Here is a 72,089-nt window from a genome sequence, read left to right on the forward strand (position 1 = left end):
TACAACTCCTAACAAGGTTGGAATCTCCTAATAGGGATTATCTATACTAAATTTTCTAATTGACTCCTAATAGGGTTTATTCTCTAACAAGGAACATATATATTAGTATATTATCTAGTGGGTGTCATCTCCACCAGGGTTTTCCCTTGGCCAGGGTTTCCCTAGTTAACAAAATATGGTATTATGAGTTATCTTTGTGGATGGCTATTGTTACTATTCAACATTACTTGCTTACTTTCTTATGTATGGTTCAAATTAATAAATAATATCTAATTGGCAACTAAAGTTTGTAAATTACTGATTCACACCCCCCCCATGCCCCCCTATCTAATAATTCTTATTTCTAACATTATCTTGTCAAGGTCAAATTGATCAAGTACCCATTATAGTTTCCATATAAATCAACCTTTCCACTATGTCTTCTTGTTATCACTACTTCTCAAATTATCTTCATCAATTATCTCTAACACCCCCCCCACCCCCCCCCCGCCCGCCCCAACAAAAAAAACAAAAAAAAAACTCAAAATTACCCATTCTTTCATCCTTTCATGCATTAATAAAATATTACATTCATTAATTATCACATGAAGTAAAGAAAATTATGAGCATCCATAAACTTATCTCATAATTCCAAAGCTAACATGTAACATGTTGGCTCTTGATTTAACAATATTTGAGTAACCAAGTAACTGAAATAAACTACATCTAAGTGTAGCTAATTCATATGATGGATGCATTTGAATAGAACCTGGGCTGACTATAAGACTACACTCCTTTTACACTTTAGGATTTGCAAAACCTAGATGGGTATACCTTAGATTCATTCAATATCACTAGTGCTAAAACATGAATATGAATCTAAACAAAGAAGATAAAAACCCCAAATTCCTCTATACTTATGTAATTAGAAGGTATGAAATAGCTAGTAACATAAGCTATGAATCCACAAGTTAGGCAATGGTTTACTTTTAGCTCATAAAAGATGAAAGGGAATATGACTTTTTGATATTTGAAAGATTTCAGAAAACACCATGAACCAAATAGAAATAAAATATAGATCATGTAGCTATGATTAGTGCCTTTTCCATTTAGTGTTACACAAACTAAAACATACATCAAGATCCTTATGATCTATCCATTTACTTTGTAAATGAGACATCAACATTCAATACAAATCTTCCACTCATCAGAATCCTTCCATGAGATCTACAACTCTATCAAAATGCACTAGGAATTTACTTGATTCATTGAATCAATAACAAAACATATAATTACATACTACACAAAACAAATTGCAACTAAGATCTAGGTTCTTTGTCCACACATCTTAGAAAATTACACAACTAACAAATAGAGGACAAGATTCAAGATGAAAGTCTTTGATAGATACTTTATTTTAATTTCTTTGAAACCAAATACATAAAGATGCCTTCCATAACTCAAGACAACACATAATAGACTAGGACTGTATCTATTTCTTCACTATATTCTAAGAGAAATACACTTGCTATTCAAAACTAGTAAAATGATGAAGAATGGTGGAAAGCCAAGTTGAGAACTTGCTAAAATAATTGGGAGCCAACCTTGTACAAAGAGAAAGAAGGAGAAGATATAGAAGATGAAGAAAATCTAAGTTTTGATTTGATAGTGCCATTTTCCCACTTGAATCTCTTCCATCTCTAGCAAGAAACTATCTCCCTTCCTTCTCCCTCACCCGAAGAATTAAAATCAAATTATTATTGACAACAAAAATGAAAATATCTCCAAATGATGAGAAACCCCTTTGGAAGAATACCATATATTGTGACAAAATCACTACCATAAGTCCCACCAAATGTTGGAGAAGTGAAATAACATTGCTAGAAAATTTGTCACCAATTTTGGCCAATACCTACATTGCATTTGTAAGAAAAAGGTATCTAATTGCCATGATTAAGAAACAAACAACCAAGAAGGAAAACCAATATGAAAACCATTGTTTAAAAAAACTTGAGCATAAATTCTTACCATCAACACTTGCACATTTTTGGACTACAAAAATAGAAATGATATATAACACTTATAAGTTTGATGAAGATTAAGGCAAGAAAATTTCCTTTGAAAACCATGCATGCATAAAAGGTTGTAGACACCTACATTAATTTATTTTCATATAGTATAAACTATACAAAATAAAAATATATTCCCTTCTAAAATTTGTAGTTGTGAGGTTCGCTTGAATTTTAAACTTCTTTAATATTTTCTTGGTTGTGCATTCAACCCAAGTAATTATCCCTTTAATATTAAATTTGAAACTTCAATCTTAATTTTCCCTCTTTACTATGTGGTTAAAAATAGTTAACAATGTTGTGACACATGGCAACCTCCTATTGGATCACCCTATCCTATCATCATCCATTCACTCCCTTATAAGCACAACATGTCACAGTCCCAATGCTCCTTAGTCATTATTGCTTGTCACATCACTACTTTTTCAGCATCTACCCAAGCACTCACCATGTCACAACCATGTGGTGCCTTCTAATTGGTTATTTTGCATAGCTTCTACTTGGGCCTACATGTGCCACATAGCGCATTATTACATTTTCACAATGCCATCTCAAGATTTTCCACATCATTTGTGACATTGTGACATGATGCCAAGTGTTACCTTCTTAGTTTGCATGCCACATGTCACCTTCAAATTTGTCAACCTAGATCTAGTCAACATCTAGTTACTTCAATTTGATGACCCACAATATCATTGCCATGTGATATGTTTTGATTCATCCATTGGTACACCTTAGCACTGCTCTATTACCTGGGCCTAGAGACACATATCATGATGTTGCTTTATTGTGATGAGTAACTGGTGAGAAAATCCTCATTATGATAGTGTGATAGCCATCGATCTGGTGCCATGTAGGAAAATCTAGTCACTCCATCTCTAGACCCACCTTGACTTGTGGTGGTTGTCACAATGAAACCTTAGCTTTGCCACATCGACCACGAAAATGTGACCTTCTGCCACGTGTTAATTTTTCCACCTCATCCTACATTGAAGTGACTACCACATGTTTTATTGTGATTGGTCCATTGTATTTCCACATCATATCCATGTCATCAAGTTTGGTGAAAGTTATGATGTCATCACCATCTATCTATGTATGGGCCCACTTAGCATAGCTTCATGCATCTCTAAAGGTGCATGCCTTTCAAACATTTACTACATATGTGTTTCTCAATAAAAACAAGTGAAAGATATTTTTCCCACTAAATGTGGGATATCTCATTCATTGTCCCACTACAATATGACTCCACCCACAAGAACCTTGCATATATACTTTTCCACATTCAAAAAGTATCACTTCCTATTTCGAAATGAGTCTAGTCTCCATTCCACTATTTTTAAGTGTAAAATTTCACAAAAGAAAAGGGACCTACTTCCCATTAAGCACAAAAGGAAAAATGCATGTTATCTTTTTGTGTAAGGTATCTCATTATGGATGTACCTAATTTCCCATTAAGTTGAGCTTTGCTAGTTCTATCGCTCATTAAAGATCGCCCTTAAAAAACATAGATAAACAGATTTACATTGCCTTCTATAATAAATCTAAAAAATGACCATGCCCTCTTTCATTTATAGAATTAATGGGGATGGACATAACTACTATGCATTCTTTATTACTTCTTTTTTTATCAATGATACCTATTTGATATTGGAATTTTGATTGGCACTATGGTTTCTCCATATTTCATTTCTCTACATAGTCCCCATATAGCATTTTTTAAAGCCAACATGAGCTTGTGGAATATCACATGGAAGTGCCTACATTCACTACACTTTGATTTTGTGAGTAGTTTTGGTATAATAATTCAATAAATAATTGCACCCAACACCTCTAAAATAGCAGCCTTGGTCCATCATTAGGAATAATTAGACCAATCCATGCATTCACTACCACATTTAGGGTCAAATTGTGACAAAAATTTGCGATGGTGATATAATTTGTGTTGATTTTCATTTTTAAAAAAAATTCTCCTTGATACCATCATAATGGCAAGGGTGGAGGCACACTTGTGATGACCTGATGAGCATAAATAAAAAAAGAAAACATGACATGAATAATTTTCCATTTGTTTTGATTGTAGAGAGCTGCATGCGAAAGAGGTGGAGAGCTTAGAACGAGGGTGGAGAGATATAAATGTTGTTGTGCCCTTGTGATTGGTGCATTTGGTTTTTGTGCCCTTGTGATTGATACATTTGGTTTCTGTGCCCTTGCTTTGCAATTTCATTTTCATGTCATGCGCTTTCTCTATGATTTCTTTTCTATGTCGTGCCCTTGTGATCTATGTGGCCTTTCTTTGTGATTTTCTTCAAGGGGCGAGAAGAGGTACGCATGTAAATGTTTTTTTCTTTTCCTTGTAAACATGTATGTCTTTATATTTCCTTCTAAACATATATCTATTTATATAATCATATAGATGTCTTTTAAGGTGATTATTACATGTTATCTCACAAAAGAAAAAATGATCCAGTTACATACATATTCCAAAATTAAAATAATAAAATAATAAAATTCACTCAACTTGTGCTAAGTGACTTACCTCAAGATCCTACACAAAAATAATGTTGACCACAAAAAATGGGTAGAGTTTGCAAGAAATTTTACTAAAACATATCATAGTAGATATTTATAGAAAGAAATAAACCATAACACAGTTAAATTGGTCTAGTTGCTGATTAACTAGGTTGATTAAAAATTCCTATAGAATTGTCATTAGATTAGGTACATATTCCACAATCCAAATAATTAAACAATAAAACTCACTCAACCCATGCTAAGTGACTTACCTCAAGATCCTACACAAAAATAACTCAAACCACAAAAAATTGGGAAAGTTCAAAGGAAATTTTACAAAAACATATTATAGAAGATATTTTTAGAAAGAAACAAGCCATAACATAGTTGAATTGGTCTAATTGTTGATTAGTTAGGTTGATTAAAAATTATTATAGAATTATAATTTTTAGGTACATATTCCATAATCCAAATAATAAAGCAATAAAACTCACTCAACCTGTGCTAAGTTACTTACCTCAAGATCTTACAAAAAAAATAATGCAGACCACAATAAAAGGGTAGAGTTCGCAAGAAAGTTTACAAAAACACATCAGAGTAGATATTTTTAAGAGAGAAAAAAGCCATAGCATAGTTGAATTGGTCTAGTTGCTAATTAGCTAGGTTGATTACAAATTCTTGTAGAACTGCCATCAGATTAGGCACATATTCTAGAATCCAAATAATAAAACAATAAAAATCACTCAACTTGTGCTAAGTGAATTACCTCAAGATCCTACACAAAAATAATGTAGACCATGAAAAATGGGTAGAGTTTGCAAGAAATTTTACAAAAACATATCATAGCAGATATTTTTAGAAAGCAACAAGCTATAACCTAGTTAAACTGGTCTAGTTGTTGATTAGCTGGGTTGATTACAAATTCTTGTTGAACTATCATTAGATTAGGTACAATAAAATGAACAATCAAATTTACCAAAAATGATCCAAATGCATACATATTCCATAATATTTTCCTCCACATCATTTTACTCAGGGCCCATTTGGCAATGGGAATACGACTGGAATAGGCATCTATCTATTCTTGAAATCTTTGAATTCTCCATTTGGGTACAATAGTTAGGAATTGGGAATAAGCATACAATAGGAATACATATTCCATTTATGCCCAAAATAATTAGTATCTCAATTCCACCTAAATAGGTGGAATTAGAATACTTATTTCTATTCCACTTTTTTACTTTGTTAAAAAAAAAAAAAAAATTGGATCCGTGAAAATTGTGCCACTCATTTTCCTAATACTTGTAGAACATCACGTAGGTCATCACCTAAATTATTGTTGAAGCTTTACTTTGGGGTTGAAATTGCCATTACAGGTCCTGAGGTTTTTTCTTCTTGTTTGATACTAGAGATTATTGTATTTAAGCCCTAACAATCTATTTGAAGTGAATGTTGTGAGGGTTTATTGGTTTTCAAATTTTCCTGGATTGGTGGAAGTTGTAGGAAGTACCAATAAATCCTCTTTGGGCATGGATTGGATGCTAATTCCAAATTAATGTATGTAATTATTTCTATTGATTTTAGAGTGCATCTGTAATTAAAAGGTCAGTAAACTATACATATTGCTCATGTAAATTTTATTTGTTGATACAAACTAGGAAAGTTATTTGTTTCCATCTATGTGTCTAAAGAGATTAATTTTGTTTCCATCTATGTAAATTATTGTAATGTCATAATAATTTTTAAATTAATGTTGTTTTTATCTTTGGAGCTACTCAACATACATTTAAATCAAATATATTAAATCCAATTGTAGGTGAGGTAATAGGCTTTAATTTTAATTGTGGCAACTAATTATGTATAAAATGATGTATAAATAATACTAGTTTGATAACTATCTTCTTGTGTGACTAATTATGTATAAAATGAGGAATAAATAATACTATTTTGATAACTATCTTCTTGTGCCACTAATTATGTGATAATTAGAGTGCTATTCAAATTTTGTGAAATCCTATGGAGCATTAGAGGATTAAGTGTACTGAAATCAACATGTTCACTATATTTAACAATTGATTCAAGATGAGAGGATTTCATTGTGCAAGGGTACTTAAGAAGGTATTTTATTGTGCAACCATTTTCCTTAGTGTTATCCTAAGATGATATGGGCTTTTCTATGCATCATATAAACATGGGGAAAGAAATTGAAAATCTATTCTACAATATATAAAAATAGAGAAACAATATAGCTGGGAGAAGGATTTAGGTTAGTTGAAGGATTTAGGAGATGAACCACTTGCATGATAGGCATGAAGTGCATTCTCCAACGATGTTGAAGAATAACTTTAGTGAAGAGTTGAGTGACATTACCTCTAAACCTTTGAATGTATTGACAGACATTTTGTGGTCAACATTGAGGCCCTTTCAAATGATGATGAAATAGGGGCCTAAGGCACAAATATCTTGGACATTAATTTGAGCACCTAAGATCATGATTAAGAACTTCAAAGTCATGAGGATGAACTAGGTGAGATCACCTCCCTAACATGGCTATCAAAGTGAATGTGATGGGGACAAATAATAGTAGCCCAATTCATTAGGAGTTAGCAAGATAGATCTAATATCAACACCATGTTCTTGCTTCTGAGCTAACAATTCTTCAGGTGCATTTTCTTGTAAAACATTAATTTTGTTGAACATTTGTAAACTCTTAGAAAATGCATTCTTGTTTTCTATTACCATTTATGGACTTCCCTTGAACAAAATCAAAATGAAGAGGCATAAATACACCAAATTTTTCTTTAAAAAACCATATGTATAGATATAAATATTAAGTACAAGATGTCCAATATTTTTTAGATATAGACATTAATTACACCAATTTTTTCTTTTAGAACCATATGTGCAAATATAAAAATTAAGTACAACATGTCCAATATTTTTGTAGATAGACACACTAATTACACCAAATTTTTCTTTCAAAACCATATGTGTAGATATAAACATTAAGTAGATGATGCTCCTGATGTAAATGATGCTTTTATTGATCATGATGATGAGAAGGAGGATGATGATGATTGAGGATAATGATGATGATTATAACCTTTTACTATTTATAATTCATATGTGATGCTAATATTTTATGTAATTTTGAGTATATGTATCATGAATGTTTTAGCTAACATAAGACATTTGATTTACTATTGCAGAAACATAAAGCCCTTTCATGAGCATCCCACACAAGCTCATGGATCATCAAGTATAAGTTAGTACACCCCATAGAGATTAATTTCTTTTACCATTTTTAAAGTATCTCTCTCATTGCCACCTATCTCTCTTATTTTGTGGAGTCTAGGTACCAGCGAATAGGTATTTGTCAGATTTGTCTTCCTCAAGCGGGGAAGATGTAGGAATGGAAGAAGAAAGTGAGACATTTAGTATGTCTAAATCAAGGAGATTGACTCGAGGTCAAAATATCAAAAAAAAATTCAATAAGAGCATCAAATTTTTCCTTGCTCAAGGGGGGTCATGTTGTTATGATGATGAGAGTAAAGGAAACTTTGATGTGCCCTTTAGGTACACACATCTATAGAAATAATAGCTCCCCATTAAACTTCCTCCAATAAACACTGATTTTTGTGTTGGAGAGAGGATACTACATAACACCATCCTCATTACATGGTTTGGGCCTATTTTCTATGGATGGCATAAAGGTCTCTTACAACAAGGTTGTTGAATTGATGGAGTATGTCAGACCTTGATATGATTACAGTAGTTGGATGTAGATTGTTAGATATTAAAAAAGTATGTGTAGGAATGCACTCATGGAAAATTATATACAAATAAAAGTTAGTGAACAAAGTAAAACAATAGCTATATACATTGAAGGAAGGCAAAAAGCATCAGGGAATATTGCAGGTTTTATAAATAGTACATGAACTGTGTCAACTAAGAAGCCACCCATTTGCATATTTGAGGCATAGAGGGAAATCACATATTTTTATGTGCAATAAAATATGTACGTGTAGGTAAATTGATTCTTATTGATTACAATTTGAATCACATAGATACAAAAAAATCCACTATCATGGGTGAGTTTGTACATACTATGCACATTTAAAATCAACTCCAAGCAATGAAGATAAACACACCATTAAATTTGTATATTTTTTTGCTAACTTAGAATAATAACACATGTGGTTTAACATGTCTCAATATTTTTTTTCAAATACAGGGGTACAGTATGGATTGACACCCATAGGATCTGCATGACGACGATGGTTCTTCTTCCCGATAGGTAAAACTCATTGGTGTTGTACAAATTAGATACCAAAAATATTTTAATGCATATTTTTTATTATGTTTAATTCTTCACTACTTTTTTGGATTGATTTTCAATATAAAGCTAATAATATTGCTCTCACAAATGAGTGTTGATCATGATAGGGAAAAGGAAAAACTAGTCCACGAGGATGAGGAGACGTGCCATGATGAGCTAGCAAAATTTACTATTGATTTTAATTTAGTTGTTGATCCTATGGTTACATTAAAAAGGTGTATTAATAATACAGGGAAACAATTATTGGAAGTGGCATTAAATTAGCCTTAGACTCTTGCAATAGATGATACAATCAATAGGTTATTGACCCTAGTTCACACACATTCAGTAAGTATTAATGTAGTTTTTAATTATAAAAAAAGTTCAATAACGATTTTTATAGTATACTCTTTTATTAATGTCATTAAATAAATTCCATTTGTTATTTTTTTAGAGGATGGTACGGATGTTAAGGGGTGATCCCCTAGAGGATAATACTTTAGGTGGTTCAAGTACATCGCATGTTCTATCCTACACTTTTGTTTTGCTCAAACAAAATCTTTTTTAATAGCTCTAACAATCTTGTTTTATTGTGCTCTACCAATATCATTTTTTAGCTCCTACCATTTATCCTCTATTCACTACACCTCCTAGTACAAGGAACAGAACCCAAGAGGCATTGCAGACTGCAAATTTACCAACATGTAGCTTGATGATAGACGTAGTAGTATTGCCTATTGGTAAGTTGATTCCTCTTTTTCTCTCTCATTTTTCATGTGTTTATTTCTATTGAAAAATTATTTCTTGGGGGGGATTTTGTAACATTTGATTCATTTTATGTAGGAGGCGATGAGGACATTCCTGGGTGTTCCCATGTTAGATGTATGGGAACATTAAAGAATTGTGATCAATTTCGTGTTAGCAATGAAGATGGTCTTCCCTTAAAAGTACCCCAACTTCCAGGTACTTCAAAGATTGATCATTTATTTTACTATACAATATTATACTCATAATAAAATGCACTAATCTCTCGTACAATCCCCTACAATAACTACTCATCACATTATTATTTTTTAGGGAATAATATATTTTATGGAAAACTTAATGATGAATGTTTGCATATATTTGGGCCGACCATATGCACAAGGTATCATATTTTGATTTCATTGCAAGATCATGTTTCCTTAATTTGATCAATTTCTTGAAGTAAATTAAAAGGTGGGTTCAGTTCATTTATGAATCTAATAATTTTTTTCTTTTCTTAAAAGGTGAAATTTGCAAGCAAAAGAGTTAAAGGATCAACTCATTGATGTCATGACATCACTTTTTGGACCCAACATCTTTCAAAGATTTGGGATACTTGAGAAAGTAGGCCAAGATTTGAAGTATATTAGGTTTGGCTACAAAACCCAAGTGAAAAAACTCTTGTTATAAGAGGCCCCCCTATATTCCCATTATTGAGTGGGAGATTCTTATAAAGGATGCCACTGTTCAAAAAGCATTAGGTGATGTAGAATTGGTACCACCTAATGAAAGAAGGTATGCCATAATATTAAGAATGAAATTATATAGTATCTACTCTTAATACTTATGTGATCTAACATATTTCAACCTTCACATAGGTTTCCTAACACATGAAAGGCAACTAAAGCAAGAAAATAGAAGCACGGGCAGCACAAGCTCAACTTGTGTGGATATTCAAAACTTATTGCATGAGTTATAAGTCTAAGTAAATGTAAAATTATATGAAAATATGTATAAATTGTCAACAATTTGGTCTTGATGAAATTTATTACAAAAAAATTCATGGTACAAAGAAAAAATGTAGGCCATGGAGTTTTAAAAAAAAAATCTCTAAAGAGGAGAACAAATTAGCCTACAGACAAGGCTATATAGTCATGGCCAAATGGCCCCAACCAATGAGTGTACAGGGTTCTTCTGCTGGATCTATCGATGAGTTAAATAAGTCAATTGATTTTTATTTCAAATTGAATACTTTAGCAATTACCGTATTTGATATTAAGTTCCAAAAATATAATTCATTATATTTGATTTAAGTAAGGAAACAATGATTTAAATATTTGTTTAAAACTTTATAGTGAATATATTTGTATTTATTAAAATGAATGATTAACATTTCTTAGTGTTTGTCTTGTATTTATATGCATATATTTTTGATAAATGCACTAATTATTTACATTGGATTGCAACCTACCAATCTTGATATATCATCCAAACATTGTGGATGTGGCAATTCAAATGTGGATCCTAGTACTTAAGGTATATATTTTCTATTCAATTTTTTATTTCTAAATTATTAACACAAGTAAATATTTTAAATTGAATTTGGTATAGTAATACAAATTCAACTATAATATGTGTTGGGATTAAAAAAACATCTTGTATTGCAATTGCAAGGGATGCAGAGGTTGTTCTTGATGAGCATGACGAGATCCAAGCTGATGGGCAAGATGATGTGGTTGGACAAGGTAAAGAGCACTACAATGTTCTTTGAAATTTTTTAAGTCTCAATTTTTTTAATTTAACCCTTTTATTTGTTATTGTAGAGGACTTTATAAAGGAAAAATAGTACATGTTCATGAGTGAGAAGAAATATCAATGATGACATGGATATGCCTCTACAACAATATTGGGAAGGACAACAAAATAAAAAAATAAAAAAGAAATGATTCATGTAACTTATGTAACTTATTGGATAATGATTGATGTTTATGTATAGATGTTTTATTTATGTTCTATTGAATGTTCATGTTCATGTTCTAATGAATCTTATGTTTCAATTTTAATGTGAATTTTCTAATGAAACTAATGCGTTATTGAATGTTGTCATGTGATAATACATGAATGTTATATTTTATTAATAGAATAAATGAATTTTAGATGTTTGGGGGGGGGGGGTGGGCAAATGAGCTTCCACCTTCACATGGTTTCCCTTGATTAGTAGAGAATATTAAACTATTCTTGAAACCAAGTGAGGCTCAACATTAACTTATAATTGCATGAGACCTAATGTGTGAATCTCTTGGTTTTAGGCAATGCAGAAGGATGCCATAGTCAAACTCATTTATTTATGAAATTTAGTTGCAGTGTATGAAGTATTCAAAAGAATGGCTTACTATGGGATTGCCTCAAATTATTCATCTCTAAGGTATTCTAATATTTCTATTTATCTGTAATCATGTTTAATTGCATTTGATAACTTTTTTTGTAAATTGGGAGACATGAAGAAGAATTTGAATAATGGAAACAAATGATTTAGACCATTCTAAAGTATACATTGATTCATGAACTATTCTCATTATTTCTTTTGAGTGTGGTGATATGTTGAACAATATTACAGGGAGGAAGTAGAGGATCCTAAAGTCTAGTCAAAGATTTGTCTTGAAAACATGGCCGAATTAGCAAAGGAGGCCACCACAATACCCCATGTACTTGAACCTAAATTTCATTTTTTTGATAGTGAGAAACACTAGTCTCTTCATAATTGACTCATACTATGTGTTCTATATTACATGCAATGCTTAATGAAAAAAGTAGGTAACATTTATAATTTCACAATTTATAATTGTTGTTGCAAATTACAATATGCAAAAGTCAAATTTCATTAGCTACATCTCTAGATAGGTTTATATATAATATCTATTGATTTCAGTGACATGCCCTTGCTTTACAATTTTGGTGCGATGCCCTTGCTCTACAATTTTGGTGCCATGCCCTTGCTCTATGATTTTGTTTTCATGTTGTGCCATTTCTCTATGATTTCATTTTCATGCCCTATCTCTCTAATTTTCTTCAAGGGAGCTATGTAAATGTTTGTTTCTTTTTCCATCTAAACATGTGTCTCTTTATATTTCCTTTTGAACATGTGTATTTATAAATCTTTTAAAAGGTGCTTATTATATCTTAGCACAACATAAAAATTGATCTAGTTGCATACATATTCAAAAATCTAAATAATAGAACAATAAACCTCACTCAACCTATGCTAAGTGACTTACATCAAGATTCTCCACAAAAATAGTGGAGATTAGGAAAAATGGGCAGAGTTTGCAAGAAATTTGACAAAAACATATCATAGAAAATATTTTTAGAAAGAAAATAGCCATAACTAGTTAAATGGATCTAGTTTCTAATTCACTTGGTTGATTACAAATTCCTATAAAGCTATCATAAGATTAGGTTTAATAAAATGAACAATCAATCGTTCCCAACTAGCAGGATAAAATAAAATTTTCCAAGGTGATAAAATTGCATATGCAAGGAATTGAAGAACAAATCCAGTGAAGAGTTGAGTGTAAGGAGTTGAAGAAGCAATTTTTTCTTATGTATAAATGTAATAATCACAAGGCTCATTCCCTTGTAGAAGCCTCTGCCACAATGACATTACCTCTAAACCATGCAAAGGATGTTGAAGTGGTTCCCAACCTGAAACACTTATAAGCATTTGATATTTGGACTGTAAATTCTCAAAGACACTTGCAAGTGATTCCAATGTCATAGTATCTACTGCAACACTTTCCTGGATTCTATATAGTGGCTCCGAAAATATCCTCTATGTTGTCTAGCTATTATTTTTGTGATGTAGTCTCTTTCTAAAAATACTCCTTCTCCTTCTCTTTCTAAAGCTTCTCCTTCTCCTTCACTCTCCTGCCTTAAATTTTGATTATAAAAATTCTAAACATCTACCTCTACCTTATCTAAAATCAACTTTATATTGTGTTGTAACTCTAGCATAGGTGTTTGATCATTGATAGCTTTCACTTTAGCATTCAAGTTTTTAAGATTGGTCAACACCCTCACTTATAGACCTCTCACATCAAGCACTTTCTATACTATTTCAATGCCATGCTCTTACTTTTGAGATAACAGTTCTTCATGTGCATTTTCTTATAAAACATTAATTTTGTTGAACAATTGTAAACTCTTAGAAAGTGCATTATTTTTTCATGTATGTGCAAAAAATTAGTCAAAATGATTTCATGTATGTCAAAATAAAAAATAACATTACCATTGGATCACATAATAATGAAGTAATCAACCCAATTAATCAACAACTACACCAATTTAACTATTGTTTAAAATGGTTATATGTCTTGCACCTAGGTTACTCTATGATCTTGCCTACTTGGAGTATAGTCATTATCTCAATAAAGAGCAAAAAACTCATGAGATAGACAAGCTTGTATCGATAAACATCAATATATATTATATCAAACTCCATAAAATCTGCCATCATAGAAGAGGTATCTCTCTGAATAAATTTGATCTTTCTCTTAACTAGGCTCTAATACCATGTTAAAGATCCCATTTAAGACCTAAATTCTGATTAGTCATCAAGTCTAAAATCACCAAACATGTCATGAAAGGATATCTCTTAGCTTTGAGAAATTGGAATAAGTATGCTATGATGGAGACATGTCATGAAAGGACATGTATCCACAATGTGGAGCCATATCTGTTCATGGCATGGCTTCACTATTAACTAATCAAATTGTAACAATGGCCTAGATTAGATTAGTTAACTTTAACCAATATTATTACAATATCAAGTTTTTGATATGCATAGAAGAAGAATGGATAATATACCCAATCCCTTTCATGTATCAACATTATTGTATTCGATCCTTTCTTGACCGATTCTATGCATGAATATGAAATCATTACTCGATACGTTACAAATAAAGGATACCAATCATGACTAAAATAAGAATACCACATTTTGATGTTTAGTCATTGTGCTAGCCTTTGATATTTCTAGAAATAATTATTCTTTGGTGACTAGCATTATACCAAACCAATCACAACAATAATGGATTTGATACCAATATGATGCAAAGGAGATTGTGGTTTAACTAACCAGGCACATTTTTTCTTAACAAGGTCTTAATGACCATCCACTAATCTACTCAGTAGTGGCCTTCCTAAGGTATCTAACAAGACAATCCAACAATTCTCGATAGAGTTACAAACTCTTCAACCAAACAAACTAGGATATAATAAAATTAGAATTCCTCATAGAGAATGAATGTGTTTATATGTTACTTAGAACCAACATGTAACCATAGATACTTTGGTTCTTGTCCATAAAAAAACCCACAATCCAATTTCCTATAGTAAGGGCTAAAAGAGTCATGATAAAATTAGCCCTCAAAATCCTAAATGACCCCCAAATTAAATTGCATATTTACAAACTCTTTTCAAGCTATGAAATAGTATCAAAGAATGGGAATTTGGTTTTTCTCCTAGCTCCCTTCACCTAGATTGAGCAAGATTAGGCCTGATTTGTAGATTTAGGACCAACTCGAATACATCCTTTTGGCAAGGGGTGAAATCATTTTTTAGAAAAAGAGTGAGCTGATTGAATGCTTTGGTAGGCATACATGCAATATGGATACATGTGAACTATTTTATTGAATTCCTAGAAGTAACAAATACCCATAGGATGAAACGATTGCAACCTTTGCATAAAATGTTTTTTGAGAATTCCTTAGGATCTTTGATTTTCCTAAAATATTCTTGATATACGTCCATACAAAATGTTGAACCATAGGTAATGTGTAGGCTATTTAGTAGAAAGTCAAAAGATATGGAGATCTAAAACTTGCACATCAACTATATGTAACCTATATGATAAAATGCCTAGCAAAAATATGGTAGCATAGATAGAAACACATTTGTTCCATTTGACATTTTACAAAGAGTAGTCATCTTGAGAAATGACAAGAACTAACTTCAACATTTGCGCAAAATGGATTTGTTGGATTGATTTTAGAAACTTTTGAGTTGTTTCACATAAACATCCGTATGAAGTGAAAGTGACTTACATATGGCATTTTTTGTGAGGTTCAAAAAATGTGATTAAATATATCAAATATGTTACTTGTAAAATTTTATTACTACTTATATGTTTCTACTGTGATCTTTGAGTTGGCTGTTAAACTTTTGTAAATTTTTTCATTCCCAAAAATTTTGATTGGAGTTTCTTGATTAGATATTTTTACATTCTCCGTTAGTTGGGAACAATTTCAAAAAAAAGAATTTATTTTCCACACTTCAACTAATTGTCTACATGAATGTACATTTGTTACCTTCTCTTTAATTTAAACCCTTCAATTTGATTACAAGATGAACCAAGTTGATGAAACAAGCCAAGTGCAAATTTTAGATCTATTTTGAAGTCTCTACACTTGGTATTATATTTTAAAAATACCATCAGCTAGAAATTGACATTAATTCTCATGAGTAGAACTATAAGTCCATAAGTCCAATTCATAACATTGACCTTCAAATAGTTATCAATTTTAGTCTTGAAGATATACTTAACATTTCTTGGATCCATAGTGAAAAGGAGTTTGAAACCTATGGGGCTCACCTTGAATGTGGGCATTTCCTTTATAGGTCTATGGTCCACAAAAATAGTTTTTAAAAAAAAATTTATCAGCAAGCTATTGCAATTTCGATGACACATACGAAGGTATGGCATTAGGCAAATAACATTTCCATCACATAGCCATCACATTTGTGACGATAGAATCTGATGGATTTTTGTCACACCCTTGGCATTACTGTCACACACCATCACAATTATGATGATTTGGAGAAACTGTTAGATGTTGTACTTGGGATGGTAGACTTTCGCAAGTATGCCAATATGATGGTGACCTTTTCACTTGGTCTTCTACCAATTTGGAACCACTTTGGGCATCAAAATTGCAATTGTAGAGCTTGCTATCACAAGTTACGATGCCAAAGTCTTGTGCTCGTCTGATGAGGTCTAATTTTGTGTTTTGTCACATGGGAAATAATTGGCCATTGCAATTGTGATAGCTTGCCATCATAATTTAGGTCCATAGGTAGTAGTGATTCCTCTTGTGCAGGTGAGGAGATTGGGGAGAATTTAGTAAAGGACATTCAATGTTTGGTTGCACCTTCCCACACTAATATGAATTGAATAGATCATTTTTCCTAATACTCATATCAAATTTTGCATTTTCTAAGAGGGTGACATTTTAAACAATTCATCTCTTTCCTAAGTTCATGCGAGTAGATGAACAAGGAATTCAATAGTGAAGGCTCTTGACATTGACATCATCATGAAATAGTGAGGCTTTCCTTGATCATGGCACTTTCCTATAAGGTTTATTAGTATATTGATGTCTCAAATCAACAAATATTGTGTATATTGATCATTTTATCAATTTAATAACAAATATTAAAACCACTTGCAAACTAATTAAACCAAAATAATTTTAACACATTGGTAGATAACAAAAAATGGTGAAACCCAAGAGTTAGGCCCCAATACAAAACACCTTCGTAAAATTATCATTTCTGTGTAAAGTCAAGCTACAGTATTTTTCCATTGAAGTAAAAAATGTCTCGATGATCAATGATTTATAAGATCTATGTAGCCTTCTTTGTTAACTCTTAGTTTGAATGCCAATATTTTGGTCCAAACATGAGGGTTGATCAATACAAGTCTAACTTAAAGAACATCATCTATCTGAAACAAGTCACGTAACAAGGTGGCCTGACTAAATTTTTTTTCAAACTCAAACTCCAAAAATTTGGAGGAAATCTCTAAAAAGCTTCATTGCATTGATTGAATTCAAATTGGATCATTCTAAACTCATTTTTAGCTTTCCTACAAACTATCACTTTTGTGCTAAGAAGCCATGAAGCTAGCTTTAAAAAACTGACAAAAATGCCTGATTGGGTCTTAATACCTAACATTCATCTTCTCTAGTCCACATAATCTCACCCTATGAGATATAATCTCATGATGAAATCAGGGTTGGAATTTATTAAGTGTCAAAATTTCCAACTTCAAACTATCCTGCAAGTGCACTTGTTAGAAACAAATCATTACATTTGGATTTGGCTTAGAAAACTAGTCAAACAAGCACTTGGGAATTTGTAACTTTGAGCACTGGTAGAATTTGATATGCAGAGTATAAATCTATATTTTGGGCTCATGAGAAATAACTGGGTGCATTTAGCAAGCCAACAAAGTTTTCTTTCAGGAATTACAGAATTGGATTACTGCTAAAACAATATTTTTTGCATAGGGAATGACTTTGAGAAAGTGCACAAATAGAATCATCAAGGCTTGAAAATTGGTACAATTGGAGTTTTTTTAGAGTGAAACATAGTAGTCCATTTGGTTTAGACATATTTATCTCAAATTCAAAGTTATAACATCTCGAACAGGGCTACCAATCAATCTGCAAATTTGATTAGCAATCAAAAGTTAGAAATCACATTTGGAATGACATTTGCAAACTGATCAAATAGATGCTTCATAGGATAAAAAATAGAAAATAGCATGTATTTGACCCCTAGAATAAAATTGAGAGAATCTATTCAATAGGGTTAACTAGGTCAAATTTATTCAAGGTCAAACAAGGATTCTTGGGTTTTTGTGCAAAATGCAACAACATGACAAAAATAAACAACTGACTTTGGGGAAATCAAAACCCTATGAAAACATGTCAAAATGATTTGAAATATGAAACATAGATTCTTTGTTATGCATAATAAGAATTCCCAAAGTATAGGGTCATGACACTTAATTAGGTAAAATATATTCAAATGAAAACTATCACTATGAACATTGTTTGACACTTCGACAAAAATGCACACTTGACAAGTGCTCAAAATGATACCTCGCCAAATGATTTTGACTTTCAACTTAGTGACATTAGGTGTATGAATATATCAAATTAAAGACAATGAACACCTATAATATGTGATTGGAATCAAAAAAACATCCAGGCACATATGCATGAAAAACTCTTATAGGGGTTATTTTTGCAATGTTTTCCAAATATGGTACTAAAAAATATCTTGCATTTTTGAGTCCCAACACTAGCTCTATCTAGGGATGTGTGCCCCTTGTGAGTATGGAAATAGTTCAAATCTCTAGAAAAAGTAGACCACTCCAACAACTTTCTCTTAAACAATATATTATTTAAAGAAAGAAAAAACTACTCCTAACTGTACAAATGATGGCCTAGAGCCACCAAAACTTCAACAAAACTTCTTACCTCTATCATAAACTTGATTTTCATTTCTATCATCTTGAGGTAAGGTGAAAGCATAATTCATATTAGTTTCACCAATCACATGTACATCTTCAGTTAGCTCATTAGGCAAAAAAAATTAACCTCTTCACTTTCATAGTGCATAAACAAACTAGGATCATTGCTTAAAACTTGCTCACTATGAAAATGTGGATCAACATGCTCATGAATATCATAGTCATACTGAAATTATCCTTAACATGTGATTCATTCATGCTATTCAGTGGAAACACAAAGGACTGATAGTCCATTTGATTAAAAGAATCACACATACCATAAACTTGAAATCTCTTCTATGCAACTAGATGTGAAGAGTATATGGAATATCATTTCACTTCATTTGTAATATTATCACTCATCAAATCATATTTTCCACATTCTAAAACCTCCACACACTCAAATAATGGATTGGTCACCAAATGGAAAGAGTCATTTTGAACATGCTCACACATGAGGGGTTGATTTACATCACTGTCCTTATCAAATATCTCTTTGAAAAAGCATGTAAACATATCAAATTCATTTTCATGAGATTCATCAACATGAAAAGAAAACTCATAATCTAAAGCATAATTACTCTCAACACGCTCATCTTTATCAAATGAATCATTTGATCTAGGAACATATGAACACGGATTAGTGTCACATGCCTTAATCAAATATGATGGGAAACACTTTGATCTTTCATTACTATCAACATCAAACTTTGGGGAAGTAACTTTAGCATGAATGATATCAAATCAAACACATGTAGAAACACTTTTAATTTCATTGGAACCATTTGGATCTGATTTTTCTATTAATATAACAATAGTGATAACTCTATAAAATGCATCATTATCATAGAAGACTTCTTTCTCATATAGAGCTTCAACTTAACAACCAACATGTTGGGAAAAAAAAAGAAAAGAATTTGGGTATACATCATACCTTATAACTAAAATAGGACTTTCAATTTTAGGATTTGCATTTGATGATAAGGAAAATTTTGAATCACTCTTTGAGGCATACCCTTCAAACTCATAATCCAATAATGATGAAATCTCATCACAACTTAATAAAGACTTGTTATTAACAACTTCCACTTGGCTGGAAGCATAATTTGAAAGAAAAAATACATGTATATCACCATTGGCATTAGTACTACAATTTGAGGAATCAAAAACATTATTACAATACACCTCCTCCTCTCTCCTTGAAATTACACTTGTAATATGATTAGCTTCATACTCATCACAGGAAGTAAAAATTCTACTACTATTATATTGACCTTCCTTTACATACACATTGTCATAAGGAGAAACATCAGCCACATGTTTATCTTCTAGATGTTGATTTCATTAATCTATTTCATCAAACTGTGATATCTCTTCTTCATAATCATAAAACATACCATCCTCAAGAAATTCTTCAAATTCACAAAGACTTTCATCATTTTCACTATCAATATTAAGAGAGGCTATATAGTATCTATTTTAAAGAAAATATTTGTCCATATTTTTCATTACCTTACCAATATGCTCCACCTTTTCTAATCTCAAATGTGTTGGCCACTTAACTAAATCAGACATGAAGGTATTTAGAAACACTATGAACCATGAAGATTCTTTTGGTCTCAAAGAAAATGGAAATTCTATGACTGCCAACTTGAACCTCATATAAATTTGAATCTCACTTTGACCTTCAATATTTCCTACACTTATTCTTACCAAAGTGAGGATCTGGTCATGAAATTCTAATTTCAACATGGCAATTTCTTTATAATCACTTTCACAACTTGGTAGATCATTTCTAGATCTGAGATCTAAACCCATTTTAAAACTCATACCTCTTACTCCTAGTGTTCAAATCACTAAATAGAGACATTTCTCTTTCACCACTTAATTTCAATGAAATGAAACATACATGAAATTAGAATACCTTAAGTGTTGATGATGAAAATTAATCTACTCATTAGAGATAGTTGTGGATATGAAGTTGCTTCATTCACACATAAAAAATATATACAATTTCCACCTCTTGAAGAGGACAATGGAAATAATAGTTGTGATTTTCTTTTTAACATTTTAACTTCAATAAAACAATAGATGCATGCAACACTTTACAAACATCAATCAAGAATTCATGAATTGTCTTTTCTTGCCAAGAACTACTCACAGAGGCTTTAGATGTACCCAAAAAAATTATGAAAGTCCTTGAATCTTTTTACATAAAATGATTGCAACTGGTGTAGAGATCTTAGAGCCACCTCACACTTAGATGAAATTTTGAACATAATTTGTTACTTGACAATTTTGAACTTATGGAAAATTTACAAATCCTCAAACCACCTTTGAAGGTTTACACACTTAGAAAAGAGAAGAACACTTGACCATTTCTCGACTCTGAATTTTACATTAACACTTTGCAAGTAGTTGAACTAATTGATGATGAAATCACTTTCAGTTTTAACAACAAAATTTACATCCAACTCTCAAAGTTGTTGGTGTCATGAATAAAGAAATATAGGGAGACATGATTTTTTAGCAAGGAAATGAAAAACACATCAAAAACTTACTTTTATAGAAATTTTTTTCATGCCTTTCTTCTTGTTATATTGAATCTCTTTTAGATTCTCAAGGTTTGTCTACTAGTAGGATCCAATACAATCCCCAATAAAGTCTCTATTTTGTTAGCTAACTTGGATGAGCAAAATAGTGCTGAAATACATGACTAAAAATGGACAACTTGGTACCAGTGATTCCAACACTTTTATAAGGATTTTTTAAACCTTATCGTCAGTAGAGTCACCATTTTGTTGGCTCCTAATCTAACAACATTTGAGTAACCAAGTAGTTGAAACAAAATACATCTAAGGGTAGTTGATTCCTATGATGGATGCATTTGAATAGAACCTAGACCAAATATAAGGCTATACTCCTACACTTCAAGCTCTACAAAACCTAGGTGGGTAGACCTTAGATCCATTCAATATTACCAATGCTTAAACATGAATTTGAATCTAAAAAAAGAAGATAAAAAACAAAATTCCTCTATACTTATGCAATTAGATAGGTATGCAATAGATAGTAACATAACCTAAGAATCCACATGTTAGGCTAGGGTTACTTTCAACTCATAAAACATGAAAGAGGAAATGAATTTTTGATATTTTAAAGATTTCAAAAAATGCAATGAACCAATTAGCAAGAAAATATAGATCATGTAGCTATGATAAATGCATTTTCCATTGGGTGTTACACAAACTAAAACATACATTAAGATCCTTATGATATATCCATTTGCTTTGTAAATGAGACATCAACTTTCAATATGAATCTTCTACTCATTAGAATTCTTCCATAAGATCTACAACTTTGTCAAAATACACTAAGCATTTAATTGATGCATTAAACCAACAACAAAATATATCATGGCATACAACTCAAAAAAAATTACAACTAAGATCTGGGTTATTTGTCCACACATCTCCAAAAATTGTAAAACTCACAAACAGGGGACAAGTTTCAAGATGAAAATACTATGTTAGATACTTTGTATTCATTTATTTGAAACCAAATACATCAAAATGCATGCAATAACTCAATACAATGCATAATAGACTAGGATTGTACCTATTCCTTCTTTATTTTCTCAAAGAAATACACCCATTGTTCAAAATCAGTAAAATGGTTGAAGAATGGTAGAAAACAAGGTTGAGAACTTGCTTAAATGGTTGGGAGCTAGACCTATACAAAGAGAAAGAAAGAGAAGATATAGAAGAGGAAGAAAATCCCAGATCTAATATGATGGTGTCATTATCCACTTGAACCTCTTCTATCTATAGCAAGAAAATATCTCCCTTCCTTCTCCATCAACTAAAGAATCAAAATCTCATCATTACTAATTAAAAAACTTGCAAATATCTCAAAATGATGAGAAATCTCTTTGGAAGAATACCAGATCTCGTGAAAAAATCATTGCCAAAAATGCCACCTAATGCTGGAGAAGAAAATAACACTACTAGAAAACTCTTTACCAAGTTTGGCCCATACCTAGATGGCGACTTTGTAGGAAAAGGTATCTAACTACCATGATTGATCAACAAACAACAAGGAAGGAAAAATATTTTGAAAACCCCTATTTGAACAAATGTGAGCATAATTTCTTACCATCAAAAACTACACATGTTTGAACTACAAAAATAGATAGTTCACCTTCTTCCCTTTCCAATGGTATATAACACTTATACGTTTGAAGATTAAGGCAATAAACTCTCCTCTGAAAATCATGGATGTAGAAAAGGTTGCAAACCTCTGCATTTAAAGTTTGTATTGTATAGTCTAAACTATACAAATTGGAAAATATATTCCCTTTAAAAATTTGGGGCTCACTTGAATTTTAAACTTCGTTAATATTTTCTTGGTTGTATGTTCAACCCAAGGAATTATCCCTTTAATATCGAATTTGAAACTCCAATCTTAATTTTCCCTCTACTTTACTATGCGGTCAAACTTGGTTGACCACATTGTGAGACATGGAAACCTCTTATTGGTTCACCATGTCTTGTCATCATCTAGTCACTACCCTATAGGTGCCACATGTCACAATCTCATTGGGCCTTAGACTCTATCACTTTAACATCACTACTCTATTGACATCCATCTAGGCACTCTACACATCACTGCCACATGACACTTTCTGATTGGTCACTTAGCACACCTGTTACCTAGGCCCAATTATCACATAATCATGATACCATCTCATGATTCACCATGTCATTTGCAAAATCAGGGCATGATGCCAAGTGTCACCTTCTACCAAGTCACCTTCTTGCTTTACGTGCCTTGTGTCACCTTCATATTCATCCACTTGGTTCTGATCATCATCTGACTGCCATGTGATGACCCATCACATCAATGCCATGTGGTGTGCTCTAATTCATTTTTTAGCACACCTCATCATTTCTCTATTGCCCAGGCACTCAAACACATGTCACCCTATAACATTGTTGTGATGACTAACTAGTGAGAAATTCCTCATCGCAAGATCACAACAACTATTGATCTAGTGCAACATGGAAAAATCTAGTCGCTCTATCTATATAGACCTTCCTTGCCACTTGGTAGAATGTTGCATTTTAGTAATGAAACTTCACCTTTGCCACGTCAATCATGACAATGTGACCTTTTGGCATGTGTCAATTCTGCCACATCATCCTATCTTGAAGTGTGTACCACATGTCCTATCCTGATTGGTCCATTTTTTGATCACATTGAGAGGTTTGGTAATTGTTTTCCACTTCAAGAGTTTTGGTGAAAATTACACAACTATAACCATCCTTCTATTCACCCCAAGCATAGCTATTTGCATGTCTAAATATGCACACCTTTGACACATTTAGGTGATGTGTGTTTCTCAATAAAAAAAAATGAATAATATTTCACCCATTGAATGTGGGATATATCCCATTCATTGTCCCACTACCATATGGATCCACCCACGAGACCCTTGTGTACAGAGTTTTCCTCATTCAAAAGGCATCACTTCATATTTCAAAATAAGTTGGGCCTTTATTCCACTATTTGTTGAGTGTAAAATTTCACACAAGAAAAGGGACTCGCTGCCCATCAGGCATGTTGGCGCTCAAAATTGGGTTCTCATTTTGAGCATCTATTTGGAATTTTGAGTCAAATCAAGCCCCATAGATGCCCATAAATGCATGAGTACCCGACTGTACCTTTGAGGCCCCTGAGGTGTTTAATGTTTCTAACACCTTCCATTTAGCCCATCCACATGTTCCATGAAGTTAAATTGAGATTCTGAGACATTTTATGAAGTTTTGTTTTGAGCATTTGCTAGATCTGTATTTTCACCTATGTCAAACAACGACAAGAGGCCATGTTTGCAATTGAATATCTCACACCCAGTTATGTTTCATGATTCACCACTTTGAGAGTGTTTAGTGTCCATACTCAAGAACCTATGTTTCAGATTTTGAGTTGTTTCAAGTCCATTTGACTAAGTTTTGAATCCCTCAAAGTTGGTCTTTTAGTGTTGTCATGCTAATGAAATTAGTTCTAAATTCTAGGAAGCCCTGTTTGACATGCTATAACTTTGACCCAGTTGACCAAAATGTTGAAATTCCTTTTTTGTTGCATTGTAGAGGTTAGATACTTATTATGTTCCAAGTTTCAGCTCATGATGAATATGTTTGATCAGTTTTCAAACATGATTCCAAATGGAATTTCTATCTTTTTACAAGTGTCATAAAGTGCAGATTTGTCAGAACCCCTGTTTAGGATATTATATATTGAAATCCATGATAGGTGAGGTTGAATGGATTGTACCACTATGTTTTACTCTAAAAATACTCCTAGTGTGTTAGTTTTTAGGTCATGATGAATCTATTTGCACACTTTTCTAGGTTAATTCAATTTGCAAAAAATGCTTTTCTGACATTGTTTCCAGTTGTTAAATTCTGAGTAGCTCACTTTAACCGACTACCAAACCCATCTTGTTATTTGTCATGAGCCCAAATTGCAATTTCATATTCTCCTCATGATAGTGAACTAAATCCCCATTTTTCATCTTCCCAAGTGTCAGTTTGCCTAGTTTTCAAAGCCAAATTTGGACCCAATTTAGCATTTTTTGACATGTTTTCTTGCAGGCAATTCTGAGAGGTCAACTTTGATAGTGAATATCTTTTGACCCCAAATTTTTCATGAGACAAGATTCGATAGGGTGGAAGAATGTGGAACAAAGAATTAGTGTGTTAGATCCCAGAGCCTGGTCAGATGTTTGGATAAGTTTTTAAGGCTAGTCAAAAGAGCCTCTGGCATTAAATTGACAATGTGCAGATTAATGGTAAAATGAGCTTTAACTGATGGTTCGATGATGGAAATTTTTTCAAATTAGTATCAAGAAATCAGTGGATCAGTTTGAGACTTCAGTTGTTTGAATTTTTTTTTTTTTTTAGTCGAACCCACTTGGGGCCCGACTGAGTACTTATGACACATGCACCAATTTCATTAAGAATAGTATTATTAAATTGATTCATTGATAGGTATACTACATTAGAAGCATGAATCAATTAGGAAGGCACACCTCAAATTTGATGATGTCCTCAATTCACCATCTTTGGACATTGCATGTAACAAAATAAATAATTTGTCCAAGAACAACCAACTGGGTGAGTTGAGAGATAAGGTTCTTGATGAGTTTTGGGAAAACACCTAGAACCTACATTTGAAGTTCCATGTGTGGAAGATGTGAGTCCAATCTGACCTTTGTCAAAAGAGTTGTAGTTGTCATTGATAAATGACATTATAGCAGCCAAAAGTTACCCTATTTTGAAAAAAGACCTACCAATTGCACCAAATAGAATGGCGAACCTGATGCTATGGTGAGAGCTATAGTGGGTGTGGTGTCAAAAATTGTAGAATTGGTTAACAATAAAAGTGAAGAGAAACATGGTAGGAAGGATAAGGAGTGCTAGAAGTTAGAAGTCTTTATTGTTTGTAGTCATATTAAAATATTAAATGTTACATTCTCCTAGATATCCTTTGTGAAGTTTTGAACTTGATTTGGGCAGCTATAATTGATGAAGATTTGATTGTCTTGAGAATCCACATAACTATTCTCATCTGTCCTTACAAGAAATGATGGAGAGGATGAATTGGGATTACACTGCAATAATCTACCAAAACTAGATGGGCTTGTAACTATTTGTTTGAATTTTGATATACTGACAAAGGCTACTAACAAGACATAGACTAGCGCCATGCAAAGAAAGAGGCCAATGGGAGATGAGGATCCATAGTTATAAAAGGAGCTCCAACGCCAACAACATGAACAATATAATAAAAATGCAGCATGTTTAAATAGGGAGGAACCTGTGCATCAAGAAGAAGCATAGACCCACATTTTGAAGGTGGTTTTAGCGCCAAAGATAGTCATATTTTTATCCATCTACAATAGGGAAGCCTAGGTTGAGGGGCAGAGAAATTTGAAAAAAGAAAACGCATACAAGGCAAATTGCTAGTCAAAGATCTTACCCACGCATTCAAATTAAGAGGGAGTCCACATGAACTATGGATAATATGGCATATGAAAGGAACATGATGCCTTGTGTAGAGGAAAATTTCTCATTACTATGCTATGAATAAGGCAAAGTAAGATATCAGTTCCAAAGTAGCTCCATGGGAGAAAACATGGCGCTCTCCCTTCAACAAGAGCAGTCACAAACACTTCAAGAGGAAAGGTAGAGGCATCTTCAAAATAAGAACGAGTAAATTCATGAGTAGCCAGCTAGAATAGGAACTCCACATTAGAGCCCAATCCATGCCCAACCACAACAAATGAGTAAAGCCGCAGGAAGAGGAAGAATGTGATGTTGAAAGGAATAGGGGCATTTTTGAATCAGTCAAATCATAAATAGGGGAGTAATATATGAAACCACCAGCTGATAAAGAAGGAACCCACAAGAAAAAGAAGTTGTAGACACCAAATAGGAAAGCAAATACGTTTGAATGATTTATCCCACATTGGTTGCAGGGAGGATTTTCTAAGTCTTTAAATACAATTACACACTATAAACATAATGTGTTAATAGAAAAGGCTTTTGGAAGCCGTGTGGTGTGAGGTGGGGCCTGATGATGTCAACTGGGACAACCAAGACAAAATTTTAAATGAATAAACAACTATGTTGATGTGGCAAGATTTTCTATGATCGTGCCAAGTGTCCAAATTCGACGGTGGGTGCATGCCCATAAAACCATGTGCCCAGGAGATAAGTAATGCAAGATTGTGGGTGATCAATACATGGGAGGAGGGCCCACAGTGCATGATGATGTGGCACAAGATGAACAAACCAAATAGTGACAAGTGGTATGGATTCCATAGATGCCATGTGGCACGAGGACACGTATCATGATGGTGCTTCCCCGCTTGCATAGTCAACAACTACTGACTGTGCATGCATGAAAGCAAGTATCACGTGGCAGTGGGTCTCGCTCAGGCAATGACATGGTAGTGAAAGTTCTAGGACAAATCACAAAGCACCATGTGGCATTGGTCAAAAAAGGTTGACCCCAGAATTGGAGGATAAAGGGAAAAAATAAAATATTTAAAATGTCAATCTTTTATCATTTTTCAAAATAAGGATGCACGTCACTGAATTTTAAATTTAGAAAGGGGTTTTAATCTAAAGTTTTAATTTTAGAGTAATTTTTTTTTTTCAAAATTTAAATTTCAAAGAGTGCGGACTTGAACCTTGTAGCAGGGGGGACTGTTTTTCAAATTGATATTCTGGGGGTTTCTGAGAGGTGAACATAGCAGTATTATATATCACTAGAATTGTGAGAAGACAAATTTTCTAAATATTGTGCTAGTTTTTACACAGAACACCACTAGTTCAAGCTATAGGAGGTTTTCTTCCAGATTCCTATTGTGCAACTGTATTCAGGTGACAAGTTTAGAACTAATTTTTTGACATAGTAATGACTTGAATATGGTTAAAAGGTAGTGAAAATGCAGTTTGGGTCAAATTTTGATCAGATTCATGATAGGCCAACACAGGGGCAAATAATAATAAATAATTAATGATTTATAATAAAGTTCGGCTAGTCTATACGTGTCAATTCGAGAGTGTAAGCTTGTGAAAGGTGTCCGAGCAGTATGCTATCAAGGGGTGCAGCTTGTGATATGAGCAATTATGAATGCATCTACAACACACAAAATTGAATCTATGAAAACTAAAATAAAACTGCGACAGGAGCTTGGCTGAAATCTACTAAAGTAATTCTGGCAACAAAACATCAACAACAAAAAATGTCTTTCTACCAACAATAATAATATGATTACCTCTATTCAAAACTATGAAAATACATTAGTAATTCAAATTATGGAGAAATAATAATCATATTATACCAATGCAAATCAAATTATAAATTGCTTATAGGAACAACATGCATATCATATTAATAAAAATTAGATTACCAGCAAAAATAATCAAATCAATCATGAATTCAAAAATAACCTGATATTAATGGAATGCAAACATAACATACTGAAATAAAATTGGAAAACACACCAGACATTTCAAGAAGTGGGCCCCCTCCTTAGTCCGTCAGGTGGTGAGATTAAAAACGTTTGCGCACAAGTCTGATCAGCATAATACATAATATTTATTTCTCAGAGAAATGGTATAGAATTGTTCTCTACATCTCCATATTACATTTCTTATATAGACCAGACATAACAAGTACGTACAACAATGTATAATCTATATTCAGCTAGAGACCAACAAACTATGCAATGGAAACCATGAATATACAACTAAAATATGTGGTCTATTTTGCTGACTGTTTGAAGGAACAAATTAACCTCTTTTCACATCCTCCATCCTATTTCAATCACCAAATAATAATAGATTAGCAGCAATGCAACAAAGTTTAGTTTCATGCCAAGAATAGGCTATTGTTTTGAGCGTTCCAACGAAATTGTATTAGCTGTGGTTGCTGATTCATGGTAGAGCAGATTCTAGTTGAAATCCAAACCCGTAATAAGAAAATCACGTTTTAAAAATAGTCTCTAACTTTTCCATCTTGCACATCCTGAAGATTTTGCCACTTGGGATTGTAATTGGGCATGTTCTGGACAATACCCATGTCTCAGATTTTTGAGATTCATCCGCATCTGTTCACAAAATGAAATGTAAAACAGACTGTCCTCATTTTAGTTGGTAATTATTCCTGTTATGTTCTTTCTCAACATACTCCTTGGTCAATATTCTTGGAAGGAATAATGCTTTAATTTTTTGAAGAAATAATGAATGCTAATAAGATATAGCAATACATTTCAAAGTGGATGGAACTTTATATTTCTGAAATAGCTACAGGAAGATTTGTGCTACAAATCAGCATGCTGCAATATTAAAGATTAGTAAAACATAATCAACAATGAATTTTCCATGTTTTAATCCCAAAACAATATTAAATACTACTTAATTATATTAAACTATATGCAACATAAAATGGTAAAATGGGTGGTAATGGAATGGAAATGGAATATGGAATGAGTAGGTAAGTGCATAAAATGGATTAAAATATGGTATTAAATGGGTCGTAAATGGCTCTCATCATTCTCCCCAACTTAGCTTACTGCATGTCCTCGTGCAATGATTATGATTGTGAGGTCTTTAATTTTAACTGAAAGCACTTTAGGTTTATGGATTTTGGCTTTGTCTTCACCTCGAACCATGATAACTCATATTTAAACACAAATCCCTTTATTTTCTTCACATGACAAGCTTTGTTATTTTTTTTTTCAATAGGGATATCTCTTTCAAATTTTCATAAATTGTTTCTCTTTTCTCTTTTCGCTTTTTCATTCCCATTCTTTTCAATTTTTTTCTTTTATAGTAGCATGGTTCAAAAGGGTGCATATAGGAGAAATTTATCATAATTTGCACAAGAGAGGTTTAAATGGGTGAAGTGGGAGAGATAAGAGACAAAACAAAGGCTAATGGATAGTATGATGGGTTTAGTAAGGGTGACAAATGGAAGATAATAAGGTGACATTCTTCCCCCCAACTTAAAAGTTGACCGTCCATGAGAAACAAGGAGAGGATAAAGATGAGTGTTGCATAATGATCAATATAATAAGTAATACAAATAAAGTTAAGAGATAAAATAAGGAAAAACAAAATTGATTAATTTACCAAGATGCATGTGGAGAGAGACCAAAGTGGGAACATATAACAACTCAGCAACTAGGACCACCAAAATGGATGAATCATCAAGAAGGAATGAAGAGACATATCCAAAACTGCACTGCAACACCACAAAAGACCACCATCTGACTAAAATCACCGAAGAGCATACCACTGGAAGGAACCAAAAAACTAGGAGAATGACTGCAATTGGAGGGGCCACCATCAGCAACTAAACTACTATAAATTCATATAGGAAGGAGAACATTCCACTAAAAACACCTCAACTGATCATGCAACATGTACTAGGGGTGAGGAAAGATTTGAGGATCACACTAAAGAGGAGTAGAGTTGCAAGAGTGAGCAACAGAAGGTGCCAAAAATGAAAGAACTACTGAAGCCAATGAGTGTTCCAAGAACACTAATTATTGCATTTTTTAATTTTTTGTTTTGTTTTTTTTTTTTTTTTTGAATAAATTTTGATAACGACAAGTGACTACTGGCAAGCTAGTTTTCAATCACTCACCGCTTAATGGCGCTATAACAACAGTTTTCACCACTAAGAATTTATTTGGCAGTTAACATCTACTAGAAACTAGTTTTCAAATATTAACTGGCCAACAACGCCCGAAGGTTTTCATTGTTGGGTCTTCTATTTTTGTTCTTTTTTTTTTTTTTTTTCTTTGCGATTTTTTTGTTTCATTTTTTTCAAATTTTCAATAATTGCATAAAATGACCAAAGAAATGAAATCCTAACATGGATGATGAAAAATGATACCATCCAAAGCTTAATTTTTGTCCATGACCTCACAAAAGGCACTATTGAAGCTTGATTGCATAATGAACTTGAAATGATTACCAAGAATAACCTCATCAGAACTGGAACCACAAACCACTGCACTTGAAATTTTTTTAATCTATGTATCTCTTCACCACTAAATCTGAAATTTACATGGAGAACTTGGGAACATACTAGCACACTTGGATGTAAGAACTACTCACAAGGATGATGATTCTCGTATTTCTCTATGCTGACTGAATAAGAAGACATCTCTTGAAGATATGAAACCCTATTCTTGTGAAGCTTGTGAAATATCCATTGTAGGAAAATGTAAAGTTGCGAGTAGCACACCTTCATTACCAAATACATGAGTATGGAGTGAAAACCAATAGTAGTCACTAATGTGTCCATAGAACTCCAGACAGAAAAAACTCAAGGAAGGAGTGTAGTAGCTGGCACTGTATTCAAAGTATTTTCAGAAGTGTTCTTGAATGTTCATGAATCTCATAGACCATGCTGCATATTTTACTCTAAGTGATAAATCACCAAAGACAAAAAATCTCATCTCAAGGTGTTGAACACCCTCTGCCAAAATCTACATGGGATCTTGAATAGTGAAGCACCAGTGAAATGGATATGCACCATATAGGTAGAAAACCCACATAATGTGAACAAATCAACATAGTGTTTTATTTAATGCTTGTGTAGAGAAGCATCATCAAATGGTATTGATTCTAAGATTTTCACACCACAACAAGGGACCTGTAACCATACTCTCGAAACCAAGCATATCAAGTATAGTAAATAAATATCATCCATTCAATAACTCTATCATTAAGTAGGTTATTTAGTATTTAAAATGATAGATAGACTTATTACTATGAATAGATACTTGATAGAATGGATAAATACAAATAAACTCTTGTGTTCATTTAATAACAATGCTAATTAACACAAGAACACATACCTTGAATTGTGGAGATGTCACATGTCGAGGTTTGCTAAAAGGACCAATGAGATAATCAATGAAGCTAGATTTGAAATCATCCAAGAACTACAAGATTGGAGAGATTTCCCCCAACTTAACTTCATGCTAAAAGGTCATGAAATCATTAGGATAACCAAAGGAATTAGGTAACCCAAAGAGAGTAACACATCTTTATAATTGTGTGTGCCTTTTTGAATGATATATAAATCAAATATTTCAATAATTCAATGGATGCATTCTCAAATTAATTGTTTTTTTATAAAAGCATAGGGAATTTGAATCATCCAAGGAATCAAGAAATGGATTTAGTATGTGTTATTAATGAATGATCATTGTAAGATACAAGAACCAAGAATGAAGGATATGTGGATATTAATACCTTGATCCTTGTTTAAACAAATCATCCATATTTTATTTTCCCATCTTAAGACAATTGAATGAATCAAAAATGAGGAATAAAAATCATCCACTTTTACCATTTTGGTCATTAATGCATAGAATCCCATATGATTGTGCTTAATCAATTATTGGTCCCAAATCAACAAGTATGTGAGGGATGCACATTTTAACCATAGACCTCCAAATATCAATATGTATAAGTACAAGAGTGATAAAATATAAATATTGGAGGATTTGGCAGCATATTTGTGAAATATGGAACATATATGGCTTAATACTACTTAGTGAATGATTAACATAAACATGCATACTCATGAGTCCATTAATTAAAATTGATGCAATTTGATGCATGGGCTCATTCATCGGTATGTTGAATTCACTAAGTAGAAAAGAAGAACAAAGATGATTATATTTCAATAAATAATATTGTTCTTCTAGTTTAAGTAAACCAAAATCACATGCCTTATATACATCAATATATTCCAATGTTGATTTATCAATTTCAAGCACATCATTAGATGGTGGAGGGATCCTTGAAAGATCAATATTATATGTATCATTAGCCACCTTATTATGAAGTGGTATATGAGACAATATAGTTGTCTTTGGTGGATATGGTGGAGTGGGTAGAATATGATGCGAATGACATAACAAATGTGGTAAAAAATGTGAAGGAGATAAAGTAGGTGGTAATAAGTATGACTGGTGGAATAAAGATGGTAAGGATGAATATGGCGGTTGTTGTGAGTATGCATGATTACATTCATTGTGCATGCAAGGTAGAGAAGTATGTTTTGAAGAAATATGTTGGCTTTGTAATGAATTAGATTGATAATATATGTCACCAACATAGTGCATACCTTGATCTTCTTGGGTTGGTGCTTGAGATTGTTCATCCATTATAAGGAATACTTGGTCACTTTCACCCTTATCATGGTAAGGATAAGAAATAGCTTGTACCTCATTCACCATGTTCTCATGATTGTTTGAGCATATACATTGGGCATCTTTCTTGTAGCAAAGAGAATAATAGGTGGTTAAATTTTCATCATCAAAATCACATTCCTCTAAGAATTCATCAATGATTTTTTCATGTTCAAACATAGGGATAGAATTCTCACATACCTCTGATAAGGGAAGATCAAGATAAGAAAAGATGCATTCATTAGGTAGAGAGGGTGTTAACATATCACCTTTGATTGGCATGTTTTCCCCACCAAGTTCTTCTTTTGTTTTTAAATTTGAAGGCGGGGGTCTGGGGATGGCAACCACCAATGGGGTCAAGGGGCAATGCCCTGGGGTAGTGCCCAGGCACTTTTTTCCTCTCATGGTCCTTTCAAATTTTGCATTTAAAAAAAATTTTGCACCTAAAATTGATGTACTTGAACAACCTTGAATATTCATCATTTTTAACATTTTTTTCTTCAAAATAGCTTCTTCTCTTTACCAACAATAACTCACAACAACTAGTGATAATGTAAATTTTAATAACTTCTAAAGAAACTAATGAATCTAATTTCTAAGGCCTACTTGCAAACTCTAAAACAAAACTCTGAAGCAATGCATCTATATGATTTACGCAATGCAAATTAAGATTAATTACTTAAGCAAGGCTAGCAGTTGCAAAAGCTTTCATCCTAACGCATTGTTCCTAACTCAAATCAGCAAACTAACATGCCTTTGACACCTTTCCCCGGCAACGGCGCCAAAATGATAGGCCAACACTGGGGCAAATAATAATAAAGAATTAATGATTTATAATAAAGTTTGGCTAGTCTATACATGTCAATCCGAGAGTGTAAGCTTGTGAAAGGTGTCCGAGCAGTATGCTATCAAGGGGTGCATCTTGTGATATGAGCAATTATGAATTCATCTACAACACACAAAATTGAATCTATGAAAACTAAAATAAAACTGTGATAGGAAATGTCACTTCCTGCGACAGGAGCTTGGTTGAAATCTACTAAAGTAATTCTGGCAACAAAACATCAACAACAAAAAATGTCTTTCTACCAGCAATAATAATATGATTACCTCTATTCAAAACTACAAAAATACATTAGTAATTCAAATTATGAAGAAATAATAATCATATTATACCAATGCAAATCAGATTATAAATTTCTTATAGGAACAACATGCATATCATATTAATACAAATTAGATTACCAGCAAAAATAATCAAATCAATCACGAATTCAAAAAAAACCTGATATTAATGGAATACAAACATAACATATTGAAATAAAATTGGAAAACACACCAAACATTCAAAGAAGTGGGCCCCCTCCTTAGTCCGTTAGGTGGTGAGATTAAAAACGTTTGCGCACAAGTCTGATCAGCATAATACATAATATTTATTTCTCAGAGAAATGGTATAGAATTGTTCTCTACATCTCCATATTACATTTCTTATATAGACCAGACATAACAAGTATGTACAACAATGTATAATCTATATTCAGCTAGAGACCAACAAACTATGCAGTGGAAACCATGAATATACAACTGAAATACGTGGTCTATTTTGCTGACTGTTTGAAGGAACAAATTAACCTCTTTTCACATCCTCCATCCTATTTCAATCACCAAATAATAATAGATTAGCAGCAATGCAACAAAGTTTAGTTTCATGCCAAGAATAGGCTATTGTTTTGAGCGTTCCAACAAAACTATATTAGCTATGGTTGCTGATTCATGGTAGAGCAGATTCTGGTCAAAATCCAAACCCGTAATAAGAAAATAATGTTTTAAAAATAGTCTCTAACGTTTCCATCTTGCACTTTCTGAAGATTTTTTCGCGTGGGATTGTAATTGGGCATGTTCTGGACAATACCCGTCTCAAATTTTTGAGATTCATCCGCATCTGTTCACAAAATGAAATGTAAAATGGACTGTCCTCATTTTAGTTGGTAATTATTCTTGTTATGTTCTTTCTCAACATACTCCTTGGTCAATATTCTTGGAAGGAATAATGCTTTAATTTGTTGAAGTAATAATGAATGCTAATAAGATATAGCAATACATTTCAAAGTGGATGGAACTTTATATTTCTGAAATAGCTATAGGAAGATCTGTGCTACAAATCAGCATGCTGCAATATTAAAGATTAGTAAAACATAATCAACAATGAATTTTCCATGTTTTAATCCCAAAACAATATTAAATACTACTTAATTATATTAAACTATATGCAACGTAAAATGGTAAAATGGGTGGTAATGGAATGGAAATGGAATATGGAAATGAGTAGGTAAGTGCATAAAATGGATTAAAATATGGTATTAAATGGGTCGTAAATGGGTCTCATCAATTCACTCAGTAAAAACTCAAAATTTCACCAGCATTTCATGAGGCATATTAGATATTTTGGTGACTCAAAAGTTTTCATCATTTAGAAAAAGGATATTTTCAAATTTATTACAAGGTAATGATGAAATCAAATCAGATCAAAATGGTAGAGAGAAGAAAGAGGTTTTTTAGTTGCAAGGGATTGAATTCCAAGTGGATAGATGTTAGTTGCATATCAGATTCAGGAATTCATCTTCTCCTATATCTTTCTATCTTTCATTCTTTGTAAGGGTTGGTAGTTTTCTCTAGGTAATACCAATAGGGTTACAATGTTCTACTGTGAAACCATGGATGTGATTGGTTTTGCTTCCTGTATATTGAGATGAGCTCTAGCAGTGAAGACCACATATTTGCACCTGTGTAGATTTGCATTTCATTTTCATGTATTGTTTCTGAGATATGATAATGGATGCTAGATTATGTGACATATCTTGAGCTTCATTTTGTGTTGCCAGTTTATGTATTTGGTCTTTCCAAGGATAAATACAAAAGGGGATTTACATGAATTATTTGAGTTCTCTAATTCTGTCTCCTAATTCTTCATGTGCTATTAACTTTGAGATTAAATGGATAAGGTTCATTTGGTTTAAGGCAACTTGGATGAGTTGTATGTTAGATATATTGTTGCTTTTGACTGAAGGAGTTAAGTAAATGCTTTAGTGTTTTGATAGGGTTTCTGGGTGTATGAAGGGGATATTGCATAAGAATGAGATTTGGGGATTTTAGTTGATAAAGTTGATTGTAATGAAAACAAGTTAGGTCATCTTGTTGGTAATGACTCTATGTTTTAATGGATAAGGCACTAATCACTAAATCAGATGCAAGCTGATATGAATGTCATTTGCACAAAATCTTTTATTCAAAAATAAATTCAGTATTTCATGTTTTGTAGTGGGCTGAAAAGAATTAACCCTCACTCAACTTATGAGAATTCATAGATTTGCATTTAGGTGCTGTAGATTTGTGTTGTTTCATGAGTTATTAGGAGATATAAGGGTTTTCATTTGTAGTAAATAGGTTCAAATTTATGTTTTAAATGCATTGGTACCATATCTCAGAACCTTGAGGTTAACCCGCCTAGGTCTTGTAGAGCCTGAAGTGAAGAAGGGTCAAGCCTTATAGTTGGCCCAAGACTGCAGTCAGGTGCATTCATCATAGGAATTTTCTAGCCTTAGATGCATTTGTTTGGTTTCTTGGTTGTTTGTAAAACTGTTAAATCAGGAGCCAACAAGGCGCAAAAGGAAAACTCCTTTTTATCTTTCTGCGCAAGGCATCTCTCAATGGATACCCAATTTACCATTAACATGAGCTTTGCTAGTTTTATTACTCATTAAACATTGCCTTTGAAACTAAAGACCAACGCTCAACACAGAGAAACAAATTTGTGTTGCTTTCTATGAATAAATTTCAATAATTATTAGGCCCTCTTTCTTTACGGAAGCAATGGGGATGGACACAACTATTGTGAATACTTTATGACTTCTTCTCTTATCATTGACACCTACATTTTGATTGGCACTATGGTTTCTCCATATTTCAACTTGCTCCACATAGTCCCCATATCAGATTTTGCATAGGCACCATGAGCTTTTGGAATAACACATGGAAATGCTTGTATTCCCTATGCTTTTCTTTTGTGAGCAGGTTTGGGATTAGAATTCAATAAATAGTTGAGAAGAAGAATTAAACCAATCCTTACATTCCTCTTATGTGGCTGCATGAGAAAGTTGAGAAGATCTCTATGCAAGGAAATCCTTTCATTTAGTTTCCATCGTGGCACTGGGTGATGCACATTTTAGTGTTGAGGAGCTCTCATCACATTTTTGCGTGAGAAAAGTCTTAGACTCTACAATTTAATTGGTGTTCTAGTTAAATATTAGTTCAATAATGACTCACCAACTCATAACATTAAACCATGGCATTTTACTTTATTGATGTCTCAAAGTCACATATTGTGTATATTGACCATTTTATCAATTGATTATCAAATATTGAAACCACTTGCAAAATAATTCAACATGTTGGTGGATAACAAAAAGTGGTGAAACCTAAGAGTCAGGCCCCAATATAAAATACCTTCGTAAAATTATCATCTCTATATAAAATCAAGCTTGTGGTGTTTTGCCATTGAAGTAAAAAATTTCTCTATGATCAATGATTTGTAAGACCTATGTAACCTTCTTTTTTAAATATTTTTTTTAATGCCAATATTTTGGTCCGAACATTTGGGTTGATCAATACAATAATGAAGGTTTAACTTAAAGAACATCATCTGACTGAAACAAGTCAGGTCCAAAGGTGGCCTGACTAAAAAATTTTTTGAACTCAAACACCTAAACCTTGGAGAAAAGATATGAAAACCTTCCCAATACTAATTAAATTCAAATTGGATAATTGTAAACTCATTTTTCACCTTTCTTGCAAACAGTCACTTTTGTGCCAAGTAGCCGTGACACCGGCTTCAAAAATTTGACAAAATCAATTGATTGAGGCTTGACACTTGACATTCATGTTCTCTAGTCCACATACTTTCACCCTATAAGATTTAATCTCATAATGACATCGGGGTAAATATTATTAGCTACCAAAATTTTCTACTTTAAATTGTCCTACAAGTGCACGTTAGAAATGAATAATTGCCTTTGGATTTGGCTTAGAAAACTAGTCAAATGAGCACTTGGGAATTTGTAACTTTTGGAATTGGTAGAATTTGATTGTGAGTGTATGAATCTATTTTTTGGGCTCATGAGAAATAAATGGGCATGACTGGATGAAGTTGGCTTCTAGAATTGCAAAATTGGATTGCTACTAAAACAAATATTTTTGCATATGGAATGACATTGGGAGAGTGAGAAAATAGACACATCAAGACTTGAAAATTGGCACGCTTGAATTATTTTTAGAGTGGAAGATAGTGGTACAAATGGTTCAAGTATATCCATCTCAGATTAAAAGTTATAACATCCCAAACAAAGCTACCAATCAATCTGCAAATTTGATTAGCAATCAAAAGTTAGGAATCACTTTTGGAATCATGTTTGTAAATTGATCAAAAATATTTGTTATAGGCTCTAAACTAGAACATAGCATATCTTTGACCCCTAGAATATAGTAGAGAAATAATTTCTACAATAGGGTCAACCGGGTCAAAGCTATTCAAGTTCAAACATGGCTTCTCAGGTTTCTGGGTAAAATGCAACAACATGACAATAATAAACAACCAACTTTGGGGAGATCAAAAACCTATCAAAACATTTCAAAACAACTTGAAATATAAAACATAGGTTATTTATTATGCATAATAATAAGTCCTAAAGTGGAAGGTCATGAAAATTAACCAATTATAAGATATTCAAATGCAAGCTAGCCCTTTGAACATTGTTTGGTACTTAGAGAAAAATGCAAACTCGAAAAGTGCTCAAAATGGCACCTCACCAAATCACTTGAAATTTCAACTGAATGACCTAAGGTGTATGACTATATCAAGTGATAGACAATGAACACTTGAAACATGTGATTGGAATCAAAACAAAATTTGGGCACATATGCATAAAAATCTCTTATAGGGGTTATTTTTGCAATTTTTTAAAAATATGGTACTCAAAACCCTCTTTCATTTTTTAGTCCCTACATAAAATTCATTCATTTTTTAACATTCATTAACATTAGTACATAAACACATAGCATTCAATAACATGTGAAATAAGGTATTTAAACATACCTCAACCAATTACAATTGATTTATTAGTTTTGAATTTTATTCTTACTTGAAAAAACAAACAAGAACATTCACGACAAAAAGAACATAAAAATATGATGATTCAACACAAGTGATACTAACTTGTATTTTATACTCTTTTGGCAGGATTGTTCTTACAATTTTATTTGTCAATCTCCAACTAGTTAGCATGTGTTTTGAAATTTTTTTGGTGGACTGTAATCCAAGAAAAAAGATAAATATCAAACTTGAAAAAGATGTAAGTAAATATAATTAATTTTTAAACTTTAATTTGATAAACTTATGAAGAGAACGACAATATTAGAAGAAACTATTGTAATTTGTATTATTTTCAAATTATAGTTACACATGATAAAGTTACCTACCTTTGACTTTGGGTGCAAGAACAATGGAAATGAAACATTGAATAGAAATCCCATTAAAAATCATAATTTATCTATTTTGATCTTAAGAATTGGTACAACAACCTAGTTGATGGTTAATTCCAAAACAACAATGGGAGAAGGAGAGGGTATACATATCAAAAGGGGAAGACTTTGGAGGGGCTCCAAATATGTCTCCAAGGATGACCAACATTGAACTTGACAAATTAGTGGCACTATAGGTACCAAATTACAAGAAGGTGATGGAAACAATGAAAATAATGGAGAAGGAATTGGAGAAAGTAAGCAAGATGAAAAAAGAAGGGTATTGATCAAGAGGATTAGAATGAAGATGATGAGGGGGAAGACTGAAGGTGAAAGGGAAAGAGTACTTAGAGAAGAGATGGATCCAGATGATATGAGGATGTAAAAGTTTATCAAAGTCATTAAGTCAGAGGATTACAAAGGGAAGTCTTAATGTAAGTGATATGTAGAGAGTATTGGATCGTAAGGTGGAGTTTAACCATTGAATAGAGGGCTCTAAAATGTGAATAATTTTTGGTATAGTCATAGTTTGGGAAGGTGATTGGGTATCTAACCATGTGAAGTTGGAATCTCAACTTCCCCCCCCCCCCCCTCCCCCCCCTCCAAACATAACTTAAAATTATTCATTAACATATAGCATTCATTCCTATATATTTAGTGGAAAACAAAAGTGGGGGATAAAACATGGGCATCACCTAGTCTACCCGAAATACCCTGATCAAGGCGACAAGGCTCATGATTAGAAAAAAAAATTTAAAAATAACACGTCCATATTTTAGTTAATGACAAAAATATTATTAAAAAATTATTATTGAACTTTTTTAATAATTAAGGATTTCATTACTACCTACCAGGTCAACATATTCTATGATAATAACATCATAATTCATCTTGAAGCCTCTTTATATCCTTATGAAATCTAAATTAAGGATTTCAATTTATAGAAGAAGACAAACAGTGAAGAAGATACCCTTGCAATAGAAGATCTTCAAAGATCATTAAGGTTTTGCAATCAAATTATAAGACAATATAATCTCAATTACATTAAACTGACTATTAGAATAGTGCATAATAATATTGCAATGTATGAACAAAAGTATGACTAGAATAGTTCATAATAAATTTCATCCCAATTACATTAGGCTTACTATTACAATAGTTCATAGTCAAGTTCATTCTAATTACATTAGGTCCATAAAAATTCTTATCAAAATTTTGTTATGAACTCTCAGTTCATAGTTCAAATAGTCAAAGGATGGAAATCATACTTTAGTACATACATTGCAATTTTGTTATGAAATATTAGTTCATAATTGGAAGAGTTAAAGGTTGGATATCATACTTAGAAAATTTCAATTATTATGAACTATCTACGTAATTTTGTTGTGAACTATTCAATCAACCCAATTTTATTAGGAATTGTTCTAATTGTAAAGTTTTAGACTAATGCATAATTTAGATTGTTATGAGGTATTCTCTTGTTCAATGTATGAACTAAAGTATGACTTCAATCTTCCACCATTTGATAGGAAACAAACGTGATATAACTTCTTGATGTCCACCCTTATGTTCAAACTTGTAAACAACTAGAATTAGTGATGGTAGCTAGTAGGAATGATAGGATTTTTTTGGTTTGAGAGGAAGACTTCCACCATTAACCACTATGTTTTTCTTGATATCAATACCCCATTCTTAAGCTCCCATTTTAGCACAAGTAAGAAGCATGCTAAAAATGCTATAAAATATTTCCTAATAGCTATCATCACCAATTCCATTTGTTTACAAGTTTGAACAATAACCTATACCATTTACTACATATCCCATAATCATGGAGTTCCATGAGATGATATCTCATTAAAGAATTTTGTGAAAGAATAACCCAACACCAATTTTGATTGCTAAATGAATCATTGATATCCAATATTACAACATGATTTTAGAGTGATAGATAAGAAGTTATATTGCATTTTTTCCCTATCAAATGGTGCTAGTCTTCCTCTCCAACACAATTTGTGGCACTAATACTTTGGATTGACTTCCAAATAGCACTAAGTTGCAACAAAAACACAAACCTCTAGCCTATTTGTACATGGATATATTAAATATAGGTTTCTCAAACTTGTGATGAAATGGAACTATGCATAGTGATAAATGCTAGAGTAATTATTTTGTTTCACTTATTATTTAGATCATCTTGATTTAGTTAATTAAAGTGGTTTATTACACTAGTTCTTAAGCTTGCTTTTAGGTGAATATAATTAATATGTTATATTAATTATAATGCACAAACCTAGTTAGGGTTTTGTGATTCCTTTTATAAGGATTCACCTCTTTGTAATTTTTCAATTCACTTATTGGATCATAATAGAGATTTCTCTTTGCATGTTCATAAGATGTCTCCGGCCTTTTGGCCTCCATGATTTTTTCTTGTTTCTGTTCTTTGCTTTTTCCATGTGACAGGGTTATGCATGCAAGTGTTCCTAGGAGATTAGTTTTTTACCTAATCTAACATGGTATCAGAGCCATCTTGCTGCTCCCTATTCATGTTTTGTTGAAGTGTTTTAGAAGCAGGAGTTTTTCAAGGGTTTCAAAATTTTTTAATGTGGATTTAGGGGGGACCTTTGTTTCTAGTCACTTTGGGCTTAAATGGACATCACTGTTGCATTCAGAGTGCCCAAAAACCCTAGAATCCATATAAAACTTGTCCATTTTGGACAACGTTGATCTGGGAGGCCATTTTTTTGCTTGACTAGACCGTACGACCCCCTACACGCATTACGAAGCAAAAAATTGACAAAAATCGCAAAAAAAAATATTTTTTGGCATTTTTTGCCGTGGCAGTTTAAAAAATCCTGCCAGTGGTCACAGAGACCGCTAGCAGTTAGTAGTAACCACCTGCGGTAAACCACCGGTGGTCCACTGACCGCAGTGGCTCACAGTGACCATTGTCGCTCAGTGGCCTCCGTTATCGATGACGCCTCTTGCCACCTTCGTGGCCACTTAAGGCTCTACTGTCTCCTCCACTCTGCCTCAGTGAGCTGGGGTGGCACATTTTTTAAAGTTTTTTTTTTTTAAAAATTATTTTTTTATTAAAATAATAATTTTTTCATGCATTTTCAGAGGCCCTGTTGATTTTTCTTTCATAACTTGAGCATACAGATGTATTTTTTTGATTCAAAAAATGTGTCGAAAAGATGGTTCTGAGATAGAGATAATGGTATAGGTTTTTTTGAGTTTTGATTCAATTTGGTTGCCTATTTTGGCAGTCAAAGCTGGATGTTCTATTTTGCACTTTGGGAGGCGTATCTTGCTCATTTGGACTCTTTTTTGGGCTCGCCAAATTTTGTTGGAAAGCTAGTTCTATGAGTTATTAAGTTGTAGAGGTCTTTTAACCAGATTTTGCTCCAGGTCCTTTCTTCTTTGAGTTTTGCACTTTCACACTCTAGTGGATTACTTGGATTCTACAGGTCTTAGGATCTCTTCTTCTGTTCTTTTGGCTCACTCTTCTTTCTAACTTCTGAGCATTGTATGCTTCTATTGTGTTGCATTATTTTTTCTATAAACACATTGAGATAAAGTGCCTACTTTTGCATATTTGGGATCTTGTACACCTTGTGTTTGTTTGTAGTCGCACTCAGTTATAAAGTGCCATGGGGGGTCATGATGTTTTTCCATTTTGTGCTCATCCACCTTTGTCAAGTGAATATTTCTTCCTCTACATTAGCCCATGCTATGTGTTGGTGACACCACCCTTTATCCTATGATTGTACTTCTATTGCACTATTGGTGTTCCTAATTCTTCTTCTTGCAGATGTTTCTAGCATTGCATTTCAGTGTTCCTATCAACCCTCTCCCTATTCAACATTATGGGGGGGTTCACCTATTGGCTCTATTGCTTCCTTGGTTTGGTTGAGTGATCTAGGTATTCAATTTTTTTTCCTATGTACTAGGAAGATGCAATGGCTAGGAACCTATGCATTTCAGTGAGATGGTTCATCTACTATATAGACACTCATTCATTCCTACTTTTGTAGGTCACCTCTTCAATTGATCAACTCTTCAGGCTTTGTCTTCTCTACCTAGTCATGGACTATTTCAGTGGGAGTTCTAGTAGTTTCTTCTGATAGTGTTTGTAGCTTCATGCTTCAGAGATGCTTCATGCTCTTTCTTGTTCCTTTCTTTGGGACATTTCCTAGATTGGAGGCTTTGTTTCCTTCATCTAGTTTATTTCCTTGTATTGGGTATCTGATCAGGCCTTATTGCCAGGACCCATTTTTTCTACTTTCATGGCTTTGCTAGGTTAGCTTCCTCCCGAGCTTCACTTAAGGGGGGGTGTTAGAGTAATTATTTTGTTTCACTTATTAATTATATCATCTTGATTTAGTTAATTAAAGTGGTTTATTACTCTAGTTCTTAAGCTTGCTTTTAGGTGCATATAATTAATATTTTATATTAATTATAATGCACAAACCTAGTTAGGGTTTCATGATTCCTTTTATAAGGATTCACCTCTTTGTATTTTTTAAATTCACTTATTGGATCATAATAGAGATTTCTCTTTGCATGTTCATAAGATGTCTCCAGCCTTTTGGCCTCCATGATTTTTTCTTGCTTCTGTTCTTTGTTTTTTCCATGTGACAGGGTTATGCATGCAAGTGTTCTTGGGAGATTAGTTTTTCACCTGATCTAACAATAAATTTCTGAAATATTGCTCTCCAACTAACAAAATCTTATCAAATCTAGAATTGTGTGTCTAGAAATGCAAAATTCCATTTGTATGCAAGTTCAAACAACTTATATTTAATATGTCCATTTACTTCATATCCCACAATCATGGATTTACATGAGATGAGATCTCTTTAAGGAATTCCATGAAAGAATAATGTACCTTGTCTATTCTTATGTATTTTGCATACATATCCACCAACACATCACCATTTAGTAGTTATGAGATTATCAAATAAGATGAAATAGTTGAGAAGTTAGATTGACACAATTTTTTGATGATCACATGAAATGAAATGAGAATTTTTGTACAAAGAAAGTAGAAAGACATTGTGTAGAGATGAAGGTATGAAATGGATGAACTTGGATTACTTATAATATATAATAACCATTCAGTACACACATATCATCATTCAAGATCAAATGGGCATGTGGGATTATACACAGAATTAATAATAAAGGAGAGAGGCTCGAAGGCTTACACTTGTAGAAAATATTGTCTAAAGCTTTTCTAATGAGCTTATGTGTTATGAGCTCTTCATGAATAGGATAGAACCTCAATCCAAGAGGTAGTTGTGCATCACCCTTGTCATGACTATAACCAAAGTTAAGAGACTCCATTATTGAATTATCTTCTCAATTTTCTCACAAAAACATAAGAAAAAAATGAATTGTTTCAATTATTATCCACTATATTGTTGGAAATGTAAGAGGATTAAATGAGAGGGGAGGGGTGAATGATTAATTACCACAAAAAATAGATCCAAGTACCTTAGATGTCAACACAAACTTTTACTTCTTAAACCAAATACTTGCACTACTCAGTTAGAACTTAATATTCACTATAACTCAGTTAGCAAAGAAATATTAAGATATTAATGTGTAATACCTTTAATATCTTAGTTGAAGAAACATAAACCGTAAAGAAAATTATGCGAATTCATGAGACACCAGGATTTAACATGGAAACCCAATTTAGGGAAAACCACCAATGCAACTAGTCCCTTCTAAAATGAGCCATATTAGGAGCCAACCCGGTTAAAGTTACAAAAAACATGGTTAAGTGTGACCTTATTAGAGGATTTGAATTAACTTATTAGGAGTGGCCTTGTTAGAGGTCTTTAGACACTTCAATCAAGAAATGCTACCTTGTTAGAGGATTTACAAAATTACTCTTAAGTCAACTCTGCTAAGAGATTTCTTCACTAGTACAATGGTTAGAAAGCAACAATAGTTTGACCTAATTGATTCAAAGAAACTAACTTTTCAAATTTAGATTACTATTTTTGCTTAACCTCTGGATCCTTCTTGATCAGATGTTTCCTTGTAGCTTGACCTTCACACTTTCTTTTCCACCTTGTCTTTCCTCACATATGCATCCTTTTTATTCAACTTCTATACATCCGTTAATACCCACAAATTGACCTTTCTTACATATCACAAGTCAATAAAAGTTGGCTTGCAAACCCTTTCAAAACATCAATACACTTCCATTTAGTCATCTTGTATTAATCAAATAATTAATAAAACTAATATGTTGTTTGTTGGCTAATACTGGACAAAACACTTAGTTAATACTGAAATTCCTTCAATGAATGACCCAACATGGTTAACACTAACTTTTGACTAAACAAGCTCAGCTAATACTAACTTTCTTCATTAATAGACATAACTTAGTATACACTAACTTCTACTTCATTGACACTGTAATCACCTTTGGTGCCCAAATTAGCTTGAAATTTGTGTAACATCAATGACAATATACAATTGGATAATTGTATTCAAGAATCTCCCTCTTTGAAATTGATGGCAACACAACATGTCATTGCGCAAAGAGAATTTAGAGCAACAAAATGATTCATAAGATTTTATAATATCCTTAGTTTGATTATGATTCTTCATCCACAAGAATTCAATTTTAGATTCTCCCTTTGACATCTTATCTTTAGACTCTGTCTGAATCAACTCTCCCTGTTGTTCTTGTACAAATTTGTTTCTCTAAATTTTTGAAATGACATCAATGTCTCCCTATTTGACATCAAATTCTAAAGATTTTATTCAAATGAATTTTTAATGTATCTAATGTATTGATTCATATGCAATATGCTCTAATTTTTTTGCATCAACTTGATAGATATTCAATACAGTTTGGTTGATGCATCACTATATGTACTTTAGTGTGCATCAGATAGTGGAATAACCCCTAGCTTACCACTTAGATACATAAATTCATCCTTGGGTAATGGCTTGGTGAATATATTAGAAATTTGTTACTTGGTGTTCACATATTCCAATCTCACCTCTTTGTCTTGAACCAATTCCCTTAGGAAATTATATTTGATTGCAATGTATTTTGTCCTATAGTGCATCACTAGATTTTTGGATATATTGATTGCACTTATGTTATCACAATAGATAACTATTGGTTCCTTGATTTCTTCATTCATTCTTGACATCAACTACTTGATCCACATAATGTTAGAACAATTAACTACTGCAACAACATATTCTGCTTCTGCTGTGAATTGAGAAATATAATCTTGCTTCTTACTTGGCCAAGACACTAGCCTTTTTCCAAGAAAGAATGCTACTCTATTAGTACTTTTTCTATCATCAATTCTTCCTTCCCAATTTTCATCAGTGAAGGCTCTTAATTCAAGATTTCCTCCTTTCTTGTACCATAACCCATAATCCTCAATTCCTTTTAGATATCTCAAAAATTCTTTTGACTGTCATCATGTGATTTTCTTTAGGATTAGCAGACAATCTTGAAACTATGCCAACTACCAATGCAATACTAGGTCTTGTGTGAACCACATATGGAAGTTTTGTCAATCATTGATTTATACAAAGTTTGGTTTACCTCCTTTGAGAGTTTATGTCTAATAGACATGGGTGTACCAATTAGTTTGGAATTTACTATTCTAAATACTTTCAATGATTCCCTGATGTACTTTGATTGAGTGATAAATATACCATCCTTCATTTGATTAATATTTAGACCCACAAAGCATTTGATTTCACCAATCTTAGTCATTTCAAATTCTTTCCTCATTTCTTTAGAGAATGATTTGCATAAATTATCATGTCCTATGAATAATATATCATCTGGAAATATAATGAAATATACATGTCCACAATATCTTTCTACACCAATTGGGCCATAAAGATCTGTGTGAACTAGTTCCAAAACATCTTCAGAGTTATAGGACTTTCTTTTGAAACTCGTTTTACTCATTCTTCCAATTTGACATTATTTGCACATGCCTATCTCATGTTTCTTTAGATAAGGTATGCCTCTTAATCTATTATTATTTCTTATGTTGAATAGGTTATCAAAGTTAACATGACACATTCTTTTATGTCATAGCCAACTTTCTTCAACTTGAGCTAATAAATAGGTGCTTTCATTGAGATCTAGATAAAAAAATTTCCTTTAGTTTGATTTCTAGTTCCAACTAGTTTTCCATTTCCATCAAATAGTTTGTCTTTCCCATCCATGAATTCAATTTTGTATCCTATATTGTTTAGTTGAGCTATCCTGAGTAGATTATGTCTTAATCCTTCAATCCAATAGGCATTCTCACATTTGATTTCATCAATCAATGCAATGGTACCTTTTACTTTTACATAACATGGTTCACTATTCCCAAATCTAGCACTTCCACCATCATAGTGTTCTAAATGTTCAAATTTTTCTTTTATCACCAGTCATGTGATGAGAAAACCACTATCTATGATTAACATGAGAGATAAATGTCATCTTTTCATTTTCCTCATCATTAGATTTATCTTTGAAAACAATATAAACTAATTCATCTTCATCATCATCACTAATAGAATCTTTTGCAATATAACATGATTTCTTACCTTTTCCTCTGAAGTCCTTGTAGCTTTTGAAGTCTTTCTTGCCTTTGAATTTGCTGAACTTCCTTTCTTCTTTATCTTCCTTGTTTGAACATTTAGTTGCAATGTGTCCAACTTCATCACATGAGAAAAAAATCAATGGAATCTTTACTTTGAATTTTTCTTTTCCCTTTGTTTCTCTTTTTGCTAGGAGAGCTTCAATAACTTTTGGGTCCTCATCACAATCCTCTTTATCTTCACTATCAACTTGTTTGAGTTCCCTCCTTTTCTACCAAGAGTTAGTTTAGCTTTGAATGTAGATTCAAGATTTTTGGAAGAAGGAGGATAATTATTAAAATTGTCCAACTCAAAAGAATCCAACTTTTCCACAAGAGTATCTAGGGTTAGATCATGTGCAGGATTGCATCTTATCTCTTGAATAGATAAAACTCTAATTGTATAAGTAGGAAGAAGAGTTATTAGTACCTTTTTTATTACTATTTCATCATCAATTGTTCCACCCAAGTCATTTTCAATCAATAAAATTTTCCTCTAAAGATTTGTGCCTTATCTCTTTGCACATTTTTGTCACCTCCAAAGACTTTCTTTAGTTTTTCCCACATGTCAAATGTAGTAGGAAATTTTTTGACTTCATCAAATTCAAAATAGTTCAAAAAGGATGCAATATCAATAATCATAATGTTGTACTCATTTTCTTCTTTTAATTTCTCCATAAACGTTGGCTTGGGTGTGCCACATATTTTTTCTCCAAATAGAATACACCATCATCATTGATGCTTAATATATGAAGCATCATCAAATATTTCCATGCTAAAAAGTTTTCTCTATTAAGTTAAGGAATTTCCCTTCTATAAGACACCATGATCTTTAGCTTAAGTCTTAAAACCTTTTCCTTAAGCACCAATGCTCTGATCCCAATTGTTGGAAATATAAGAGGAGTAATTGAGAGGGGAGAGGTGAATCAATTACCACAAAAAATAAATCCAATCCCATTAGATGTTGACATAAATTTTTATTTCTTGAACCAAATACTTGCACTGCTTGGTTAAAAATGAATATTCACTATAACTTAGTTAACAAAGAAATCTTAAGATATTAATGTGTATTAACCTTTAGTAACTTAGGTGTAGAAACATAAACCATAAATAAAATAATATAAACATATGAGACACCAAGATTTAATGTGGAAACCCAATTTGGGAAAGACCATAAATGCAACTAGTTACAAATTTTCACTCTTTTGAAGTAAGACCTGTTAGGAGCCAACCTTCTTAAAGGTTACAAAATACATAGTTGAGTGTGATCTTATTAGAGGATTTGAATCACATTGTTAGGAGTGGGCTTGTTAGAGGTCTTTAGACACTTCAATTAATAAATTCTACCTTGTTAGAGGATTTACAAAATGATAGTTAATTCAACTATGTTAAGAGATTTCTTTAGTGCTATAATGGTTAGAAAGAAACAATAATTTGACCTAATTGATGAAATAACTGACTTTGCAAATTTAGATCACCGTTATGGCTGAACCTCTAGATCCTTCTTGATTAGATGTTTCCTTGTAGCTTAACCTTTACACTTTCTTCTTTTCCTTGTCTTCTCACATATCCATCCTTTTAATTCAACCTCCATACATCCTATAATCTACACAACCTAAACTTTCTTATATATACCATAAGTTAGGAAAAAAAGGCTTGTAACCCCTTTCAAAACATCAGTAAACTAGCATTTATTCATCTTTTATTAACCAAATAATTACCAAAAGTAATCTTCTATTAGTTAGCTAATACTGGGCAAAACACATGATTAATACTCAACTTCCTTCAGTGACCAACCCAACTTAGTTAACACTAACTTATGACTGAACAAGCTTGACTAACACTAGCTTACCTTACTAACCAACCTAACTCAGTTTACACTAACTTTTTCATGGCTAACACTATAATATCCTTTGGTTCTAGACTAATCTTGTCTTATACTAACCATGCTTTGTTAAAGCTTGAAATTTTTGTAATATCAATGACAATTTACAATTGGATAATTGTATTCAACATACATAGATTAAGGAAACCCTACCCAATTTTATAGATGCCCATTTAGACTTTTGTAAAATCTTATGGGTGGGTTGTGGGGAGATGTTGTTTTGATTTATTATATGCATTTTAGAAGAGGTGGGAAAATGAAATTGTTTGAAACTTGATCTATGTGATTTGAAAATGAAATTTCCTAGCTTGAAACCTAATTTTATTTGAAAATGATTTTTTTTGAAACCACATAAACTTGAAGTAGTACACATACATATACATATACATATACATATACATATACATATACATATACATATACATATACATATTGTTAGCCTCAAACGATGATGAAACTAATAATGCTATGAATGTATTTGAATGTTTTATATCAATTATTATGTTTTCATTTATGTCAAGTCTTTGTTGGGTAGGAATTATGCTAATTCTATAGAGAGCCATATCATTTGATTGATGAAGAGGATTTGAAGAAAGTATGATGTTGTCATAGTTGATAAGTATGCTAATGTAATGTTGGTTTAATTGTTTTGCAATCATGTAATCATATAATCTAATGATGAAGTATATGTATTCACTAAGCTATATAATCTACACTACGTAACAAGGTGAAATAATGAATATAGTCTTTACCAAGTGACTATAGTTTTTACCGAGTGTTTTAAAAAGAGAAGTTAAAGTTCAGAGTTATTTGAGTGGTGTATTACTCAAGTGAAACACAATGTTCACTAAGTATGAGCTATAAGAAAAAGTTAAGAATGATGAGATCTAAAGTTGACTTTTGATGAAAATAAAGAATGTTCAAGAAGTTAAAAGGCAAAAGTCAAAGTTAGGTACAAGATCTATTGCTAAAAAATAAAAGTATTATATAATGATGAACATTCATGCAATATAAGGATGAGTATAAAGTTCAATGAAATCTATTTTATAAGTGACTAAATACAATTAATCTAAGATATATGGATGTACTTAGGTGGAAAAACCTAAAGGGTTTGGAAGTAGAAAGTTTACTATTTAAGGAGATGTTTGAGAAAGTTTTTGGTTGTTGATCGTTATTGTTAAGTTGGTGATTTGTGCAAAGAAAAGAGAAAGAAAGTAGAAAGGTGAACCAAGAAGGGAAGAAGGGAGATCAAATAGAGTTAGAGAAAAGTGAAAGCATGAATAAGTGAATCATTCAAGCAAATATTAGAGGAAGAAGATAGAGAAAAACATAGATCTGAACAAGAAAGGTAGTGCTAAAACCTAACAGGTCAATTTACTACTACTTTCTTACCATTTTAGTAGAAAACTCTCTTAACTCAGTGGACCTAAAAATTATGTGAAATCCTATATGGAAACACCAATTAGTGATGTTTGTAAGTCATTTAGAGTAGGAAACTCTTTAGACAAGATCAAAGAGTGATAAGGTCTAAATGATCTTAATGTTAAAACCCTCTAACAAGGCCACATTAAAAAAGTGCACATAACATTTAACATGGTTAGCTCCTAGTAGAGATCACTTCAAAAGAGTGAAATTATTTGGGTTGCTGGTCCTAGGTGTTTTTTCCCTTTACAAGATTTTAATGTTAAATAATGGTGTCAGATATGTGATTGATTTTATGATGCAAGTTGATTTTCATTGTATTTACTTAATACTACAACTCGACAATAGTAAGATAAAATCTAAATACTATTTATGATACTCAATAATAATGAAAACATTGAGATAGAATCATGACATTGAATGAGATCACCAAGTTATTTCTTTTGAAGTTTATCAAGTTTGAATTGGTACTAAAGTGTTTTGAAGGCCTATAGGATATCTAGACATAACTAATACACTCCCCCTCTTAATTATCTAACAATTGGTATTGAAGGAACTTGACCTAAAGATGCAAATGTGTATAAGAGAGAGGTACCAAAGATGAAAAACAATAATTTATCCTCATGGAAAAAAATAATGAGGCTATATCTATCTAGAATTTGTGGCAATGTTACATATTGGCTGGATAATTGTAAGAATTTTCCTTAGGACAAAGTTCACCCAAGACCAAGGAACTCAAACACAAGTACAAAATAGACTAGAATATGATCAAAATAACTCTATAGTATTCAATTCAATGTCCAAGTATACTAGGAGTACTTGTATATAAAGGCCTCTAAGATGCATCTAGAATGCCTAGGAATCAACATCATGATAAGTCATACAACCAAGCACATGTCCACCAGATGTGGGTTATCCTCTATTAAGCACCAAAGTAAGTGCCATGATGGGAGGATAAGCCTAAAATGGTGTAACATAAAAATTTATGTTGTATACACCATGTGTTAAATTAGGAGTGCAAATAATTATGTTGTCTACATGACAACTCAGTGAATGATACAAACTTTAGTGTTGTAGACACCATGTGCTAAATTAGATTTGCACACTTCTATGTTGTCAACATGACAAATCATAAAGATATGCAAACTCCCAAGTGTCTCACAAAATAAATAATAAAATAATGAAATATAATAAAATAATGCATTAACCTAAGTAAACTTAAGTAAAGAGTAAATAGTAAATATCTATTTACACCAACACCCCCTCCTTAAATGCAACTTAGGGGAATGCACTTAAGCTTACGAATGAATGATGGGTCTCGACTACAAGGCCATGTTAGGTACCCATGTAAAAAATTAATTCTCTACATACAATTATGCAATACAATCTCTCATAAAGTGGAGAAGGAGGGAAAACCTCATGGGAAAAACCATCCTCCAAAAAAGAGAGATAAGTACAATAAAGAAGATGAGAGAAAAGTTAGATGAGGAAAAAATCGCTCCCAGAAGAAGAAGATAGAAGTCAAGGGACTCCCCTTTTAAAAACATTCCACACCCCCAAGAGATCTTGCAAATGGATATACTTGACCTCAATGAAGGGTTTGGTGAAGATATCGACAACCTACTCTATTGTACGACAATACTATAGTGCAATGATCTGCTCATGTATAAGCTCTCTAATGTAGTGCATATGAACCTTGATGTGCTTTGTCTATTGATGTTGAACTAGATGCTTAGAGATCTTAATAGTGATTTGATTTTCATAATGAATGACTATAGGATTAGGTAGATCAAATCCAAACTCCTTCAAGATGTGCTGTAACCAAAGAGCCTTAATAGCTGCATTGACAACTCCTCGATACTTAGCCTCTACAAAAGAAGGAGCAATATTATTTTTATTCTTAATTTGCCAACAAATAGGGCTGAAACCAAGATGAAACATGTAACTTGAAGTGAAATTGCGAGAATCTAAGTCCCCTACATATTCTGAGTTTGTGTATCCAAGCAAGTGAAATATTGTACTTGCTACATTATGTATCCCATGTGTATTTGTACCCTGTATGTAGTGCAAAATGTGCTTAGTAGCCTTCCACTGAAGCTCATGTGGTTCTTTCATAAAGCATGAAACCATGCCAACTACAAAAGCTATATTAGGGTGTGTATGTGTCAAGTAGATAAGGCTCCCAACTAACTATCTATACAATGTAGCATCAACAAGTGGAGTGGTACACTTGGCCTCTAGATTGACACCTAATAGAAAGGGAGTAGGAGTGGGTTTGTAGTTATTCATGTGAAATAAAGAAAGCAAGTCAAGAGCATACTTGGGTTGTGAAAGTTTGATCCCTACTAAAGAGTGTGTGATCTCAATACCAAGGAAGTAATGTAGCAAACCCAAGTCTATCATAGAAAATCTATCTTGTAGAGAGTTCTTGACACTAGAAATGATGGATGAAGTGCTCCCTGTAATGATCAAGTCATCTACATAAAGCACTAGTATCAAGTGTGAGTCATCCTTTTGAAGAATGCAGACATTCAAATCAGAATGACACCTAGTGAATCCTACTCAGAGTAGGAAGGAATCCATTTTGGCATACCAAGCTTGAGGAGCCTACTTAAGACCATAAATAGACTTCTTCAATCTGTAAACCATAGTAGAATCCTGTATGAACCCTTGTGCCTACTCCATATAAATTTCCTCATGAAGATCACCATTCAAAAAGGCACTCTTAACATCCATATGGTGTACAACCTAACCATGAGCTGTAACAATAGCTAGTGTCAGGCAAATGGAGTTCATCTTGGTGACTGGTCCAAAAGTCTTTGTATAGTCAATACCTAGAACTTGTGAGAAAGCTTTGACAACTAGTCTGGCCTTATGCCTATCCAAACTTCCATCTGTTGCAAATTTGGTTTGATAGATCCACTTACATCGAACCACCTTGCTTCCCTTAGGAAGGGGAACTAAGTCTCAAGTGTTGTTTTCATCAAAGAGTTATATTCTTCTTCCATAGCCTTGTCCCATTCTGGAATCCTTGATGCTTCCTTAAATGACTATGGATCTAAAGGAATGGCTATATATGCATATGGAAATGACTTGTGCTATGACCTTTCCCTCTAAGTGTTTATTGGATTCCCCGCCAATGAACCTGCTACATCAAGGGTTTGTTGTGACCAATGAGGTTTAGTGGAAGAAGAAGGAATGTCCTCAACTATTTGTTGACCCTACAAAGGTGGTGTCCTATGAGTTAAAGTTTAAGGAATCTCATCTTCTGAGTCACTATCATCACTATGATCACTGTCCATGAAGGAGGAAGAAGGAGAAGTTGAAGAAACCAAACCTGGACAATTTTCTTCAAAGTGAAAACTCCTCCCATAAAATATTTCATGCACCTAGATCCATTAGTTTATATGCCTTGAGATGGTCAAGATATCCAACAAATATACGTGGTTTTCTTGGTGGTTGTAATGCCTTTCACTTTTGTGGAGGTAACCTTGCCCATGCTAGATAACTAAAAACTTTGAAGTGCTTTACACTTGGTCTTCTTCCACACCATGCCTCAAAAGGTGTTATTCCATCTAAGGCCTTATGTAGACTTCTATTTTAGATGTAGTTGGCACAACACATGGCTTCTACCCAAACACTTGATCTAGAGACTTATGTTGGAGCATACAAGATGTCATTTTCTTTAGGGTTCTATTCTTTCTTTCAGTGACACCATTCTACTATTGCATGTATGCAATTGAATGTTGAAGATCTATACCCTCATGAGTGTAAAAGTCTATAAGCCTAGAGTTGATGTATTCCCTGCCATTATCTATTCATAGGATCTTGATTTCTTTCCCTAATTTTTTCTCAACTTGAGCTTGAAGGTGATGAAGTTATCAAATACTTCACTCTTATGAGCAAGAAAAAAGACCCAAGTGTACTATGAAAAGTCATCAATAAAGGTCAAAACATAGTGGGCCTTACCAAAGGATGGTATTGAAAATGGGCTAGCTACATCACTATGAACAAATTCAAGAATACCAGTTGCCATCCAAGACTTCCCTTTGTCATATTTCTCTTTAGGATGCTTTCCTACTTTACAACCTAGACATACACCCTCTAAATACTTGACTTGAGGTAGACCAATGACCATATCCTTACTACCAATTTGTTGAAGGTAGCAATAATTGAGATGTCAAAATATCTCGTGCCATAGTTTACTTTGAGTATTTGAATGAGTCAACAAGGAAAGGGAAGTGGACTTAGGCACAAAATGTGAGAAAGAATAAAGTCTTGTCTCATGATTAGCCCTTCCAACCACCACCATAGAATCATCTTGGAGATTTTTCACCACAACTATATTGGGGAGAAACTCTTCTTTGTTGCCACATCCATAGTGAGTTATCTGATAGATGGAGAAAAGGTTGGTACTAAGTTTAGGAACATTAAGAACATCCTTGAAGATGCCATTTTCCAACTCAACGTTTCCTTTACCTTCTACTTCCACTTAAGTATCATTTCCCACATAGATGTAAGGTACATTTGATGGTTTAAAAGAGGAAAACTATTTCTTAAAGCACCCATATGATGTGTTTCTCCTGAATCAAGAACCCATTCCTTAGCATTGTTTGTACTTGCTATCAAAGGTTACCCCTTACCCTTTGAAGTGGATGAAGATCCCTTATCCTTATATGTATTTGGTATATCAATTTTGTTTTTCCTCATTATGTTGACCAATTCATCAATTTCCTTATCTTTGCACTCATGTTCATCATGACCATTCCTCTTACAATAGGAACAAGTTTCCTTCTCCTTTTTGTTAGAATTGTTCCCCTTTTGATTATTTTTGGAAGAAGACTTTCCTTGTTGTGAAGAAGATGGTTGAGTGGAAGAAGATTAATTTGAGGAATATTTTTTTTTTGAGGAGGATTGGTGTGTGTCATCTTGTAGCTTAGCCTTCCATTGCTTTTGCTTCTTGTTGGATTTTTTACCACTTGAAATACCTTCATTTTCTACCAAAGCTTTAGTCTTGGAAGACTTAAGAATTCTCATACCCACTAGATTATCATGTTCTAAGATCAACATTCTTAAAAATTTCTCAAATGAAGGCTTAATATAGGCACTACCCATTGTTAATTTGTGTGTATTAAAACTAGAAACAAAAGGAGCATATTCGGGTGGAAGATGAGTCATGATGTGTTTGATCATCTTTAAATCCTTGATGGGTTCACCACAATCCTTAAGTTGTGCCCTATACATGTCTATTTGGGTAAGGTAGTCTTTAATGGTGTCAAAATTCCTAGGATCCAACTTGAGATGTTTTTCCTCTATGGTGTAAGCCATGTCTTCATCTACTATCCCATACAATGCTTCAAGTTTAGCGCAAACCTCTATTGTATAAATAAGTTTCCTAATGTGAAATTTGACAGGATCAGAGATATTTTTCAAGAAGGTTCTAGGGCCATCTCTTGTTTGGATTCCTAGTCTTCTTTTTGAGCTTTATCAACATCAGTAGAAAGTTTCTTTGCTATACTAGTTACATAATGTAATAAACCTTTTTCTACTAATGGTTCCTTAATGTTTTCTTTCCAAGTAGCATAATTACGTGGAGTTAACTTTGAAAAAGAACCCATAATGCAAGAGTATAAGATCAAGGAGACATAATACATAGTACACAACCCCCCTTTTCACTCAATCAAAAAATCTCCCCCCAAAATGAATGATTTTGGCACTTTATATATAGTGTGTTTACAATAGGCCACTTGTCAAAATGGGCAAAGTGGGATTTTTGATTTTGCTGATTACAACCTCTATACAAAGTACAAATCTGGAATTTTATAATGTAGCTAAAAAATACAATTCTAAAGCAATACAATGCAAAATAGGACTTATTTCTGAAAGTGGTATTTTGTCCACACAAGCCTACAATCTGATTGTAGATATGAAAAGTAGATAAAAATATGGAACCTGAAAAAGAGTCCATATGAGCCCATACGATGCGTTTAAAGTTGCAAAATGCAAGATTAGATAGGTATAGTCACAAAAAAATGCTATTTTTGACAAATCCATACACCAAAACTAGAAAAAAACTACACCATTGAAAAGTTTAAGAAATTTTACCCAATATCAAAAAAATTGCACTTGATTTGGAGTCTAGATGACCGAGTTATGGCCTCTCAAAGTTGGGTCACCAAATCAAAAGTACATCTAAAGAGGGGTCTAGAGAGGAAACCATAATATTAAATTTGATGGTTAAATGACTATTGTAGCAGTTCAAAATTACCATGGAATGACAATTAGACAACTGTCAAATTTAGGCTTAGGAAATGATGATGTCAGTATGATGTTAGTTTATAGATTGTATGAAATCTGCAGACACGGCAGATTGCATGGCTATAAGGATGTTGACTAGATATGTTTGATGTGTTAGCCAAATAGGTGCTGACTATGATGTATGGCTTCACTAATTAGTTAGGTGATGTAGTGCTAACTAGATTATCTGTTAGACATGTGGCTATCTACAAATGTGTTGATGGGAGCTTTGATGTTGCTGCATGTCAGCTTTGGATTGGGCAATCACAGGGACCATGGGTTTGTGTAGGTGGTCTTTCATGTGGTAGGACCTATTAAAGTTGCATGGTGTGTAGAGAGGAGTCTGTATAGCACTAAAAAGCTACATTTTTGGAATGGGTGGAAGCACCATGCAGTGTTTAGTGAGTGGCCGCCAAAAATATGGTAGCTACTATCAAAGTAGAGTTTGCCTATGATAAGGAATGTTTCATTGGGGCTGGTGAAGTTTATAGGTTGCTAGGTTTGCAAGGTTTAATCCCACATTTATGGGGAAAACACTCAATAGAGTGCTTAAAAGACTATGCTTGTTATCTTTAAAGAAAATCCTTGCACCAGTGGTGTGTCTTGCCACTCGTAGGTAGTTGGCCACTAGTTGTTGTGGATCATGCCAGAATTTATGGTATTACTCGTGGTTGAAATGTTGATGCTATATACTTGCTAGAAATATGAGGATGCCTGTAGTATATTCCTATAGAATATTCTATGGAATATTCTTTGCGCAGGGCTGGGGTGTGACTGCTTGGTGCCTATGCAAAAAATATTTCTCTACATGCCTGATTGGGCTAAAATAATTCTAAAAAAAATATTTTGAAAATGTAGAAATAATAGCAGATCTAAAAATTAATTAAATAGATCAATAAAAGACCATACCTAGATTGAAAATTAGGCCTTTGGGTTTTGATTTGCAAATTTTTTTTTCCTCATAGTTGACTTTTGCCTAGAGTAGGAAAATTTATAGTTGATCTTCATCTAATCATTGCTTCAGACGAAATGTCAAGATGCTCTCAATTGCTGAAGATGCTCTGAATATGAATCAGGTCCCTTCAAGAGATGAAGCAATAAGGTCTTTAAAGGCTTTCTGATGAGAATCTCCCTAAGCTCTAATACCATGTAAGAATTTTCCTTAGGGAAAAATTTACCCAAGACCAAGGAATTCAAACACAAGCACAAAATAGACTAGAGTATGATCATAATAACTATATAGTATTCAATTCAATGTCCAAGTACACTAGGAGTGCATGTATATAAAGGCCTCTGAGATGCATCTAGAGTGCCTAGGAATCAACATCTTGATAAGTCATATAACTAGGTACATGTCCACTAGATATGGGTTATCCTCCATTAAGCATGGAAGTAAGTGCAATGATGAGAGGATAAGCTTACAATGGTGTAACATGTAAATTTATGTTGTAGACACCATGTGCTAAATTTGGAGTGTGAATAATTGTGTTGTCTACATGAAAACTTAGTGAATGATGCAAACACCAATATTGTAGACACTATGTGCTAAATTAGCATTGCACACTTCTGTGTTGTCAACATGACAACTCATAAAGATATGCAAACTCCTAAGTTTCTCACAAAATAAATAATAAAATAATGCATTAACCTAGGTAAACTTAGGTAAATTGTAAATAGTAAATATCTATTTACACCAACAATAATGAACACAATGCACCACCCCTTCAAATGACCCTAGAAAAAATGGACAAGAAGAAAGATCAAAATTTTCTGATGATTGAAATTAAATCTACCCTAAATGATCTCGAGTTTGATGATGTCAAGAACTGTGCTAATGCTAAAAAAATGTGGGACAAGTTGGCACTTGTACATGGTGGATATCCAATTTTTTTGAGAGCTAAAGCATAATGTTTAAGAGGAAAGTGTTGCCATTTTTCATATTCATTCATTTTGGTTCCAGTTAGAGGCCTAATTACTAGGTGTAATGGTTACTTGTAGTACCCTAGTTTATAATTATTAAGTGATCTTGATTAGAATTTTTTTTCATTTTGTGTGATAGGGAAAAATACATATATAACCAACTAAAGTATAGAAGAATACTAAAGGGAAATGAAGAACAAGAGATATAACTAAAACATCATGTATATATTCACTAAAGTATCAAATTTACATGATGTAAAGTGCATAAAATAATGATTAAGGAAATTCATGGGCTCACATAGGCCATGAGAATAGTCAACCACATACTAGATATCCTAAAAAATGAGTACATGTATACATAAAAGGGAGAGAAGTGTAGGGTACTAGATGTTTCTTATGAAAATCTTGAAGAGTTTGATCATTTGACTTGACTCCCACATCCTTTCAACATCCAACTTGATACATAACTTGAATGGGTTTTAGAGGAGAAAATGAGGGTTTAGATCTTGAAAAGATCTAAGCAATGCTTGATATCCTACAAATTGAATTATAATCTAGCATACATATGATCATTCCTAAAATATTTAGCATCTAGCTGGCTATACCCAAGATAAGTGCAAAGTGATCAAAGGAACCATGCAAAAGAAGATAGAAGTACCATGTTTTTATCTAAGAATGTTTGTTCCATGTGTAGGTAGAATCTATTGGTTAATGCTTTCTAATGCAATAAAGACCCTTTCCTAGAATATCCAACAATCTGGGAGGATGGCTCTCTCAAGCTCCTTTTTGTGTTGGGATATTCTAGGTAAGAAACTTATAGGAAAGAGCTAAATCCCTCTCAATGCTATACATCAGGAGTGTAAGCTAGGTTGGTAGCTTCCTCAATAGAAGTTAACACAATGACTCCATCACTAAGGAGTTTCACTATTATAAGTTTTAGGATGATCATACTAGAGGCAAATAAGAAAGCCTAGGGGGTCATTATTATAGAAAAAATTATTTCATCATGCTTGAAAAAGTATTACGTCATCACAAAAAAAGCTACATGAGCCATGTCATCGTAGGTTGAAAACTGCATGAGTTTAGTGCTATAGGAATAAAACATAAATAATTATGTAGTAGAAATGCAGGCAATATAATCATGGTATTAAGGGTGTAGATGTATTTTGAGCATAAAAATAACACATCAAATCATGAAGACATCAAAAGAATACATTATAAGGGCATGATCATACACAAATGTCAACCAACAAGTCTCACTTAGCCCTTGCTAGAATATGATACAAGAGCACCATATTCTACATGAAGTAGCAAACATAGATTGCAATATACTACAAAATCATGCTATAGGAATCAAAGGCAAGGTACAAGACTCAAAGAATAAACTAGAGGTTTCAAGTTATTTGGGCACATGAGATTCACTTCCTAGATGAATGTTGCAACTTCAAGTATCCATAGGTCAAAAAAGAAATCTAAAAATAAAGTAATGATAATAAATGCATTATGAACATTTGTGTACCCTATTATACATTTCAGCATGTAGCCATGGTAAAAATAAAAAGATACGTTGCACATGCACATATCATAGCAATAAGATAGTGAATATATTGTAACCAAATATCTCTTATTACATTTAAATGAAGCTAAAGTATAGAAGGAAATAGAATAGTATGCAAGACACATCCCTAGAAGAATTCATGTTTCATATAGAAACATCATATTGAAAGTGATTTTAGCATGAATGTTGATGATACTACATTGGGGGAGTATCCTAAGCATTGAAGACTATTGATATGTTGTATTAGAGACTAGATTTGTCATTGATGTCAACAAAGCAATAATTTTGTACAGATTAGAAGAATAGAAATCAATAATATTAGTATGCATAGAAGTTGAGGATGATTTAGATGGTTAATAGTGGAGAACATATTCCTGAGGTTGTCTTGATGATGTGGTTAAGAGGATTAAGTCTAAGTCAATGGTGTACAAAAGTTACACTTGATTTACTAGAAGTAGTGCAAAAATAGAGTATTGGAAAACATAGTTCTGATGATCTATCACTATCTTTCATGTGAGATGTGATGAAGAGATGCATAGTTCAAAAATGATAGAGGATAGTCATGTGATGACACCACTATGTGTGCAAGATGTGATTTCATGCATGTGAAGTTTTGTATAGACTGTGAGCTGACAATGCATTATAATTGTGAATTAATTAACTATCTTATTTTGATTAATTGGAAAGACTCAAGGCTGACTCAAGGAATTATTATGAAGATACATTATAAAGGAAAGTTTGTTTCCTTATTTTTTATGCGATCTTGATTTAGAGGATCAAGTGGAATGTGAAGTATTAGTGCATAGTGTGAGAAGGAGAAGAATGCTTCCTAAATGCACGTAAGTGATCCAAGGGATCTTTGGATGCATAGTATGAGATTTGGTTACAAGATTTGAAGGAGCATAAGTCCAATTGACAAGAAAAAGATAGAGGAAGGAAGTACATTTCAGTTCTATTATTTTGCAATGAATAATATAGAAATCATTTAGATAGTGGGTTCTTTGATCTTAACCTTAAAGTTGTTTGGGTAGTGGGTCTAGCTGTCTTCCAAAACTCCTAATAGGGATTCAAATTCTATTAATAGGGACTCATATGCATTGAATGTTTAAACAGACTCCTAATAGGCTCTATCCTCTAGCAAGGAATATTTATACTAGTACATCATCTTGTCGGTAGCATCCCCACTGAGGTTTTCCATCTAATCAAGGGTTTCCCTTGTTAACATATCTAGTGTTAATTGTGTATGAGTATCTTGGTTTGGTTTTGGTTAATATTACTCATATGGTTAAGCTTTTTTAAAGTAAATGATTATGATAATAGTTGTATAATTGATTCACCCCCCTTTTAGTTATATTAGTGGATTATATATTCTAACAATTGGTATTAAAGCATCAGGTCCTTGAAGATAAGGCTTAACAGCTTTGGAAGATCAATGCAAAATATGTTCAGGAAGGATAGTCCAAGATTTGATGGGGCCAACTATGATATTTGGAATGAAAAGATGAAGACTCAACTTCTATGCATGGGTCTAGAATATTGGCTTTTGAAAAAAGCTAAGAAGGCAATTGTTGAAGAATCAAAGCTACAAGAATGCAGTGAGGGAGAAAGAGATTTGTTCATATGAAACATGAGAGCTAGAGAAGCCCTACTATTAGCTATTCCAGAGAATGAATAGAATAAGGTAAAGACATTTCAAAACTCTTATGAAATTTTGAAAGTGTTAGAAGTTACTTTTGAAGGTGATGATCATGCAAAAAGAATGGAATTAAAAATTTGGATTTGTGCATTTCAAGATGCTAAGATGATGGAAGATGAATCCATAAGAAGTTATGTTTGTAGAATATCAAAAATTCTATCTCTTGGTGGAACTAAACAAGATGATGAGGTTATATGGAAGATCTTGAAAATTTTATCACCACCATTAAAGAAAACAACTCAGATGATTTAGATAGTAATGTCCTACACCAAAGATTTCACAAATGAAGCATTAATCGGAAGATTAGAATATATAGAAGTAGAAATGGGATAGTTTGGAGAATTAGACAAAGTTGAGACAAATTTTAGTGCTTTGAACATTCAACCTAATCTATCAAGAAGTTCAATCACAAGAGGAGACTTTGCTAGTAGTATAAAATTTGAAGAAGATAAAAAGATATTAGAAGGAATAGCCCTTTTGGTAAGAAAAGAAAAAGATGGTAAGAAAATATTTAATTGTTGGATTTGTGATGAATATGGTCATTATGCATCTAAATGTCCTTAAAGAGAGAAAGTGTTTAGAGGAAAATTTAAGCCTAGAAGAGATAAGGATAGAAATTATTTATATGTAAATGAGGATGAAGAATCTGATGAAAAAGATTTGAGTGAAAGTGATGATGAATTAGGATTTTTGGCTATTAAGGAAGATAATATTGATAAAGAAATTAGAGAAGAAAGATCTCTAGTTACCCAAGTTGAGAAGAAATCAAATTGGATAATTGATAGTGGATGTTTACATTACATGATTAGTGATATGAACAAATTTGTCAAGTTTAGAAATCATGATGGAGGTATTGTTAGAGTTGGTAACAATGTAGCCTGTCATATTACAAGGATTGGATCGATTACTCTTGATGGTACAACTTGTTAGAATATATATTCCATTGATATAACTAAGAGGGGGGAGGGGTGAATTAGTTATCCAACTATGATTACAAACATTAACATTATACAAAATTATCCATGTGAGTAATATAAACTAAAACCATAACAAGATACTCATGCATAGTTAACACCGGATATGTTAACTAGGGAAAGCCTCGATCATAGAGAAAACCTTGATGGGGATGGTACCCATAAGATGATGTACTAATATAAATATTCCTTGTTAGAGGATAGACCATATTAGGAGTCTGTTACAACATTCAATACATATGAGTCCTTGTTAAAAGATTCCAACCTTGTTAGGAGTTGTGCCAACCTTGTTAGGAGTTGTGGAAGAAAACTAGACCCACTGCCCAAACAACTTCAAGGTTAACTAGATCAAAGAACCTACTTTCCAAATGATCTCTATATTATTTCTTGGAGAATAATAGAATTGAAATATACTTCCTCCCTCTATCTCTATATTTTCAACTAGACTTCTACTCCTTTAGATCTTGTAACCAAATCTCATACTGCACATCCATTGATCTATTAGATCCCTTACATGCATTTAGTAAGCATTCAACTCCTTCTCAAGCTTTCACACCAATACTTTGCATTCCACTTGATCCTATAAATCCAAATCTCTCTACAAACAAGGAAAATAACTTTCCATTATACCATATCTTCATTATAATAATTCCATGAGTCAACCTTGAGGATTTCCCAATTAATTAAAATAAGATAATTAATCAATAACTTGTAGAGCTATAATTCTATATGCTTAAGGAACACAATGTTAGAAAGAAATCATTCAAACACATAAAATTAAGACACACTTATGATAAGACAAATAAAACAATTAAGGAATGCAAACCAAAAGGAGGAAACACTCCATGCTTCCTTGATTTTGTAGATGTGTCCTTTGATGTAGATGTATGCTCAATTGCTTCAATGTTGGAGATGGATAATGGAAAACTAGTAGATTTGTGAGCTCTCAATTTGGCATTATGAGGGTATGGTTGATGGCTTTGTTTCTCAAAATGGCATGATGGCTTTGCAGGAAGGATTGTGTTTTTCAAACTAGCGTGATAACTTTACTAAATAAATTGTGTCTTAAAATGGCTTGGGAGGGGATTCCTTAAATAGGCAAAGGGCTTGAGGGATTGATGGCCAAGATGCAAGGAGAGATGAAAGCTTAGGGAGGGCTTAGATTGAATGAAAGGGGAGCACATGGATTGTGCTTCCTTATAGCTAATCAAGGAGTGACACATGTCATAGGGTCATTGGTTAAGGAAAGAAGGGTTGAGGAGTCAACAAAGGAGGCTCAAAGCTCATAAAGACCCTCATAATGGCTTGTAAGAGCAATAAATGAGCTTGTAAGAGTCTTTTATGGCTTGTAAGAGCATTTATGGTTTGGTGGTTGGGATATTTTGAGGGGATAGACTTTGGCTTGGCTTAGGAAAGTCTTAAGCTCATTTAGGATTGTGCAAATGATTAGGGGATGGGTTAGGCTTGGGTTAGGATTAGTTTAGGGATGTTAGAGATGTGCAAGTGGATGGTATTGATGAGGGTGGGTGAGTTAGTGGCTAAGCTTAGTTAGTATGGGTGGATGGGGTGGATTCAGCTAATGGAGGATTTATGATAGTTTAGGGGCTATTAGATTTGAGGGTTTTATTTATTAAAGTGATTTTAATAAATTTTGGATTTGGAATTAGATAGGAGAACATGATTTAATTGATAAATGATGGGTTATTTGATTTATCAATTAGGACTATAGATTATTAATTAAATTAATTAGCTAGGGGATGGAAAAGAATTAATTAAATAGGAATTTAATTAATGATGCCTTTAGAGGTAGCTAAATAGGATTACCAAAGTGGTGTAATCAAATTTAAGTGTCTACATTTTGCCCCTCTTTGACATAGTGTTGAGACAACACTATTTCAAAGAAGTTCAAATGGAGACGACATGAGGAAGATATTTTAGCAACAAGGTTGCCCTAGTCTTAGATAAGAAGAGGAGAGACTAGACTTAGAGATGCCCCCTAAGGAAGGTGGTAGAGAGAGAAGACGAGGCTCAATAGCTTCTTGAAAAGAAAAAGAAATTGAGATGAGCAGAGACACAGATTGGCAAAGGGTTGAATTAGCTCAAACTCTCACTACAGGAGAATGATAAAGGGAAGTCAAAGGCACAAGCGAAAGCAAGTCTAAGATGATCTAGGATTGGGGGGGGTAATGAAGGGGTGGAGCATGAGAAAAGGAGACCAGGAGGAGGGGATGGATGATGGGAAGATAAAGTGGTTTGGATGGAGAATAATGGAGATGAAGGGAAGTCATGGAAGTAGTTTGAGCAAGGGGAGACTTCAAAGGGAAGTACTACCATGTAGTTGAGCATGAGATTTAATATACGAATGTTGGTTAATGGCCAAAATTACCAAGAATAGCAAGGCCTTTTGTATCAACTTTCTAGAGGACTAACAAACTAACTCAAAACAAACATGCAAGGATTTTTTGAGCATTGCACATGAATCCTAAAGGAAGCAGTGTGGAATTGATACTAGGTAACCCACAAGCAGAAAATAAAAACAAACAAAAGACCTGATCAAGACCTTGCACTCAAATTGCCCCATTTGTAGCACACCATGATATAAAAGATCATGGTGACCGTGAGGAGGGAACAACCCAAATCACTTGGAATAGAAATGTTAAGACCCAAAGGGAAGATGTTAAAAATAAAAGAAAGTGACAAGCCAAAAGAGAATCATTTTCCAATGAGATGTGTAGGAGGAGGTACTAAAGGACTAAGATCAGATAGGAGGAAAGCTCTATCCTGCAAGGATTTATTGGAGAGCACCTAAGTTGAGAGATTAGGATGAGTGATGCATCTGGCAAGCTAAACTAAGAAGGATAACACTTTGGTGACAGGAATTTGAGCTAAAGGATGCATTGGAATAGCTAAGCAAGAGTTGTGTGAGGTGTGCAAGATGCGAAGCAAGGATGAACAGATGCGAAAGCTGGGATAGAGACAATGATATAAAGCAAAAGAGGATGGACAAGTTGACATACCAAGAGATGTTACAAGTGTACAAAGTTTTTTTGTTTTATTTTTGCAAGATGGGAATGTGTTTGAAGGGTGGGATGACTGAGAGGGGTAGTCAGGGTACTAGGGTGGGCTATAAGGGGTGAAGAGGGGGCTAGAAGGGGTCATTTGTAGTCACATTGAGGAGGAGATATTGTTGATTAGGAGCTCTACAATGGAGATTTAGATGGTGGGTATTGGGTGACTAGAGCACCAAGTAGACATAGTGTGATGAGTATGAGTATGAGGGATGCTCGATCGATCGGTAGGGTCTAAAACTTCTTCTTGATTTTTGTTTATGCTTTCGGTAGATCATTTTTGTGAATGTGTAAATGCAATCCTGTAGGCATGGATCCAGCAAGAATGCGAGTAGGATCATGATCCCACAAAAAATGGCATCAGGTGGGAGTGATGTGTGGGTTTAAATAGGGATTTGTGGGAAAGTGATCTCGGGGTGGGAAATTATGTGCGAACTGGGTAGAGTCATTGGGATCGTGTCCCTGTGAAGAGGACCATGATGTAGGTAGCAGGAATGCATCCCCGCATGTTGAGGGTTTTGCACAACAAGAAAGTGGGAAAAAGGGGACAGTGGAGGAATGCGATTCCATAGGATCAAGGATCGACGGGATCGCCAGGTGTAGAGACCGCGAGAATGTGCTAGCGAGATTGAGGTAAAAGGTCAAGGGTTAGAGCAGAGTCAACATTGTGATCTTGCTAAAAGATAGTTCCATGGGAATGCAAGAGGTTAGGCTCACAGGAACGCAATTTTTGCAAAATAAAGGCAAAAAAAGTTGGAGAGGTTGCGAGGATAAACAAAGAGATAAAAAACTAACATTTGGATTTGTTTTGGTGGTGTGTAGTGGTTGTTGGATGCATTAGTATCATGGGAGCAATGAGCATTAGTGTTGCACACTGGAGAGACGCTGACGCCGATCGACTGGGTGTGGATCAAGGTGATTAGGCTAGGCCACCTGGCGAGGTTGCCCCATACCTCCACCTACATGATGATGGTCACAGTGCTGTGCGAGAGATGGCACAATGAGACAATGATATTCCACCTACCAATGAGGGAGATGACGTTGACGCTGGAGGATGTGTACCATATATTTAGACTGCCAGTGCGGGGGACACCAATCATGGTGACTAGAGAGATGATAGTAGAGTTGGCTATGCAGAGACTGGTGGGGCCTAGAGTGGAGTACAGGATCTAGAGGGGACAATTTTCACTAGACGAGCATCTTGATCGTGTGACGACAGAGAGGAAAATCTACTTCTATGTGCTGGGGCTGGTTTTAGGGTACATTGCCCTAAATACAAGTGGGACAGGGGTTACACTAGCATTGATTCTAGTAGTGATGCAGATTGTAGATGTGGGATGCCTAGTGGCATGGGGTTCTTTGATGTTGGCCGAGCTATACTAGGACCTACATCAGATAGTGTACCAGGGTGGTGGCTAACAGGGGAGGAGTATTGCGTTCTCTACACTTTTACAAGTACGGGCGTGGGAGCATATCGCAGTGCTTAGGCCATTGGGGCATAGAGATAGGCAACCGGAGGAGCCAGTGGCATATAGTTGGGCTGAGCCATTGACATACCACTACATGGATTTAGTGGATTACTGGAGAGTGTGGATTGATGAGATAGTGATGGTGGTATGGAGGCCATACATGGGCCTAGGATGATGGGTAGAGGAGGGAGAGAAAATCCCATACACCATTTCTTTATGTTTTGTGTTTGAGAGATTGGAGTATGTGGTAGAGCAGTACATGCTAGATAGGGTACTGTAGTAGTTTGGGTGGTAGTAGGTGGCAGTGGGAGGGGGTTTGGATGAGCTATAGAGACTGTGAGTAGAGATGAAGGAGTTGAGGGAGAGGGCTGGATTCTACTTGGGGAGGTACCATGCCACAGTGCCATCATCACAGATTGAGCACTACAAGTGATCTATGCGATTAGGGATAGCGGGTACCCACACATGGATGCAGGGAGGAGGGGAGAGTGGATGGAGTACTGGGGGGGAGAGTACAGGTGGGTCACAACACAGAGGGCAGAGTGAGAGGGTAGGGCTGAGCCAACGATGTGGGATGAGAGAGGAGGCAGAGAGCTTTGGGATAGGGGGAGGATTGATGAGGCCACCACCTCCACCACCACTAGCATCAGGGTCTAGGAGAGGAGCACAAGAGGAGACTGATGAGGTAGGTACAATGGGTTGATCATCGAGGAGCAAGCGACTTTTTGGGATATTGAGTGCCATGTATATATCAGCTTTTTGAGACACATGGAGGTTTTGTGCAAGACTTTTATTCTTTCATTCTTTCACTAATATATAGATTTGATGATTCTAGTGATATATGTGTTATGGACTGGTGGTGTTATGTATAGTGGTTGATAGTGATGTTTTGATGGTATTGCTGATGATTGGTTATGTAGGATGTGATATGTGCTATGATTTATGATTGTGCAGATAGTTTGTGATGCAAGATGTGATTTTTGATCATATTGTATACACGATATAATATGATTTTGATGTGATTCAGCTATGATAGTGCAGATATGATGTGATGTGATTTTGATCTATGATATTACAGATGTGATGTGATTTGATGTGATCCTTGATGACATGTTTTTTCCTTATGATATTGTAGATGTGATGATGATGAGATTTTATGTATGATAGATGTGATAGGTTTTTGATATGATCCTGATGATGTGATGTGGCTTATGATGGATGAGATGTGATCCCGAAAAATTAATTTCTTTGGAGAGTATTTGATATGATGTTGTATGATGATAAGTACAAACTATAAAATAAGTGACAAATGTAAAATCAATCACTAACTAAAGGATAAACAATAGATTTATGATACGAAAAAGGAATATAATGTCATGACACTTAGGATATGTTAACACAAACTAAAGATGGATCAAAGATTAAAACAAAAGAATTACAAAATAAAAGATGAAAATATAAAAAATAAAGTACAACTTAATGATGAACTACAATTCTAAAATGAATCATAATCTAATGATAAGCGACTATGCTAAAATGATTGATAATCTAATGATGAATGACTATGCTAAAATGAACCATAATCTAATGATGGATGACTATGCTAAAATGAACTAAAAGAGAGAACAATAAATTTATGATATGCTAAAAAGAACACAAACTAAAAGATACACCTAAGATTTATGATAAGCATGTGAGAATAACATAAAAAGACTGAATGCAATGATATTCTGCGATATGATAAAAGGATACAAGCTATGATAATACAACATATGAGATTCTAGGAGATGCAAGATAAATAATGATGGTGAAATAGGATAACTAATGCTTTAACTTATGATAGTGTTTTATGATATAAAAAGTGTTCATAGGAGATATTGACTCTAAGGAGAATAATGTTGGAAAAAGAGTGACCAACAAACTCGCAGTTAGGAGGATAGCAGAGATTTTTTAGAGCTAGGATAGTGACTTATGATAGGGAGCACATCATGAGAAAGAATAAGGATTGATGTTCAAGGTTTTGAATCAAATGATTTTGAGGGTGGAAAAGTGATAGTTCAAGGGAGAGGGGTGATGACAAGGAGGAAGATACCAGGGGTTTCTAAAAATAAAAGTGAGGCATAGGGGAAGCTTGAGCATGGGGTACTTCGTGAGGAAGTACCACTATGTAGTGTGAACACTTTAGTTGATATAGGATTGTAAGGGATCTGCCAAAGTTACTAAGAACGTCAAGGCCTTTTCCCCAAAATTCCATAGGACTAACTCAAACAGGCACGTGAGGATTGGCCCATCATCACACATGAGTCTCAGAGAGATCAGTGTTTGGAATGATGTTGGATGATCCACAAGCAAATGAGATTACCCAAGTGTATCATGTTTTATCAAAAGATGAAAACATGTTGGAAATATGCAAGGATAATATCAAACTAACTCACAAGCAGCAAAAGACTGGGATCGAAACCAACCTCCTTAGTTGTCCCAGTCAAAACACACCATGATATGAAATGATCATGGTGATCTTGAGGAGGAGAGAACAAAAGATACATGGAAAAAATCAACAAAAAAATGAAACAACAAAAGATTTCGCAAAGTTAAAAAGGAACCTTTTGTCAAAGGGATCAATTGACAGGTTGTGACAAGACCAGGATAGTATGTACAAGTATGACTAGTTAAGGACATGGGAACTTGTGACTAGAGAGAAAAATATAGTAGTAGGTATATGCATGATGGGGGAAAGCTCAGGATGAGGAGATAGCATTGTTATAATACATGGTTTTGGTTAGGTGGGATTATGTAAAGTGTGATTTATGTACAAGGGTCTAGATATTGTTGT

The sequence above is a fragment of the Cupressus sempervirens genome, chromosome 8 (assembly GCF_028749045.1).
Source record: "Cupressus sempervirens isolate cs-2001-9-10 chromosome 8, ASM2874904v1, whole genome shotgun sequence".
Taxonomy (NCBI): domain Eukaryota; kingdom Viridiplantae; phylum Streptophyta; class Pinopsida; order Cupressales; family Cupressaceae; genus Cupressus; species Cupressus sempervirens.